The following is a 72,089-nucleotide window of genomic DNA, read 5'->3' on the forward strand; positions in this document are numbered from 1 at the left end:
AACAGTTTTTTCAAAAAATCTACATTAAATAATATCGTATAATGCCAAGGCCAAGTATTATTAAACTTGTGAAGACTTGCAGTGGAACAGCCTGATCTTCAATTAGTCTACAGTTTTTATGTGGATAGAAAATCATTCTACAGTGGAAAAATAAATATTGTCATAATCACACATTATAAGCATATTAAACAGTGTCCTGAACGGCACATTTGTTCTTATGTGCCACAGTGACGCAGCATGTGGTGACATGTCCTTCTATTTATGTCATTCAGGAAAGTCACTTTATATTAGTAAGACATAGTATTAGGCAACATAGAGGGTTTTTTTTCCAGATAATGTCTCAGTGTGGAGGCGTATAGGCATAGCCTATTGCTCAGGGCTGAAAGATATGATTGCAGAGACACAAACAATTTATCAGCATATTTTTCTTTTTTCTTACTTTCCAATAAAGTTAACTTGGCAGCTATAATGTGAAAAAATATAGCAGTACAGAAGAGAATCTTATTGGGTTTAATGAGTCTTCTTCCCAAGTAAATTTATGTATATGTATAGGTGTAGGTATAGGTATAGGCACATGTATAGTTATATGAAAATGTATATGTATATACATATGTATCAGAGGTGATATTCAGCAGGTTCTGACCAGTTCTGGAGAACCGGTAGCGGAAATTTTGAGTAGTTTGGAGAACCTGTAAATACCACCTCTGATTGGCCCTGCCTAGTGGTGGGATTCAAATAATTTAACAACCGGTTCTCTGCCCTAATGATTTCTTCCAACAACCAGTTCACCAAACTGCTCAGAAAGTTAACAACCGGTTCTCCCGAAATGGTGCGAACTGGCTGAATCCCACCACTGGCCCTGCCCCAATCTATTCTCTGCCTCCCAAGTCCCAGCTGATCGGGAGGAAATGGGGATTTTTCAGTAACCTTCTCCTGGAGTAGGGTGGGAATGGAGATCCTTCCCCTGCCACACCCAACAAGCCACACCCACCATGCCATGCCATGCCCAACAAGCCACTCCCACAGAACTGGTAGTAAAAGAATTTGAATCCCACCACTGATATGTATGTATATTCAGCTCATAAATTCAACTGAGTTAAATCCACATAGACTTTATATCAAAGAGGGAAAGCAGTCCAGCTGTTCCACTATTTAACAGCTTCTCCACTGTGAGGATAGGTGCTTTTCAAAGTTTTACGTAATGTGAATATTTGTGCATGACTATAAAAATGCAACATATATATTTGGCATCTTAGGACTCAGCAGAGCAAACCATCAATAAATTAATCACAAATGCAAACGTGCCTGTATGCAACACTTCCACTGGTATTGCCAGTGATTTGGCATCACCATGTATGCACATATGTGCAAAACAGCTGGAGATGAAGCTGCTGTATCAGCCTTGCAATGCATGTAGCTGTTCTGATACTTCAGAATGAGGTGGTTTCATTCGTGCCATTACATTTTGTGAAAACACTTGTTTTGAATGCTTTGCACAATCTAAAAAGCATACCATTTTCTCTTGGAACAGAGAAATGCTTTATTGGAACAGCTGCAATGTTGCCTGGAACCACTAGACTTGGATGATTTTGGTTAAAAACAATCTCTATAACCTTTCTCTCATTTTTCCAGTTTCTCCAGCCATTTTCCATGTAATAGTATTTATTTTCCAAACATTTAAATAACATCTAAAACAGAAACTTTTAAATCTGAATTGAGGAACCTAGAGAAAAAATATTTTCCATCCTTAACTATATAGATCTATACTATGCTCTGGAAACTTTAAATCAAAATAATCACCAAATGTTTGTAAGATTTGGCTTTCACCAAACATCTAAAGTTCAAATTATTGTTACTATTTTTTTTACTAAATTAACACTTGGCCAAATATATGCTTCTTCACTTCATTTGCAAACCAGATGAATATGCAGCATATTTAATAAATTATCAAATGAATTTATTATCACTACTTTAAAATGTTCAGATATTTGGAATAGAATTCACTGCAGGACAATTACTTCATCTACATAACTACTTTAATATATTAAAATTAAAGATTAACAGAACCTGAACATCCTACAAAAGTTCTTCAAATTTTAAAAACATGCTTTGCTCCCAGACTTAGGGTTAGTTTTTGGTTTTCTTGGCAGTTTTCCTTTGTAATAAAAACGTGTAATTTTATCAGGTGATACTGTATAAGTACTTTTTTTTCCTAATTGCCTTTTTCTCAATTCAACTGTTAGCTGTTCAGAGTCATCTGGGAGAAGGTGGCCCTCCAAATCAGAAAAACAAATTAGTTAAGCATGTATCTAGAAGAAACATGTTAAATACAAAATCTAAATACTTTTTAATTCTCCTTATTCTTATTAATTCTTAATTTAATAAACAGCCTCATACTTCAAACTGGCACAGCCGCCATACCTGGCACAGAAAAAAAACCCTGCTTTTGAAATGCTTTTTTCCTTACTTTTGTGTCTACACTTCTATAGAACCATTGTAGTAATTGCCTCTATTTCAACAGAAAAAACAACAACACCAAAGAAATCTACTATGAGTCTTACTACAAAAGTCTACCTACTTCTAGACTCTACTTCTAGAATCACCTGATGATGAGAAAGGCAGCGTATAAGTTTAATAAATAAATAACATAACTTGACAACCCAGGTCCCATTTGGTCATTGTTTGAAGGATATTCCTTTACCTAAACAGACAAAACAAAATCACCATAGGTGGGCAAAAAAAGCAGTAGGAGTGGGAATGATTTCTAACTTCTTGCTGGCTTCCTCATTTACTTCTGGAAAGCTTGAAGGGAAAAAGTCAGCGGAGAAGACTGCAGGAAGGTGTAGTCCAAGGCCAGCAGGCAGGTAAGTGAGGGAAGGAGCAAGGGCATGGAGTGGGGTAGAGGTCAGGAATGATATATCGGAATGCATGAAAGGTGCTGGGTAGGTAGATGGGCAGTACAGATCAGGAAGGATGCCTGGGGATGTGTGAGAGATGCAGAGCAGCACAGGGTGGCATATCATGTCAAGAAGTGTGTGAGGACATCACAGTAGTGCACAAAGATAGTGCACTTATGGGTATGGTGAATGGAGGAGTGATGCAGATCAATAAGACTACATGGAGTCACAGGGGTGTGTGAGAGGTTCGATGCTGGTCAGGGACAACATGTAGGTCACATAGTGTGGGTTAGGAAGTATGCCTGAGGCTGCTTGGAAGTATGCAAGAGGTGCTGTGCAGGTGAGGGAAAGCATTAGGGGATGGCATGGGTCAGCATAAAGGAGTATACAAGAGGTGCTACATGGTCAGGGAAGGCATTCAGGTTGATGAGGATGCATGGGGATCAAGAGAGGTACAGCGGGTCAGGAGGGTTGCATTGGGATAAACAAGAGGTGCTGCATGGGTCAGGAAAGGTATGCTGGGGGTAACATGGGATGGGGAAGACATGTGAGGGAAGAGCAAAGTTTAGGGTAGTGCATGGGCAGCCATCTTAACAATATTATGGGCACCAGAGAAGCCAGTAGCACTGAAGCAGCCACAATTCTTTCAAATTTTATTTCCTTGGGAGAAACCATTCCCAGATTTTGGACACATTCAAGTTAGACCACTTGTGGTACCTTGGTTCAAAAAATGTTGCCCTATGATCATTTCACCCAGATAAAGGTATGACAGTGAGAGTTTTAGTAGTGTATAGATAAATATCAAGCTGTCCATATGAATTTCCTGATCTTTAGCCACTTTGTAGACTTTTTAGACTCTCCTAACTATTGATGGCTTTAAAATACAAAAAATACCTATTATAGTATTGTAAAACTATTCCAATATCTGGGAGCAATCACACATTGCTCCCAGAAGCACGAAGCTGAAGCCTGAATATGACGAATGAGACTTCATCGAAACGTTGCCAAGACACTTCCAATTTTACGCGGGAGAAAATCCGAATAACCAAAGACCTACATACAAACACCCGCGAAAACCTCAGAAAACAAATATTCCAATAATTTCTATATGTGTCAGAATATAAAACATCGAGTAGATTGAGATTTCGTTTCTGAGAATATATACCCATATGTATCCATCCATTCAGATGAATTCTCCACTGTCAGGGATATTTGTTCTTCTTTCTTCCTGCAAGATGTTTGAACATCAGATTACTTATAATTCTCCATCACTAAGACCAGTCTATGGAGTAAAATGTTTAACATATTTAGAGAGAGTTAGTGCTGTCTCAGTCTGGGTCTCTTTAGTTCACTGGAATGTAAACAACTCAGCATTCCTACACCTTGATCCCATTTCCGTACAGGTCAGAGACAAGGGACAATGTCACCAGTTGGAAAGTAAAGCTGGATCATCTCCAGAGTTCATGCATTCATTAAAAAATAAAGACCTCTAATCTTGTTTAGCGTTATGTTCTCTCACAGTTGAAATCCTATTTATTATGCCTTCACCTTTGTATGAAAGGGCTGAAAGAGATTTTTTTCAAGCTATAATGTTAAATGCTAGAAATAGTTAACTGTGGTGAAAGTTTAGAGGAGTGCTGTAAATGGCTCCTATTATGATGGAACTTTTTTTTAACCTTAACTAGGCTAGTGATTTAGAAATGTGACTTAATTTAGCTCTCCTATTCATTTATTTAGAAAGCTCCCAAACCATGCCTTCTTGGAAAGGTTCATAGAACCAGGGAAGCAACAGCAGAGTTATAAAGTGGTCTGGGCCATGTTGCCTGTGCTTCAGTCTTTGAGCTCAGATTTAACTCATAGCAATCATCTTGATTGCAGAAAATATGACTTCAGTAACAGAGTTGTTAATACTTGAAATACACTACCTGTGGTCTCTTCCCAAAATCCCCAAAGCTTCAACAAAAAAGTGTCTACTATTGACCTCACCCCATTTCTAAGAGGTCTGTAGGGGGCGTGCATAGGAGCACAAGCGTGCCTACTGTTCCTGTCCCATTGTTTCCTTTCATTATATCCAATTAATATAGTTATTACATACTCATGCTTATATATATACATATATATTGTATAGTTATTTCATGCTTATGCTTATATATACTGTGTGACAAAATAAATAAATAAATAAATAAATAAATAAATAAATAAATAAATAAATAAATAAATAAATTTACTGTAAAATATGGAGCTGACTTCAGTGTTGAAATAAGATTTGGTTGCTCATTTTTTCTAATTTTCTTTCCCAATCTCTTCCATTTCAAAACAAGGGAGTATCTCTCCCACTTCAAAAAATGAGAATATTAATATAGAACAGGGGTCTCCAATCTTGGCAACTTTAAGCTTGGAAGACTTCAACTCCCAGAATTCTGGGAGATGAAGTCCTCCAAGCTTAAAGTTGCCAAGGTTGGAGATCCCTGATATAGAACAGGGGTCCCCAACCTTTCGGACCTCAGGGACTGCTAAAATAATAATTTTAAATCCCGCGGACCACTAATATGATCTGCCTAATGACCGGCTAGGTGGGTCTGGCCGGGTGGTCAAGTGACTGGGTGGGCATGGCCAACTTGATGTCACTCACGACATCGCCAGCCTTTACTTGCCCCTCCCCTCCCAGCCACTCCTCCCCTCCCTGCCTTGGCTCCTTAGGGCCCCAATAGGAAGCAGTTGTTGGAGGTAAGCAGGCACCACAAGAAAGAGTTGGCAAAACAGCTGGCTTAGTTCAAATTGGATCTGACTGAGAAGGAGGCTCAGCAGAAGCACCTCACTGAGGACTAAGAGAATAGGCTTTCCAAGCAGAGGGAAGATTAGGTAGCGATGCCTGGAGGCTCAGTGGGCTGAGATGGTCAGCCAGTTCCAAGCCATGACGCAGTCCCACTGGAACAAGGCCCTCTGGCTCTTTGCCACCATGGCGCTTCCCTCGAGCCTTCGCCCAAAGCCCTGCACCAGGAGGCTGAAGCTGACCCCAAATCAGAATTTCTGCCCCTCTCCAACCCACACAAAAAGACTCTGAGGGGGAGATTCTCCACAGCAAGAGAGAGTTCATTGCACATATCCGTCCCAGGGGCCGTAGTTTGAGGACCCTGATTTACTGCAATATAACAAATGCAAATAACTTTTCTGCGGACCACCAAAATTTTCGTGCAGACCACCAGTGGTCCATTGACCACCGGTTGGTGACCATTGATATAGAAGACCCTTTTCTTAATGAACTAGACAGGCAAACATGTCATATCCTTTCTAGTGTTCAACCCAAGTCAAAATCCAGGGAAAAAAGTATCTTGTTTATCTTAGTCTCTTATAACATTGGCAGGCACATTAGTCAAAATCTTTTAACTAAAAAATCTAATATTTTTTTAATGTCCAAAATCCTATGGAACTTAACAGTTTTAACTTCTATTTCTAACATAAATAAAAGTGCAAGCTGGGATCATGGAGCTATGAGCTTCAGTCATATATTCATGTTCATTAACAAAAATTAAATAACTATTTTAAAAACAACTTAAAAGTAATATTAAAATTTATAGCAATTGAAATAAAGTAAAATAATTACACTTTAGTTTTTCTCAAAAGGCAAAGAGAATAGCGGATAAATAAGCTTTTCAAAAGAGTGTGCTCATAGGCTAGGAATAAGGTAAAATTCATCAGATTCTTAATGATAACTGTGATGGGAATATGGCAGTTATTTTGCTATGATGCTGGAGAGGAGTAACCTCAGCTGACACACAAAACAGTTGTGTAAAAAATGAGAAGGAGTCATTAATTTGGAAAAAGTTGTCTTTTATTTGGGTGGGAGGGGGATAGTTTAAAAATGCTGAGAAAATTTCAGTTCAGTTCTGATTAAAAATTTCATTTCCGCTCCATTGCTATTTATTAGAAAGAAAACTAACTAGAGCTTCTCCAGACTTGAAAGTGAAATGATAACTAATTTATATAAACTGTGGCTATGTCAAGGTTCCAACTAATGAATCCAAGAAAATCAGAACTCTGAGACTGGAATCCTTCTCAAAGCTTTACTTTCTTGAATACCTCATATCGGCACTGCTTCAAAGGAATGCCAACTCTAAATCTTTTCCACAGTTTCAGTATAATTAAAAAAGGAAATAACCCCATCCCCAAGTGTCACAGGTCATGTTGGCCAGTTGGGTTAGTTGGCGGGCTCTCCAGGCACTCCTTCCCTGACATTATTCATTGCCAGTGGAGCTGATCTTGGTTCTCACGAGAAAACCCTCTGTTGGGTCTAGTAAGGCATGCCAACCTCCTTCCTCCCTTCCCCCTCTGGGTGGCAACTGAGGAACATTAAAATGGCTGCTGCCAGGTTCGGTTTGAAGTTGACATACTGCTTGTTATACTGCTTGTTGATCAAAAAAGCTATAAGAGATCCTGAAACAAGAGCACATGTGAAATAATACAGATAATCAGGGTGTCAAAAGAATTTTTCCAGAGAGATTCAATGCACTGAATCTTTTCTGCAACATTCAGAAAAAATAGTCTTCGACTTGACACTTGTAAGTGGGTTATAAGCTTCCTAACAAACAGGAAGCAGCAGGTGAAGCTAAGCAGAATCACATCAGATACCTCTACAATTAGCACTGGGGGCCCCCAAGGCTGTGTGCTCTCCCCACGTCTCTTCTCTCTGTATACCAATGACTGCATGTTTAATGATCCATCTGTTAAACTACTGAAGTTCGCAGATGACACAACAGTGATCAGTCTCATTTGAGACAATGATGAATCCGCATACAGACAGGAGGTTGAACAATTAGTCTCATGGTGCGACCAGAACAATCTGGAACTGAACACACTCAAAACTGTAGAAATGGTGGTAGACTTTAGGAGAAACCTGTTGTGGCTCCCGCCCCCGAACCTGGCCCCATGCCCGAAAGTGCCTTGGAGCTGGGCCTGCTGCCAGAACACTGGGCCTGCTGCCAGAACACTCAGAGCCAGGCCTGCTGCCAGAATGTGACTCGGACAGTGAGGGGGAAGGGCCATCAGGACTTACCTCGGAAGCACCAGCCTCCCTGGATCAGTTCCAGGAGCCAGAAGCAGGCCAAGCAAAAGAGATAATGAGGCCTCCTTCTCCTGACTCTTGCCCCCCCCAGGCCACGCCTGCAGACCCAGCTGACAGCAATCAGGCTTGGCTCAATTCCAGGTTTCATAGGCAGGAGAGAAGAAGGGGAGGGGCAGGCCTAGGAAGTGCTGAGTCATGGAGCCACACCCCACAGGATATAAAAGGCAGCAAGAGCTGGTGTGTCTCTTTGTATCAGGCAAATCCACAGATTGACTAGAGCTGAAGGTTGTGACTCACCAGCGTCTTGGCAGCCAACGAGGGCTCTTGGCAGACGCTGGCTCTTTTGCTGCCAGAGCTGATAAGAGCCGGCTAATTAAGCCATCGTTCGAACGGAGGCGAGGAGGACATAACAAAACCCTTCCATACTTCCACTTCTCACAATACTAGACAACACAGTATCAACAGTAAGAGACCTTCAAATTTCTAGGTTCTACCATATCGCAAGATCTAAAATGGACAGCTAACATCAAAAACATCATCAAAAAAACACAACAAAGTATGTTCTTTCTGCACCAACTCAGAAAGTTCAAACTGCCCAAGGAGCTGCTGATACAGTTCTACCGAGAAATTGTTGAGTCTGTCATTTGCAGTTCTATAAATGTCTGGTTTGGTTCTGCAACCCAACCAGAGATACACAGACTTCAGCGGATAATTAGAACTGCAGAAAAAACAATTGCTACCAACTTGCCTTCCATTGAGGACCTGTATACTGCACAAGTCAAAAAGAGGGCTGTGAAAATATTTACAGACCCCTCACATCCTGAACATAAACTGTTTCAACTCCTACCCTCAAAATGACGCTACAGAGCACTGCACACCAGAACAACTAGACACAAGAACAGTTTTTTCCTGAATGCCATCACTCTGCTAAACAAATAATCCCCTCAATACTGTCAAACTATTTACTAAGTCTGCACTACTATTAATCTTCTTATCATTCCCATCACCCATCTCCTTCCACTTATGTCTGCATTCTGTTCCCCCTCCCCACTTCACAGAGCAAACGCAAAAACGCGTGTCTCCCAATCTTTTTATTTGCTACAGACCTGATTTTCTTCAGTTGAGGAAATACTTGGCAGTGACCGTGCAAAGGCCTGCCAAGTTCTGAGTCCGTTATCTTGTGTCCAAGATCCGTTGCCAAAACTCACTGACAAAGTCCTTTAACCCTCCAACAACCGAGCTGCAATCCACCCTTGGTAGCTTTTTTGTCCGTCACAAGGGCCTCATGGCAGCACCACACATTTTTATACCCTGTGGGGTGTGGCTCAGTGACTCAGCAATCTCTGAGCCTGCCACACCTTTTCCTCTGCTGTGCACAATTATCTTTTCGTTGCTGCCTTGGATCAGTCCAGGATTGATCAGCAGCAGCTGGGATTTGAGGCATTGCCAGGGAGGAGGAGGGTGCGGGAGAGGGAGGCCTTGTCAGCTTCTCTTCCTGGCCTGCATCTGGAACTTGGGGTGGTGCCAGCGAGGAGGGTCCTGGCGAAGGAGGCCTTGCTGGATCCTCTCCCTCACTTTCCGAGTCACTCTCCTTCATGAGGACAGGCTCGGGGGGGGGGGGGTGGAGTCACAACAGACTGTATGACTGTAACTTTGTTGCTTGTATCCTTACAATTTATATTGATATTGTTTACTGATTGCTTATTTGTACTCTATTACTATCATTAAGTGTTGTACCTTAGAATTCTTGATAAACGTATCTTTTCTTTTATGTACACTGAGAGCATATGCAGCAAGACAAATTCCATGTGTGTCCAATCACACTTGGCCAATAAAAAATTCTATTCTATTCTATTCTATTCTATTCTATTCTATTCTATTCTTATGACTGCAATTGGGACCAGAACTTCTATTGCTAAGCAAGGCATAAGTTATGCCCGATTTTATGATCTTTTGGGCCATGTTTATTAAGCAAATCGTTGCAATTGTTAAGTGAACCATGTAGTCATTATGCTTCTTCCATTAACCTTGCTCATCGGAAGCCATCTAGGAAGGTTGTTAAATAAATGGTTGGAAACAGAGGATTATCTGTAATGTATGGTTGGATTTGTTTCTTTTTCTTTAAAACTGACTGAAAGGAATTGAAGTCCATTAATTAGTCATGTATAATGAAGGAATAATTTTGCTTGAACATAACCATCTAGAAAATGCATCAATTAGCTGGATAATTCCAATATGTAGAAATGAGAGAAAACAAACAGCAATCTGAAGTAATATTGCAAATTGGGACACTCATTTTCAAAAGGTAGACATTTTTTAACCTTAAGGGTGAACATAGATTGGAAGAATATAAATGACTTAGGTCTTATGAAATCCTCCATGTTATTTCTTAGACTCCAATTTTATTCTCTAAGATCAGGAACAGTATATTTTTGCAAGAGACTCTTTGAGTAGTTGATTTATGACAAGACAATGTAATATGGTGTTATGAAACTATTTCTCATGAATGTCCTAATATTTTATTCTTTAATAAGAAATAAAATCAGGACACTTATGGTAGAGTTTTTTTATTTTATTTTCTGCTTACACAAGACATTTTAATTCTAACAACAAACTGAACTGTTTTTACTGTAACATCAGATTTATTTTTAAATTCTGCAAAAGAATTCAGTTTTTATACCATTTATTATAAAGAAAATCTTTTTGCCTCCTTTTCCCCTCAAGAAACCTTATTAGGAACTATCTGGCTGGCTGGCAAACTGGTTTGCTTATATTGGACGACAGTTATTTACTTTTGCTACACACATTAAGAAGGTTATTTTTGCTGTTTATATAAAGTGTGTAGTTAGACAATTTTTTTTATTCAGATTGCCAGAGGACTAATATTGAGGATAAATGAAATTGCTTAAAACATCTTCACTGAATACTCCTCTCAAAAAGAAGGTAAAGCTTTCAGGGACTAATTTACTTTAAGAGAACTATTAGGCTTAAGGCCACTGTTTCTCAGCCTTGGAAACTTGAAGATGTGTGGACTTCAATTCCCAGAATTCACTAACCAGCATGGAAATGTCAATGCATTAACCAGAATTCACTAACCAGCATTTAGGATGTCAATCCGCAAAAATTAAGTAATTATTCCCAAGAATGAAATCAATCTATCTATCTATCTATCTATCTATCTATCTATCTATCTATCTATCTATCTATCTATCTATCTATCTATCTATCTATCTATCTTCTATTGTTTTATTTATATCACACCTTCAAACTGTCCATATGTAATGCTCTCTGCTCCTATTTTCCCCACAACAGTTCTGTGAGGTGGGTTGGGCAGAGAGTGTGGGTTCAAGAGAATAGTAAGTTCTTTCAATTTTAAAAAAAATGCAATTTTAAAAATGCTTGAAAAAAATTGTATTCTTTCTTTACTGCTCTTTTTTTGCTTTTTCAAGAGAAGCGACATTTTCTTTATAAATATTTGCGCAAATATTATCTGCATCCTGATGAATTTATTTATTTGTACAATTTAGGCCACTGATGCTTTTTCTGAGGATAGTTGAGCTTTGGCAGACAACATTTAGGATACGGGAAATAAACTAATAAAAGCTGATAATAATTAATGGAATATTTTCTAGGCAAGGTGAAATATTCTACTTCTTTATCCTTTGCTATTGCTGCAATTGTTTCTCGTTTGTTCATATCTCATTTGGATTTGTATAACTATATAATATCCATTGCTGGCTTGCTGGGCCTGTTGCAACTTCACCAGACTCTCTTTAGCCAGGCCTTTTCAGGATGACCCAGGCCTTATGGCTGCCATAGCAGCCTGTGGCACAAGGCAAGCCCATACTTCACCCAGTCCTAACAATCCCTTACCACCTCTCACAGCGTGGACATGCAGTTGGACTTTGAGAGGTTGAGAGCTGCTTGAGGAAAGCTATTGGAATGACTAGAAGGGATAAAATCAGGAATGAGATTACAAGGGAAAGAATTGGAATAGATCTAATATTAAACTACTTTATAGTTGTTTAATATATGTAGTTTACTTTACAGTAAATAAACTAGTTTGCCCATCTGGACAGAATGTGGGGATTCCATACCGTATAAGACATATACAAAAAAAAGGAGGAGAAGGAGGAGGAGGAAGAGGAGGAATGTGTTAGGCCTGTCCTCCTATTAAAATAAGTTTGCATGAGATCCATTTTCTTGTCAATACAATGCTGATTTGAATTACAAACTGTTATATAAAATGATTACATAATTGCAAAAAGAAACATTTCCCTTCCATAAGAGATCACATGCCAAGATTCACTTCTATAATAAATGTATTATTTCAGGAACATTCTTTTCCCTATTTTTATCCATAATGAGTTAAAATCAGTTTAAAGAATCTTATTTCAAATCCTAAAAGCATATCAGTTTTTAGGCGGAAGCAAAAAGGAGTTTATGAATGAAAACTAAAGAAATCTCAAAACTCTTTCAGAGGGAGCACAATGTTGTGTCTTTGGTCATTAATATATCTAACAACTCTACGAAGACACATACAAAAAGGCACAAAAAGCCATAGATAAAAGAGATGGATAGAATACTGGGACTTAAAGTTGGCTATTGATTTGATAGCAATTGTATGACAGAATATGTTTATTAAAAATTGGTAGGCTTGGTGACTAACCTGATACAAATTGTGCCACACTGCAAAAATGCTTGTGAAATAGCATTTTTGAAAATGATCTACAAACTTCAGAGAAATAAAAAAACAGCATAGCATAGTTACTAATCAGGATTTATAGATACGAGTATGCTTATAATATTCCAGTGCTTCATTAGTTGCATGGTACCTGACTAGTTCTGTGGAAAAACTTATTGCATTGGGTTTTTAAAATAGTAGGGCAAAAAAAAAAATAAGGTATTTCTGTGCTGGCAGGTATAAACGTAATTTCTTTTGGTCATCCACAAAGACTTGTCTTTAGGCATTGAAAAATGTAATTAATAAAATTATGTGGAATGCTACAAAATGGGGAATTTTTTACTTATAGTATTCTATTTATGGACTGTATTCTTTGGAGGTTTTATGCTTATATTTTCTCATGTTAATACTACTTAAAGCCTAGATTATTACAACTATTTTTATATATTTTCTATTGTATGCTGCTTATTGGCATTTTTATCTCACAATTATGATATACAGTAATTTACCTTCCTAGTTTTATGAATCTACATAGGGGCACATTGTTATTTATTTATAAGGTGTATTATCTTCCCTAATCCCAAAGGACTCTAGCTTCTATATTTTTAATTCATTTATAGAATACACACATAACTCTTCTTAAAGTATAATCATCTATTGGCTGGCATATTTATTTGTGAATTGTCCAGTTGTCTCTTTTTTCCAAGTTTAGAGTGATGTATGAGAAGCCTTCTAGTAATGTTGGCTGAGTCTCAATAAAATCTAAAAGTTCTGGCTGATTTAATATTTTGACTGCTTGACAATTCTGAAAAAGTTATATTATCTAATAGAAATTGGCCTTCTTCTGTAATGCAAATCATAACTAAGCTCCAAAAATGCTTAAATATTATTCCAACAGCTTGGTAATGCAGATGCAGTTTATAAGATACAAATTAGTTATTAGTTATGTCCTATCATTAACCCTAGCTTCCAAAGTCAATATATAATCATTAGCTATCCTAGTACTACCCTTTGGCTCAATGCATATTTTCCAAAATGTCCCAAGCCTGGTCTTGGATAACATTATTTAAACAAATCATGACCAAGAAACATGACCCTGTAGAAAAACACAGCCAAAGAATATAAAGAACAGGATTATCCAGTAGATATTAAAACAGCTTGGTTTATTCCTCAACACTAAACTAAAACATTATTTTGGTTTTGATTTTCCATGTTCTGTGAACCCGGCCAATTACCCTTTATTCAATAACCATAATTAAACTATCCATGATTTAGTGCAATGTGTAAGTTAGGTCTGATTTCATATAAAACACTTTGTTATAATATTTCAAATATGAAATACCCTGGAATACTGTAGTCTTAAAGTCAAAGACTTGTGATCATTCATTTACTTATTAAATCATATAAACATATGCACACAAAATATAGAGACACAAGCATTTAATTAAATCCACAATTCATTCTAGATGAGTGAGAGAATATTTTCATATGGTATTTCTTTAGCTCCTAGATCAGATATAGCTATGTCAAAGTAGGTTTATCATCTCCAATGCAAACATATTAAATTAATTTTTTTTAAAAAATATTTGTGTGCTCAGATAGTTTTGGAATAGGAAACTAAGTTTTTTCTGTGAAAAAGGAAAAATAATAGTTTCTCTTTCTGTGTTTAATATTGCTTTCTGACCAAAAGGATTTGGACTTACTATAGAACAGTAATAGAACTGCTTGTTCAGAAGCCCAACACTTCCAAAATAAATGAAAATAAAACAAGAAACAGATGGCTTTTAACAAATAATGAACAAAGACTTTATAGTTTAAAACACAGGTTTTATTTAGTGAAACTGACCATTCTGTTTCCCAGGTTGCTTTATTTATTAGCTGCATTTGAAAATAGTTGGTTCTTCCAAGTGGTATGTTGAAATAGAATGTGTGAGCTACACTTGAAAGCACTTCTCACTTAAGAGAACCTTGAATCAAGAAAGTTACTCTTCATATTTTTTATATTTAAAAGCCACTTCCCAACTTTTAAACAATGTGTGGCCATGGTGATATTCACCTGAACTTTGGGTTGAGATATATGGAGGTCCTTGTTAATGAGTTTTTGCCTATATTTTTGTATAGATCCATCTTGTTTTGTTTTTATGGTCAATTATATTGTAAGTCACACAGAGTTTAGAGTCAGATGGTACGTGCACTGAATTAATTTTGAGATTATTGAGCTGAGGCTAAGTCCTAAGAATCACTATGAATAGGCAGCTCCTTTATCAAAGAATTTGTAGAGTGCCCTATAATCAGATGGGATTGTTCTGCCCTTGAAGAGACACATTGAATTCATGGTAATTCATTTGAAGGCAAAACTGTTGTAGCACAAATAGTCTCCATATCCAAAAGTCCCTCTGCTCAGTTCCAGCTGACTCAGCAGCTATAACTACACTTCCATTATGGCCATTTCTGGATAAGGATAACCAAGTAATCTATGTACTGGCAAATCAAGATTGAGTTAATGTAACACACTAGAAATTGCTCTGGAAATTGAAAGTTCTGCGAAGAGGTGACAGAGGTATCAGAATTATTTCACTATTGTTCTGAAAGGACTGCAAAGGCTCCACCCATCAAGCATGGATGGACTTGTTCATCATCAGGTCTTTGGCTAATTAGTATTGTGACATGTATTTGCATGGTAACTGAGCCTTATACCGTTTTAGGGAGTATATGGTTTTAAGTGTAAAGATTATATTGAATTATTCTTTTTCCTGGCTATCTATGAGGATGACCTGCCTTAAAGATTGCTCAGTTGTTCATGTAACTCAGGATTTGAAACATTATCTCATTCATGGAGCAGTATCAGGGTATCATGTCACTGCCTTGTCAGAATAGAATTATTTCACAAGTCTGGAGGTCAAGAGATGACCATCAGAGTTCCTCTTCTTTGTAACTTGCATTGGGTGTAGATAAGATGGCCAGCCTTCTTGGGAACTGCCCCACTTTACAGAAATCTTTCCTGCCCCAGAGGTATATCTCTTCCCAACTCTGGAATGTCTACAAATTTTTTTACAAATACTTGCCCAACTATAAGAGGTAATATATGTAATGAAATAAATACTGCAATATCTATAGGAAAAATTAGCCAAAAACGGCTGTCTTAAGAAGCATGTATGAAGAACAGCAATTCTGAAAATGTCTTGAAAAAACAAATAACAAATTATAAAGTTACAAAAACAAAACATATAAAGTTTTTTTATTAATTTTACAGTGTTTTACAATACAATTTTCTTAGAAAATTTGATATTGTCACCAGCTTTATTTATTTATAATTTAGATTTCTAAGACTGCTCAACTCGACAGCGATTCTGGGCAGCCTTAGAATATATTCTGAATATACCACAATACAATTTATTTAATGCACAACGCTTGTTGCTAGAAAGAAATTAAATTCATTGATAGAAAAATATAATACTGGGATTATAATCCTTGGCATTATGTCCTGCCCTGCAGGAATATATGCCAGATGAAGAAAGAGTACTTATGCACAATATCATACATTCTTACAATTCATCAATACTGTATGACTTAATTAATATCTACTCAATACTACTTGCAAGGTTATGCAATTTTTAAACAATGACCTAGGGGACCTAAAAGGAACTCTAATCAACCTTAACTCAGTTCTAATGGTATACAGGTATTTCTCGAGTTACGACAGTTCACTTAGCAACCATTCAAAATTACAACCACCCCCACAAAAAAGTACTTATGACCCGAAGCTGAGGTTATGAAGACACTGCAACATGCCCCTTGTCTGTTCCCCCTCCCCGGGCCTGTGGAGACCCAGTGGGGCAGGATAGTGGAGGGGGAACAACTATGGGGATCCCAAGGGAACATGAGAAATCTCAGTGGGTCAGGGGAGGCCTTGGTGTTCAGAAGCAGGTGGCCTGTTCTAGCACTAGGCCCCATGGTCTTCCCCAGCCTGAGATAGCTCATGTGAACTTAACGACCTATGCATTCGATTAATGCATAGCAGGGAAGGATCACGTTCATTTAACGTGATCCAATCAATGAATCTTCAGGTTACGATTATAAATGGCAGGCTCTATTACATTCAAAACTCAAGGATTACCTGTATTCAAATGTCATTCCTACTGATGTCTGTATGGATAAAATTAAAATCTATTCATGAGTATGCTTGCACTTTATGATGTAATGACTGTTCAGTAAGACTTTAGTAAGATCCAACCGTGTTTTCCTATTTTAAAAAAGTTTATCTACCAAAATGCAATTTTAAAATTTGCTACAATAATTAACCTGCTACTGTGAGAGTTTGTATATTCAAAGATAATAAAATTATTTTGTAAAAAAGACTTACTTGTAAGGCAGGGAAAAAATTATGTAAAACTGGCAACATTTCCTAATCTTTTTATAAGTTTTTATACCTTGCTTCAGAGACTAATTTTTTAATTTTAAACAATGGAACGTTCTATATACAAGAATTATAAGTTTTATCATTAATACACTTTTCCAGTTAATATTAGTGGCATATATAAAATTTAACCATACTAATAATGTAGTCTGTTGTTGTTTTTAAAAATGTGGAAAGTTTATGAGTTTTGAATGCACCACATTGAAAGAAATGCTAAGAAAATATAGCAATATTTAACACAGGATTAAAATACTTTTCCATCATCTTCACTTCTCAAATGCAGTTTCCAATGTTTAACATTTTAAATTGTTCTTCATTAAGATTCTCATGTAGTTAAACACACTTCTAATCACCAAATAATATATCTCTTCTGTACAATCATATTACACTATTATACAAACTTGAAGCATATCAAAATTAATTTTGTTTCTTGTAAAATTTTGCATTTGATATTATAGAAGCCATTTTCTTGTCTTCAAACAACTGCAAATACTCTGAATGCTTTGCTCCCTGGAGGATTCCGTAAACTGTAAAAGAAAAATAGAACTAATGGTTTGAAAGAACTTAATCTTATCGTGTATTCTCATTTTACATATGACCCTCTCAATTAAATTTATATATTTATTGCTAATGTCATTACTAGAAGGATGACCTATAAATATTTGGACATCATGGTCAGGTTACAAGTTAAATTACTGTATATCTAATGGCAAAAGCAATAGTTATTTTTTTCACTAACTAGAAATGGCCTTTCTAGAAATTTCATTGACTAATCTCACAAAAGCCCATCTATAATTACTACTCTAAGAAGTGCAATGAGCTCAAGATCTAGGTTTAATATAAGTCAAAAGTCAACTTCAGTTCTGAGACAGTCTTATCAGGAATATTACACATATCATTACCACTGAAGCAGGGGTGGGTTCTACTTACCTTTATTACCAGTTCATATCCTGCTCGTGCATGCGCAGAAGAGTTTTGATGATGTTTGGGTCAGTGGGTGGAGCCGCTGGTTTTACTACCAGTTCTATAGAACCAGTCCGAACCAGGGGCAACTTACCACTGCACTGAAGGCAAGGTATTGATTCATTCCTATTTAAATGTGCTTTTTGCATATGGACAATACCATAAAAATATATAGGCGTGATGAAGGGACATTTACAAGAATTCCATAATGTAAGTATAAAGTTTGGAATCTATCTTTTTGGATGCCTATATTTAGAATTTTCAATTTGAGCGTTGTCATAGTTTGCAGTGAGAATATATCTGAAGGAGACAGCTCACAATAGGACAGGTCAAGTATATTTGCGTCTTTCTCTGAATGTAATTGTTAAAAAAGTAAAGCTCACCATAGACTTGCCATCAAATATTTGTTTTAGCTAGAATTTAGCAGGAACAAAACCACACTCTACATAGAGAACTACATTCATTGCTGATTGAAAGGTACCAAATGGCTTTCAGAAATTTAGAAATTTGATTTCCAAGGCAGATTGGCATATATGCAGATTTGGGAGCTGCACATTAGGAAATTTAAAATCTTGTTTAAATAGTCTGACTGCTGCAGACACATATTAATTGCCTTTGTGGTTTACAAATATATAAAGATTTATTTTATGTTTGTATTGTTAGTTTGGTAATTGTTGAATCTAGAGGTAGTAGATGGGACATAAATAGCTATATTCTTGAAGTCCTTAACTAACTTGATTGACTATAATTAATTTTTCAGTTACAGAATAGTCAAAAAGCAGTTTTAAGTAAGTTAGCTAATCTTAAATGAGTAATTCAGTAAATTAACTAATTAAAACTTTGTACCTTTGTTTTATTGTAGTTAATTTCTAATGTTCTTCTAAGGCAGAAATATGCTAGTGCCCACACAGACTGACTTGGTAAAGGTTAGCTATATTATCTGTATATAGAGATGGGTGAAAACTAGAGAATTAAATATGATTTTTGCAAGGGCCAATATTATGTCATTATTGTAAATACTGTATTAAACAATAAAAGGAAAAAATACAGCTGCTTTACTTCTTTTAGGATTCAGCATAAAAGTATTTTTGACTAACATTATCAGCTGAAAGAGGCACTGTTTAGTGAATGACGCAGGTGGCATCTGCGACAATCTTTCTCAGTGGAAGTCAAAAAGCACCTCCAAATAAACAGAGTTCCTTAGGAAGCTGAACAACTTCTCAACTGGGTGATCTGGGATTTCACACTGATAAACACTTGAATAACCTGGAAGAAAGCCTACTTGTTCTGCAGTTTAGCTATTCTTCTGGATCATCCCATTGAAAAATTTATGATAGAAAGGTTTCATGAAGAACTTGCTAATTTGGCAACATGGGCTGATGGGATGATAATTAACATAATTCTTAATTGTAGATTGGTAAGATAATGGAGCGAGAGCCAGTTTCTTGTAGTGATTAAGGTATCAGGATAGAAACTGTGAGACTATGAGGTCTAGTCCTGTCTTGGGCACAAAGCTAACTGAGTGAATTTCAGCCAGTCACTTAGAAAGAAGTCAATGGAAAGCACTTCTGAAAAACCTTGTCAAGAAGATTGCAGCGTTGATCCAGGCAGTCTCCGAGAATCAGACACAATTGAATCAAATAAAAAAAAAGAGATACTAAAGGAATATTAAATCCTTTATAGGCTTTATAGAGCCATGGTGGCACAGTGGTCAGAGAATAGAATAGAATAGAATAGAATAGAATTTTATTGGCCAAGTGTGATTGGACACACAAGGAATTTGTCTTGGTGCATATGCTCTCAGTGTACATAAAAGAAAAGATACGTTCATCAAGGTACAACATGGTGCAGTACTGCAGGCTACTTTTGCTGACTGCTGATTGACAGCAGTTCGGCAGTTCAAGTTCCACTGGGTCAAGGTTGACTCAGCCTTCCATGCTTCCGAGGTCAGTAATATGAGGACCCAGATTGCTGGGGGCAATATGCGGACTCTGTAAACTGTTTAGAGAGGGCTGTAAAAAGCACTGTGAAGCAGTATATAAGTCTAAGTACTATTGCTATTGCTATTGCCAATACCTCCTCCAGTAATTCAATAAAAAGTACCAGGTGTAATATAAAGGTATACCTTTCTGAAAAAATGCCATTTTGAAATGAAGCAGTGTACATTCTTCTCTTATCTACTGGCATGACATCAACAAAGCCACCTTCATTGCGAATTACTCCAGCATGTACTGCTGTTCGGCAGATACTAGACAGCTGAGGGAAATAGAGAAAAGAAGAATTCCCATATTAGAAAGTAACATTGATTTACAAATTATTAACTGAATTTATACAGTATCTTGTTTTTCCTGATGTCCACTCCTAAGCAATAGGACAGGGGTGTCAAACTCCGTTTCATTGAGGGCCACATCAGGGTTGTGTTTGACATTGGGGGACCAGGGTGGGTGTGGCCAGCTTGACATCACTCGTGTCCGGGGCGCCTGGGCAGTGGTGGGTTTCAAATTTTTTTACTACTGGTTCTGTGGGCGTGGCTTGGTGGATGTGGCATGCCTTGGTGGACATGGCTTGGTGGGCCTGGCAGGGGAAAGATATTATAAAATCTCCATTCCCACCCCACTCCAGGGGAAGGATACTGCAAAATCCCCATTTCATCCCAATCAGGTGGGAATTGGGAGGCAGAGGATAGATGGGGGCGGGGCCAGTCAGAATTTTTACTATCAGTTCTCCAAACTACTCAAAATTTCTGCTACCGGTTCTCCAGAACTGGTCAGAACCTGCTGAAACCCACTGGCCTGTGGTGGCCTGAGCGATCTGCCAGCAAAAATGGTCTCCTGAGCTGTTTTCAGTTATAACGGCTTCTTGCAACCCTTTACCAGTGAAAACAGAGCTACTGCAACCCTCTGCCAGTGAAAATGGAGCTAGGGAAGGCTGCCTGTGGCCCTCCCAAGCTCTGTTTTCATTGGCAGAGGCACCGTGGGCAGTCCTTTGCTGTTTCCAGAACAGCTCTGCGGGCCAGATCTAAGCCGCCCCCATGAGCCGGATCCAGCCCCCAGGCCTTGAATTTGACATCCCTGCAATAGGAGGACAGTTTGGCTAGGAAGGTTGTGAATGGCATTCACGTGACCCTAGAATGCTACAACCATCACAAATACATGCCAATTGCCAAACACCTAAATTCTGATCATGTGACCATGAGAATGCTGTGATAGCTGTCTGTGAGTACCAGTTGTAAGTAACTTTTTTCAGTGCTGTTATAACTCTGAATAGTCATTAAATGAAATGGTTGTAAGTTAAAGACTATATGGATTCCACGAGTATAAAATTATGCTGGGAAGGAAAAGAATCTTCCCCAAGTTCCCCAATCTCAGTTAGCCAAAGATTTGAGAACTATCAGCATTTTGAATACAAATGCTCTCATCAATGAGAAGATGGCTTATTCACTGCGGTTGAAAGATTTTTGAGGAAACTGAAAAATTATATAACATTCTTTAGTATTTCATTCAATACCTTCAGTATTCATACATCTCTCTCAAAATGTATAAATACCTATATGTCTCTGGATATAAATATTGATGTTCAAAATGGTGTATCTTTCCTTAAATTACAAAAATATTTATATATGTGCCATACTGTTTCTTTCACTTTAGTGTGCTTTCTGTTTTCTGGGAAGAGTTGTTGTTTGTTTTTTATATTATTTTATTATTTATTTTATGACCATATATTTTAAGTTTTTAAAATCATATTCCAGAGGAAAATATGTTATCAACTTACATCAGAATAAATTATAGTTCCAATCACTCGGGCGTAATGTGGATTTGCCTGCATACAATTGTGAGGACAGTGGATCCTTTAAAAATTGAGAGGAAAGATGAAGATCAAGGATTCTGTATATATACTATAGTAACTTAAAGACAAATGTTAACATTGTATTGAATGTAAACAAAGAAATATTATCAAAAAACAGAACCACAGAAACCAGTTCTACTATCAAGTCCAATACTCTTCTAAGAACAGGAATTCATATTAAATTATCCCCGACAGAAAGCTGTCTAGTTTTTATGTGAACTCCTCCAATAAAAAGGATCCTATCGCTTTTCTGGGTAATTAATTCTATTGACAAATGCATAAACATTTAAAATAGAATGCATTGTTTGTTAAAGTGTTGTTCTGTCATATCAATTCAGTAGAGCACACCATGGGATGCTTGAAGATTTTCCAACAAATCTTGCTCTGCTACCAGCTTTTAGTACTGTATATGCACTGATGCACATAAGTACAGTAGATCTTTGCAATTAATGGGAAAATCCTATTGTAAAATAAAGATTGAGAAGCTTAATGTCTTGCATTATACTCATAAAGTGTAGCAGTCTTTGCATCTTAGCAGTTTGACATTCAAAAAATAACAAAAGTTTAATGTATCTGAAAAAAATCAATAATCACATTGAATGCTTAGCATTATTGTGTGATTAGTTACAAACACTTTTCACAGGATGGGAACAATAATGAAAAGGTTTACCTTGGGCAATGTGTGGCTGGCCTATAAAATGGACATAACTGTTCTACCGTAGTTTCACAAGTGATAGCTTGTACTGAAATTAAACAAGAAAAAAATGCACACAGATATTTGCTATAAAGAGATTCATCAATATTAATGTTATATCATAAAAATAAATCCATACCTGTTACTTTAGAGACAGTGAATGAATTAGCCGATTGATATTTCCTAGAGCAAAAACAGAATCTATTGTTATTAGCAGTAATACCATTATCTTACAATCCTCTACAATATTTTTGACAGGGAAATAAGAGAAACAAAAAATAGTGAGAATAATTATTTAATAGGGCTATACGAACGCAATAAAACTTTGTAACACAATTTGAACAGAAAACTAAGAGACCTGGACTATGGTTCAAGGATATGTATGTATGTAAAGGCTCTGGAGGCTGGGGACAGCAAAAAATGTCACTTCCTGTCCAACCAGAAGTTGGAAAACGGGCCGTTTTGGGCCTCCCGAGGGCCTCCGAGGGGGGTGGGGAAGGCTCTTTTCACCCTCCCCAAATGCATAGAGGATCTGAAGCCAGGTGAGAAAGAAAAACGGGCCTACCAGGCCATCATGTGCCAGGAGCGGGGGGGAGGGGGGTTGGGTGCACATGCGCAGGGCAGGGCACATGGAATTATGGGTGAGGGCCCGCGTGCATGCGCTAACCTACCCCCCCCCATTCTGGCACGCAATGGCAAAAAGGTTAGCCATCACTGCTATATACATAATTCTGAACACTCAAACTTCATCCCTCTCCATCACTTAATCTGCTACTTTGATTTTGTTTGTTTGTTTGTTTGTTTACATTTATACCCCGCCCTTCTCCGAAGACTCAGGGCGGCTTACAATGTATAAGGCAATAGTCTCATTCTATTTGTATATTTTTTTACAAAGTCAACTTATTGCCCCCCCAACAATCTGGGTCCTCATTTTACCTACCTTATAAAGGGTGGAAGGCTGAGTCAACCTTGGGCTCGAACCTGCAGTAATTGCAGGCTCTGTGTTCTAATAACAGGCTTCTCTATTGCCTGAGCTATCCCGGCCCCATTGGTTGATTGACTCTTGATTGTTGGTTCCCTACAACTAATTGTAGTTATCAAAGAGTGACTTGGTCCTTTCAAGTCATCTCATCAGTTCATCATCTGGATGACAGACACCACACTGCTTGGTTTAACTGAGAAAGAAAGCCAATGATCCATATTGTACTGGCCAGATCATCATATTAATTGGGTAAGAAATGATGAAAACCATTGGAAAGGCTCTTAGGTCCATATACATGAGGATTTTGGCCATTTGTAGTCTACATCAGGAAAGTGTAACTTCTGTCAGTTTAGGATAACAGAAACGTTTTCTTCTTGGGGGGGGTTGTAAATTCGGAAGCATGCATAAAGACTTAGCTCCCTTAATTTCTAAAGATAGGGGGACAAAAATTATATGCTGAGAGCATGCTGTCAGAGTTTCAAAAGTGGATCTTGGGGAGCTGCATTTATTTAGTATGAATTAAGTTTGTCTTTCTTATATTACTAAATGGACTCAAAACAGTAACAATATCTAACATAGTCAACTAACTCAAATATATAATTAAAATAACTTAATCAAACAAGTCACAAACAGATGATAAAGACTACTATAAATAATGCAGATACTAAAAAGACCGTAGACAATCAATGGAGATGACTTCAGACAAGCTTTCATAGCTCTTATATCATCATATAACACAGCATTCATTAATGACCACTTCTGAAGATATATAATATTAAATATTTTATAATTATTCCCTAAATTTGTTTATATTATATTGAAAATTTAAGAACCAATTTATGAGGGAATATTTCATTTTTATTTACCCAACTGACTGGACTCCATTTCTTTGGGACTTTATGAAGTAATTTCTTCTTCCTAGTCTGGTAACATCAACCCAGCCACCATCATTATCTAGGATACCATAATGTATTGCGGCTCTACAAATGCTTGATTGCTAGGCAGAAAAGAAAAAGAAAAGCAGAAACAGAAATTAATTTATTTTTTATACATATTTCTACGGTATTAGAAATAATATTTTGTGTTTTATTAAATTTGGAACTATGAAAAGTTTACCATTAATTCCATATTGAGAGAGGTAAGTTAACAAATTATGTAAAAATCAGTATACCAGTATGATTCTACAATATGCATGGATTATTTTAGACATTTGATGCCCAGGTTTCCAATACGTTGAGTAAAAACTAATAAGATAAGAGAAACCTCAAAATCCTGCCAAAATTAACAACTTAATGCCATTTTACTGAGCACTTTGTTAAGTGTAACATGTTAGTTAAATTTTCTAGTAAGTTACAAAGCAAAATGCTATGAATTACAATATCTGTACCATGTCATAATAGACACTTCCCACAACTTTGGCGCTGCTCTCCAAACATCCAGAAGGACATTCATACCTAAAGAATTAAAAAAACAACTTGAGAACTATAGAAAATTTAAAAAAATAGATAAAATACCAGAATTGATGGATAACCATGAAAAGATATCTTACCTATTACATGTTGTTCCTTTGCACTGGTCCCTTAACCGTAGTTCACAGGAAACAATTTGAGCTGAAGGAGGAAAACAGGTGATGTTACTGCAGTGTTTTAGGTGAATCACTTAACAACAACAACAAAATCATGCTATGAATGAAATTTCCTTACACATCTGTTGTTTGCTTATGACTTCATTTCTTTCACTATCATCACGGGGAGATGCTTGTGGTTGCACCTGATTTTGTAATGTATTCTGATCATGTAACTGATGTCGTTCAACTTCATTGGTTTCTATCTCTGGAAAGTAATGCCTTTCTGAACCTTCTGGTAAAGCAATTGAAAGGAATAAGTGCTATTTTTTACAATGGATTCATTCAATAGTTATAATTAAGAATGGCATAAATATGACATGTTTAATCTTTGCTAGACATGATAAGGCCAGGGAATAATCCTGTGCATATTTCCTTGGAAATAAACTCTACTGTATTCAGTGGAATTTACTCCTAGGAACTTACTTAAAGGATTACAGACTTAAGTGCTTCTTGATCCCACTGTGCCTAAATCCACTGAAATCAATGGGCTTTAATACTGGTTGGCTTGTGATTGTTTTACTACCAGCCATCGTTAATGAGCTGAGATTATCTAGTCATTGCATTAAGTGAATGATATACACAAAAACAATAGAAGGAATTCGAAGTACTAGAAAAGCAACCAAAATTATCAGTTCTTTTCTTAGTATTCCATATAAAAACACTACACAAGCTGCATTATAATAACAAATATACACATATGAGGTTTTCTGAGTGGTTCAGAAGGTGGTTCCATACCAAAATTCTAATGAATATATATATAGGTCAAATTTCATATACCAAATATATTATTCTTAATTTGTGAAATGGACTTTGGTTGCATTGAGAAAGAAAAACCTAAGAGTTTTCTTAATGAATCATAGAGGTTCTGACAAGATGGAATTAGAGATATTTTGCAAAATTGTTTACAAAATAATTCATGTTTAAATTACTAAATTCATGCCATATTAACAAAACAGGAATCTGTTTAACTGGATGAAATATTTGCAGTTTAATTAATAGGTACTGTAATTTTTACTATTAGATAAATTTCTATGCTGATTACTTAACTCATCTGAATTGGTGATTCAGGATCTTATAAATGCTTACAAAAACATATTTAATTGTATTTTTATGCCCAAAACTCTTCATAAAAAAAAAGAACCATTGTAGAATCCTTACATAATAGATATGTTTCATTATGAAATCAGAAAACTGCTTGCCTCCTAAAGCATCAGCAAAACTACATACCTAGCAGTATACCTAGCATTCTTTTTCTGATTACATACCTTTATAACAAAGATTTTCTCTGCAGCTTCCCCCAAAACTTGGGGGACATTCAGAACATGAACGACCGTGTTTATATGGCGCATGCCCCCACCAATTGCCCCTAAGAATAAAAAACAAAGTAATATAGTGAAATAAATGGAGTGCTTGATCCCCATGAGAAACACTATTCCTGCTGATTTGTCACGCCTCTGCTTCTAAGGCATAGAAGGACAGCCTAAATTAATGATATAAACTGTATCATCTCAGACTGCATCCCATTTATCTTTTCTATATTCTTAAGGGTTGGGATTTCTTCCTGAGGCCTAGTATGAATTGGTATCAGTTATTCTCAAGACAGAGCCTTGAGGAAGGCAAGCTAGTGGTTCACTCATTCACTTATCCTTATTCTGGCTCGGCAGGAGATTTCTGCCAGGGTATACTCAGCAATTGGTTTAGAAGGGAAGAAAAAATGGGATGGTGAAAGATAAGAAAGTTTGCTGAGATGCAATTTGGAAACACTTGTCCATCGAGCTAAAAGCAGCATGCAACAGGACACAAGGGAAACATATGATTGAAATATGGGTATAAGCTACCCATCATTTTTAGTTTAGACTTTCATTCTGGCATTCCTTGAATGTGAATGCAAACTGTTTCTGCAACTAAGTGCTTCCTCTGCTTTTCCTGGAGACTGCAATAGCTGAAAATCTATTTGTTACCATCATTGAGTCTGAATAGTCAGGGAATGAGGCAGTCGTTAACTGAGCACCACATACGATGCAGGTTTACAAGTGCTCATTCTAGTATAAAATGAATATTGGATTGTTTTGGCTATATTACTTGAAGTCCAGCAACATGTCACTGAATGTAAGGACTGAATTTATATGACCTGTAGCCAGTCAATTCTCTTCTGTTATTATCTGCATTGTAGAGATTACATTGTACAGATTACAATGAATACACTGTATTGTACAGATTACATTGTACAGATTACAATGAATACTCTGAATATTGTGCTTTGGTTTATACTAGTTTATATTGGCTAGCACTGTGAAAATTCAAGTATCTAGCATTACTCTGTGTTAAGAGAGCTCCTGCAGGCTTAAGGAGATACTGTACAGAAAGCAGATTTCTTTTTCTCATCAACAATATTATTTCGTATTTTTTTACGGTTTATATTTCAAGATAATTACAGTACATATTCTATGGCCAATTCTGATGCAGTTCCAAGCAAAAGGTTTAAACATTCACTTCCTATCATGATTCCAATCTAAAGCAAAACACAATCCTAAATAATTTTATTAAATAGTAGCAGTGGGGAGTTAGATATGCCTTTTATATTAACAATTGTATCGTCATACTTACTTGGGTGAATAATTGCAAACTAAGTAAATTGCTTTTGGCCATATCTGTCCCCACACATTCATATTATGACACAGGTTGACTGCACAGCCTACTCGGTTACTTGTTGCCCATACCACCTGAGGGGAAAAGGAAGAGTTTTAAATCTTATCCAAATTTGAGTTCTGATGAGCTGTCATAGTGAACAGATATTCCTTTGGAAAAAAGGAACACATTGCACCTGAAAATTGCCCCCCAAATTGGGCTACCAAAATCTGTCCAGAGTAACAAGATTACCCACATGAATTCTGCACAACTGTATTTTACCAGCTAAGGGCAGAAACTGCATTTTTGTGGTAAGTTGGTAATTGGCTGGAGTCATGGATTTCATTGTGCTTATAGTCACTAATGTCACCTACATGGACTTCAACCAAGGATCATTTCTTAATCACTTTGAATTTTTTTTCCTTTTATTGTTTGGTTTTTAAAGATTGAGAACCTTATATTGACCTTCCTAAGTAAACCAGACAGGAAACACAACTAGGTGAGCTAAGTCTTCTTTACTATATGGCTAAATTATCAGAATCCTACAACTCTGAAAGTACAAACTTTCCACCCACTACTTTTAACTGTTTTAACTGTAAGATCTATTAGAGCAACTCCTTCTTAATTTTCTTTCTTTGACTATTAAATGATTGCAGCCTTCTGCCTCTCTTATCTGATAGTTTCCTAGACAGTATCTGTTCTTCCCTTTCCTTAGGGTTATCCATGCATTCTCTTATATCTTCAGATTGGCTAGCCTTATTGAAAACATTGGGTAAATTTACTTAAATCCTTTAAAAATGTTTAGCTACAAGTTTAAGTATTTATAATAAAAGATTTTGGAATATATACTTTTGCTAAGTATGATTATTGTTGGCTTTAGAAAGCTTTAAATGGATTATCATTAAGGCCTCAGATGGACTTGATTGAAAAGTTTGAAAATAATTGAAATAATCATTTCTCATGGGAAAATAATTTTGTATTATTTTGAAATCGATAGGACGATTTTGAAAATCAGACCTTAGAGGGCACCAGGTGGCTACCTTACAAGAAATGTTTGATGTTTGGGTACAGAAGGTCGTTCTGCTTTTAAATCTATAATACAGTCAGGTATTATTGAACAGGAATAGACATCATTGAATAAAATTGAAACCGATTTACAGGTGGATTTAAAAATTATAGACTGCAACGAAGAAAAGGAAATATTGGATTTACAATTAAATGAAGATTTAAAAAAATAAAAAAAATAAATACAATTAATAAATTAGAAAAGTGAAGTGAATAAAAGTTTTGTATTCGATTTATAAGCAGGATTTGCTGGAGTTGCAAAATTAGAAAAAGGGCCTGACAAAGATGACAACAATTGTAAGAGAATAGACAATGAGACAAAGTAGATATCAGAACTCTTTTTTTTAGGAATTTAAAGATCATTGGAAGAAAGAAGAAAAAATACAAAATAAATGTATTTGTTCATGGTTAAAATAATGAGTTTCTATTTCTGAAGATAATTAATTATTTTCTGATTGGACCTGGGAATGATGGCTATTTCTGATAATGTTTAATTGCTTTTTGACAGGAACTGAACTTTTACTATTTGAAGAAACGAATGGGGGGAATCTGTTTAAATATAAATGGAGGAATAAATATAAAAACAAGGATTCAAACTGGATGTAATATATACATGTAGTAATACTTATGTTGTTATTTTATAAAGAGAAAACAAGTTTAATATAAGGATCTTTATTAATATCCACTGATATACTCAAGCACCAAACATAAATATGAAGATTGATTGTAAAGTTACTTCATCATTTTTATAACTGTGAACAGTCTCTAAGTAAGGCAGTTGCTAAATGAGAACTTTTATTATTAAAATGGAAGGAATTACCGGTATACATTTGAAAAACAAATAGCTTTACTTAAAATACATGTTTTAATTATATTAATTCCAGTTTAAATTATTATTGTTTTTGGTAAGTATGAATGTAATGCAATATTAAATTGTTAAATCAGATGTAGAGATGAGAAACATTTAATTTTAGAATAGAGTCAGTTTTCTTTAGCAAAATTGTTAATTTGTATTTTGTTCCAAGCACAAAAACAAACAAACATGTAAGCTTTATCTACATGCTAATTGGTTGATTTCAGAAAATAACCCAATCTGTAAGTTAATCAATTCATTCATCAATCAAGTTACTATAGTAGTATATGGACTGCTAATAGATATCCTGATATATTTCAAGAAATTCATATCAACATGTGTTCTTAGGAAAAAGTTATTTGCAATGGTAACATATAGAAATAAAGAATAGATACATTGCTGCAAGCTATTTTTAAAAAAATGGGAAAAGATTTTTAAGCACAGATACAACTTCCATGTGACTTACATATTTTCTGATCATTTATCTCTTGAATTTTACCATTCCAACACTAAGTGATGAATTCAACCCCATCATTCATTTTTAAAAGTCACACTTACCTGAGTATAATGAGTACATACAGGACCAGAACATCTATAGGGGCAATAAGGATTGCATTCTTGAGCATATGGATAAGTAAAGTCTCTCACTTCATCATACCATGATTGGACATGAAATGTTAGAGGTCTATACCTATAAAAAATAAATGAAGAAATTGCCAAATCATTCAAGAATATATTACAAAAGAAGCATACCGTTTTTTCACTTTTAAAGTAAGAGTAGCATAATGCAGGGGTCTCCAACCTTGGCAACTTTAAGACTTTTAAGCAAAGCTGGCTGAGGAATTCTGGTAGTTGAAGTCCACAAGTCTTAAAGTTGCCAAGGTTGGAGACCCCTGGCATAATGGTGCGGTTTTTTTTACCTTCCCCAATGTGCTCCCAAATTCTGACCAATGGATGGAAGAAGACTAGCAGGTCCATGTTCCCAAAGACATGTCTCAGCCCAGGACTGAGCAGATCTTTCCAACTCTGGATCCCATGTCTACATTTTAAGGATTAAGAGAAAAGATAAATATGATGTGGTTCTAATATTTGTTAACATTATTAATACTTTACTCATCCCTAAAATACTTTTTTAATTTAAGAAAAATATATATTAAAATGTATTGTTTTTTAAGTATAATATTAGAAAAAAGTATCCGTCAAGTCTAACTTGTTTCTTCCAAAAAAGTTTTCTACCAATGTATCTATGCCAGTGGTCTCCAACCTTGGCAACTTTAAGACTTGTGGACTTCAACTCCCAGAATTTCTCAGCCAGCTTTGCTGGCTGAGGAATTCTGGGAGTTGAAGTCCACAAGTCTTAAAGTCTTAAAGCTTTGCTGGCTGAGGGATTCTGGAAGTTGAAGTCCACAAGTCTTAAAGTCTTAAAGCTTTGCTGGTTGAGGAATTCTGGGAGTTGAAGTCCACAAGTCTTAAAGTTGCCAAGGTTGGAGACCCCTGATCTATGCAGTCTACATTATATACCATATAATCCAAATGCTGCATCATGGTGATCCAAGACAATTTTTTAACAGAAAGTAAGAAAATATTTCCAGCATTAATATTTAACCTCATGATCAGATATCATTAATATTGCTGGGTTTGTATTATTTGCCTAGAAATGGATACTGGTCTGAAGAAATTCCATGTTCCTTGCAATATCTTTCTGTCTCTAGATGTGGCATCCACGATTTAATTTTTATTTATGATGAAGAAAGAAACAATTAAAAAACATGAAGCCCTTTTTCATAAACAAGAACACAAGTCTGGTAGCAGAAGAAAAAAATATAACTTTTTTCATAAATGTGTCCCTCTATTTTCAATCCCCTGAAGATTGTTCCTGCAACTTTGTACGCAAGATATTAAATATTTTAATTTATTAATGCAAAAAAAAACCTCCTTAGAGTAAGTTTCTACTATTATTTTTTATAATTCCTCTGTAAACTAGAGAACAGCTTGAGCTGGAATTTCTTTTTTTTTTATTGAAAAAGTTTTACAAAAATTTTTCCCCACTTTCCCCCCCCCCAAACCCCCCTCTCCCCTCCCTTCACAACCCCCCCCTTCCCGGAACAAACACAAGGTATAGTTAAAAATAAAACAAACATATGCTAAAAAAATTTCCCCCCTAACTGAATTATACTCCTACAACTCTCATCAATTCCTAACCTCCCCCGAAACAATAAAAAATAATACATCCTAATCATTCAAAGGCAGACTGATAACTCTTAGTCTGATATCTGTTTTGAATATAGTCAATCCATTTTTTCCATTCATTTTCTATTGTATGTCTAGGACTTGCCCACATAGGAACCTTATAATTTAATTTATAAAAATATTTCTTCCAGACACGCAAGGTGGAATTTCTTAACTGCTTGGCAAATACAACAGAAATGACCCTGTCACAAACATTCACAACACAAAAAGATTTCTGAATATTGATCTATGAGCAATGCTAATTGAAATATATATATATTAGTGGGAAGAGAAGAGCAACAAAGAAGAATAGGGGGCTGAAAGCTAAAACATATTGAAGAACAGTTGCAGGAATCTAGTTTAATGAAAAGAAGGACTAGGGGTGAAATGTACCTAAGGAGCTGCCATGAAGAAAACAGGGTCAACCTATTTTCCAAAGCACCTAAAGATAGGACAAGAGTCAATGGATGAAAAGTAATCAAGAAGTGAACCAGCCTAGAACTAAAGAGAAATTTCCTAACAGTTAGAACAAATAATCAGTGGAACCACTTGCCTCCAAGATTTGTAGGTGCTCTGACTTTGGAGGTTTTTGAGAAGATACTGGACAATGATTTGTCTGAAATGGTATAGGGTTCCTGTCTGAGCAGGGATTGGACAAGAAGACCTCTAAGGTCCCTTCCAACTTTGCTATTCTATAAATGTGTGTGTTTATTAGAAAAAACACATTATTTAAATGTAGCTATATGCCTAATAACATATAAGCTTTTACATGTAAATCCATGATTCTCCTGGTATTTTTAAAAAAAGATAAAACAATAAGAAGAAAGTTCTATAAAATACTTAAATCAAAATCCTGCAGTTCTCAGCATTTGGGAACAATAGAGGAGGGGAAAAAAGAAGTAACTGAAGATGCTGGCTGAAAGGAGAGCCTACGAATTTTACAAATAGTAAAAGCAGAGCAAAAACACATAGAAAAAAAGCTACATTTTATTTGTATTATTTATTTATAAACTTTTATTTCCAACAATGCGTTAGAGGTTTGCAGAATAGAATAGAATAGAATAGAATAGAATAGAATAGAATAGAATAGAATAGAATAGAATAGAATAGAATAGAATAGAATAGAATAGAATTCTTTATTGGCCAGGTGTGATTGGACACACAAGGAATTTGTCTTGGTGCATATGCTCTCAGAGTACATAAAAGAAAAGATACATTCATCAAGAATCATAAGGTACAACACTTAATGATAGTCATAGGGAACAGTCAATATAAAATCTTAAGGATATCAGCAACAAGATTTTATATTGACTGTTCCCTATGACTATCATTAAGTGTTGTACCTTATGATTCTACAGTCGTAATTGGGAGGAAATGGGTGATAGGAACATTGAGAAGATTAATAGTAATGCAGACTTAGTAATTAGTTTGACAAGCGTTGAGTAGAGTGAGCATTATTTGTTTAGCAGAGTGATGGCATTTGGGGAAAAACTGTTCTTGTGTCTAGTTGTTCTGGTGTGCAGTGCTCTACAGCAGTGATTCCCAAAGTGTGAGCCGCGGCTCCCCAGGGAGCCGCGCTATCGTCATGGGGCGCCATGAATATCTGCGCCCGCTGGGTCTGGCGCTGATGCGCCATTTCTGGGGCGTCTGGTGCGCATGCGCAGTTGCAGGTCGGATTTCCGGGGGAGCCGCGGGCGAAAAAAATTGGGAACCTCTGCTCTACAGCATTGTTTTGAGGGTAGGGGTTGAAACAGTTTATGTCCAGGATGCGAGGGATCTATAAATATTTTCACAGCCCTCTTTTTGAGTCGTGCAGTAAACAGGTCCTCAATGGAAAGCAGGTTTGTAGTAATTGGGTTTTTTTTACAGTTTTTATTATCCTCTGAAGTCTGTGTCTGTCTTGTTGGGTTGCGGAACCAAACCAGACAGTTATAGAAATGCAGATGACAGACTCAACAATTCCTCTGTAGAACTGTTTCAGCAGCTCCTTGGGCAGCTTGAGCTTTCTGAGTTGGTGCAGAAAGAACATTCTTTGTTGTGCTTTTTTGATGATTTTTTGATGTTAGCTGTCCATTTTAGATTTTGCGATATAGTAGAACCTAGAAATTTGAAGGTCTCTACTGTTGATACTGTGTTGTCTAGTATTGTAACTGATGGTAGTATGGGAGGGTTTCTCCTAATATCTCCTAATGAAAATAAAAGTCTCAGGATAGCCATGGTAGCTGAGATTGGTGGCTGCCTTGTAATACAGTAAAAAATGGCTATGTTCTAGTTCAGTGCAGGGGTGCTATTCAGGAGGTTCTGACAGGTTCTGGAGAACAGTTAGTGGAAATTTTGAGTAGTTTGGAGAACCATCAAATACTACCTCTGACTGGCCACAGAATGGGGTGGGAATGGAGATTTTGCAATACCCTCCCCTGCCATGCCCACCAAGTCACACCCACCAAGCCACACCATGCCCACCAAGCCATGCCCACAGAATCAGTAATAAAAAAAATTGAATTCCACCACTGGTTCAGTGGTATCAAACACGCGGCCTATGCACTGGCCACGCCCACATCTGGTTTAGCGAAGGGGAAAAAGTCCTGTGACACCGTCGTGAAGATGCAAGTTTGACACTCCTGATCTAGTAAATGGATAAAATGCATATCAAAACTCAATAACTATCTTACTCAATTAAAAAAAATCTGATGTAAACAGGGCAACCCTTATTCAAATAGATACTCTAGTACCTATGTAGAAAAGCCTTTAAAATACAACCATCTAATTACTAACAACTCGAGATCCTAAAATACCAAGTTATGTTCAGTTTATCGAAGGTCACAATTTTCACTCTGAAGTGGGACATACTTAAAAGATCTTTTTAAGCACTTTTACAAAATAGAGAAGAAGGGCATCTGTGGAGAGGTCAAGAGAAGGCAAATGACACAAACATGTTATAATATGATACAGATTCCATCCCTTTCGTGCTTGTCTCACATAAAGATGTAAGTGGTGAAGCTTACAGTATGGTATCATGACACACATTTTGTCATTTTGATGAATTCTCAGCCTGTAATGAGTGTTTTTGTGAATAAAATACACGTGATATTGTATATATATATATTTGCACAGTTATTTATGTAGCAGTACTAAGATGATGCTCATACAGAATAGTTTTGTAAAATGTGAGTGCAGCAACTTTTAATCTATATGTAAGGTATTTCTGACAAAGAAGTCTTTGGAATATAGAACAGAAACAGAACACTTTCAGAGGTAGATGTAAAATGTGCAAACTATAATAAAAAGGTAAGATTCATACCTAGTATAGTAAGGCACACAGTTGGCACCAACAGAAGTAAACATTTACTGTGGCATGATATAAGGCCTCAATGTTGTATTCATTCTATATATAAGAAATAGAGTGGTAAAGTAAATATCAGAGTACAGTACAGTACAGTATGGCTGGTATTTACTTTTTAAAAACACACTATATTCTTTATTGTTTATTAAAATATAGAGAAGGTGAAAATACGACAGTATTAATTTTTATTATACATTTATCTGAAGTACAGAAACAGGCTTGAGGAATAGAATTTCCTGTATTTGAAACATCACATTCACTATATTAAAATGTTTCCCATAAAAAAAGAAATTATATTTCTATTATTCAAGTTGAGTGCCAATAAACTTCTTTAAAGTTTAGAAAAATATTAATCTGTGTATCAATCATTAAATATACTAGTAGCTAAGCTATTTGAAAAACAGTTTTAAGAAAAGATTGTTTTTTCTTAGAAAGTACAACTATGTATATTTTTTAAATTTTTTATAAATTAATCGCAATTTGAAAAAAATCTCTGCTGCACTACATAATATACCCAAATCTGTTTCAAAAAATTAGATTATGGCACTCAGCTAGTGATGATAATTGAGCCAGGAATTAAATTGCAAGTCATTGTAGTCGTAGGTCATGGTAGCACATGACCAAACTTGATGTTTTGACATTTTTTTATGCCTGTTAAGTGAATGCTGCTGTCATTAAGTGAATGCTACAGTCATTATGTGAATCAATTTTACCAATGGGTATTTTTTGTTGGAAACCAGATGTAAGTGCTGGAAACTTGCAAAAAGTCCAGTCGTAACCTCAAAAATGGTTTATAAGTAACTTTTGGGGTTTGTTGTGACATATTGTTGTGTTGTTGAATGGTCATTAAGTGACCAGTTGTAAGTTGAGGACTACCTGTACATGATTTATACATATCACAGAATAATGAATATATTTGGGAATGAGAATTTAATAGGCCTGTAATAGGAGATAAGAGGCCTAATTTGGTCCAGTGGTTAAGCCATCAAGACTAGAAACTGTCCTGCCTTAGACTCAGTGATGGCTGGATAACTTCTCTCTTTCAGCACTGACTAAGGAGTCGGTGGCAAACCATTTCTGAAACCCTTGCCAATAGAAATGCTGGAACTAATCCATGCTGTTACCAGGAGTCATAACTGTTTCAAAGATACTAAATAAATAAAAAAGAAGCATATAAAAGGCATTGAATTCCAATGACTGAAAGCAGAACAGAACAGAATAATAGAAGTGACTGTGGGAGTCTTTTAGAAAGTTTCAAGCAAGAGACCCTATACCATTCCAGACAAATGACTGTCCAGTCTCTTCTCAAAACCTACAGTGATGAAGCACCTACAATTTTTTTTTATTTGCATTTATATCCTGCCCTTCTCCGAAAACTCAGGGCGGCTTACACTATGTCAAGCAATAGTCTTCATCCATTTGTATATTATATACAAAGTCAACTTATTGCCCCCAACAATCTGGGTCCTCATTTTACCTACCTTATAAAGGATGGAAGGCTGAGTCAACCTTGGGCCTGGTGGGACTTGAACTTGCAGTAATTGCAAGCAGCTGTGTTAATAACAGACAGTCTTAGTCTGTTGAGCCACCAGAGGCAATGTCTGAAGGCAAGCTGTTCTACTTGTTAATTGTTCTCAATACTTCTCTCCTTGCTTAATTTCCTTTCATTATTTCTTGACTTGCCTTCTGGTGCTTTGGAAAATAGATTGATCCCCTCTGCTTAATGGCAGCTTCTCAAATATTGCAACTCTGCTACCATGTCCTTCTTTTCACAAGACTAGAGAAACCCAATTCCTGCAACCATTCTTCATGTCCAGCCCAGCCCACTAATCATCATTCTTGCTCTTTTCTGCACTTTTCCAGAGCCTCTACATCTTTTTTTATAATATGGTGACCAAAACTGGATGCAGTATTCTAAGTGTGGTCCTACTAAAGTTTTACAAAGCAGTACTATTACTTCACATAATCTTGATTGTATTCCTCTGTTAATGCTACCTAGGATTGTATTGAGGGGGGTTTTTTTTGGCTGCTTTCACACACTACTGGCTCATATTTAAGTGACTGTCCACTAGGACTGCAAGTTCCCTTTCAGTTACTGCTATTGAGCCAGGTTTCACATAAACTGTACCTGTACAATTGATTTTTCTTGCCTAAGTGTAAAACCTTATTTTTCCCTACACTGAATTACATTTTGTTAGATAGGGCCCAGTGTTCAATTCTGTCAATCTCCATCTGGATCTTAAGTCTATCTTCTGGAGTGTTGGCTATTCCTGCCAGTTTAGTGTAGCCTGCAAAGTTGATGAGTTTCCCATCTATTCCCCCATCTAGTGTGGTAATGTCATAAATTAAGAGGAGAAAAATGTTCCAAATATTTCCAATTAGCCAATGTAAATAACCTCAACTAAAGAAGTTCCTGTACAGATTAAAGTTCACATCTGTCCTTTTTGTTCTCATAATTAATTTAAACAACTGCAAAAATAAAATATGATGAAGTTATCTCTATCTTGTGGAACTATTGCGATAATGTTTGTGAATTCCTTGTGTCCACAGTCCTGTTTTGCTTTGACATTTTTCTCAGTTGTATTTATATTCTGTAAACCATTCCTGTCTCTGTATCCTTAGATATCACAACAAAGACTGAGTATCTATTTGCTTTCTTGGCCACCCATCTAATGTAGACTGTACTGATGAAGAGTTCAAGATAAGAATAAAAACAGAAGTTGACATTGTTCAGCCCTTTGATACTAGGTCAATAGCCTCTAGACTCAAGCACAGAATCTTATTCACTTTCACTAAGCTTTGAAGTTGAGCAGGAAACAAGAAAGCCAAGGAGGAAGATAATTTTCACTTTGAAATAGTTTCTGGTTAAATGTACCACATATGAAAATCAGTCACTTCATAGGCCAGGATATCTTGTAGTTAGAAATGGGAATTGTATTTGCAGGAAGGAAGAGATGGTGTGAAGAAAAAAAACACACTATTGATTTTGATACCGTAAAGTACATATAAAACTGTTTTATCTCCTTATATCAAGCACTGCCCTATGCTGAATTTCTCTCAGCTGTATTTCTCTTCTAATAATATAAATATCAATAGAAACATTATGCTCCCAATTCCTTTTCTTAGGTTGTGTTCCTTCTGCTCTACTGTTATTTATGTCTTCTGCTTTCCTGAATTTCCCTATCTGATCCCCTATTTCTTATATCACTTTTTTAAACATTGTATTAAAATAAAATACAAAAGCAAATAGTAGGACACAGAGGGGAGGAAAAGGGGAGAAGAGAACTGAGGAAGAGAGGGGAAAAGAAAAAAAAGGCGTTGACTTCTGACTCTCTCTGTTGCAGCAGAATAAAGGATTAACACTGAACCTCAACTTTTTACTTTTCCATAATAGGTATTCCCCTGCTCAGGCAGCAAACCCTATACCATTTCAGACAAATGATTGTCCAGATCTCTTCTTAAAAACTTCCAGTGTTGGAGCACCCACAGCTTCTGGAGGCAAGTCATTCCACTGATCCATTATTTTGTGGAAACTACGTATTTTCTTAAATTGACTTCTTAACAGTGGTGATGAAACTTTTACTAACCAACTGCCAAACAGGTACGTGTTTTGCGTGTTTCACGTGTGTGCATGCCATCCGCGCTAATGAGCGGCTCCTCCCCATGTGCTGCACATGCAACTGCACCATCTGCGCATGCACACAGCTTTTGTGCATGCCCCCACCATGCACTGCACATGCAACACCATCTGCACATGTGCACAGCTTTTGCATGCATGCCCCACTGTGCGCTGTGCGCACAATCCCACCATCTGTGCATGCGTGCAGGTTTCGTGGGTCTCCCCGTGCGCTGTGTGAGCAATTGCACTACCTGCGCATGCACACGGTTTTCCTGTGAGCAGTGCACATGTGCGAACGCTGTCTGAGCATGCACACACTGCACACCAGTACTCTCACACGCCTGCGCAAATACCCACGCATGCCCAGGAGAGTTCCAAAGACCAGCTAGGTCCCCTGAATTACGCGCATGTGCACCAAAGGCCTGAACACCAGCTGGCGTGCACGCACATGCGCAGCTGCAGGTGAGATGGGCAACAGCTCACATGCCCAGAAAAATGGCTCTGCGTGCCACTTCTGGCACGTGTGCCATAGGTTTGCCATCATGGCTTTAAGATATTATTTTGCCTACCAACACCCAAAAGATAGCTGTCAGCATGCTTTTTTTCTTTTCTTTTTAAAGTTTGCATAAATTTTATGATAAGGATATTGCTTTTTTGTAAAAAAAGAAACAATAAATATACTGATGTTAATGCCTGTGTGATCATTTATGACTACAAACAGCAATTTCATGACAACTAAAATAGGATCCTGGTTTGAGACATCACTGGCCAGTTAATTTGCACCATTTTCTGATAAAAATTAAGGTATAGTAGGTAAATGTAAATGTGATTTGCTGACATCATGTCTATCTTCAGTAAAGCAGTTAGAGAATACAAAAACTTCATCTTATTTCATATAATAGGAGTTGTGTGGTGTGTTTTGCTTTTGTCAAAGGTTTGACCACATAGCTTTTTGAAGAAAAAATATAAAGTAATAGATTGCCTGCTTCTAAAAAACAAAGCAGCTCCACTGGTGAACAGAAGCACCTACAGTATTCATTTGTAACGCATGTGCCTAATCCTAACTTTTGGGAAGTTAACAAAATGCTACAGTTAATACTTCATACTGATTGTGGTAAATACCTGCCCCAAATGGATTAAAATAATGTTAGCGAACTAAAAAAAAAATATCCACTGTTACAAATCATGATATTCTAGTACATATTGACTACTCTGCATTGCCCAGTACTATTGTTTCTGATACAGGGTTTTCATTTACTTTAATTGTATTTAAGAACTTTCTGAACAAAAACTTTACCCTGGATATTTTTACCTGGCCCTCCCAGGCTCCATTTTCGCTGGCAGAGGGCTGCAGGAGGACATCGCAACCAAAAATGGAGGCAGGGAGGGCCATACACTGCCCTCGCGAGCTCCATTTTCACTGGCAGAGGCACCACAGGCCAGTCCTTCACTGTTTCTAGGACAGCCCCGTGGGCCAGATCTAAACATCCCATGGGCTGGATCCGTCCCACGGGCCTTGACATCCCTGTTCTAAACAATCAAGGGGATTGCACTTATTTATGTCTTTCTCCCTAATCAATGTTGAACCAAGGCTAAGCATATAATTAATTCTTCTATGTGGTTTATTTCCATTGTATATCATCTTATTTCACTCACAACCAACCTTCAATTTTATACAACACAAAACATTCCATCATTAACTCACTTACTCACTTTATCATACTTTTAAAAAAATCAGTATATATACAATAAGCTCTCCCACATTCATTCATTTCACAGTAAACTGTTAAAGAGAAAAAACCAGATTGCACCTGTCTACTGTCTATGTCACTGCCATTTACTTTTCAAATATTGCTCACTGTCATAATCATATTTCATTTTAATCAGACTTTTTCCGAACTCCTTCCAAAATACATTTCCTAAAAATATCTCTGTAGTTTTTATTTTATTGCTAGCTACTTTATCATTGATATAAAGAATATCTTACATTTTATGCAATTGTAGACTAAATATGCATAAAATTAAGAGACTAGCTCCGAAAATATTTCTCCTTTTTATATCTTTAAGAGCAGGCAAGTTCATATTTGGCAAGCAAGATTATTACATTGGCCTTCCAATTTTTGACATTTTAAGTGGGGTTTTTTTATTTAAATTTTGCTCTAAAACTTTAAACCAAAATTAACTATCTATTTATCACTTAACTCATACATGCCATGCCATTACAATAATTTGACTACAAACTTCCTGTTCCAAAATATAATTATTTAGCTATCAAGGATGAATGGTCTTCAGTTCAATGAACCCTATTTTTAGATACTCTTTTACTCTTGAGCTGATTGTATCATTTACAGTTATTGTACTTGCTATTGTGCTTGTTATTCACCAATCCACTCTTGTATGATTTCTGAATGTACTCATGTAGCTATCTGTACTGTAAGAATATTTTGCTAGCAAAACTTTACTCACTTCTGTGGCATTTGATAATATAATTCTTTTCATGCAGCTGCCATATACTTTTTCCTTCTATGCATTTTATATTCATTATACTGAAAGATTTATCTATCTTCTAAAACTTCATACCTGATTTGTCTTTCCTTTTTTTTACATATGCTTACTATCCACTTTTATCAAATAATGGTCTGTACCATATTTAGAATCTCTCATCTTCTTTGCATTTGGTTCTCTTGGTGTTTCATTGCAAACTGGCAAATTAATCACACTTTTAGATGTATATTAAATTATTTACAATATGTGAGGTTAAATTTTGTATTAAATTCAAACAGTATTTTTTAATAAATACCCACAGTCATCATTCTTATTCATTCTAGAATTTCTGGCCCAATCATTTTTATAGACTCTCTCATTTTAGTCTGACCTATCTGATTATGTCATCTGAGAATAATTTTTCCTTCAGAATATTTTCCTTAAGCCATATTTCCCAAAACCTGTGATTTACCCATTTGTTATCACCAATCAAACTCGATTTCATTGAGGGCAGCATCAGGGTTGTGTTTGTCCTTGGGGGCCAGGGTGGGCATGGCCAGCTCAAAATTACTCATGTCGGGGGCACCTGTGGTGGCCCAAGTCCTCTACCAGCAAAAACAGGTGCACGAGCTCTGTTTTCAGCTTTGATGGCCTCCTGCAACCCTCCCATGGCCCTCCTGAACTCCATTTTCACTGGCAGAGGCACCGTCAGCCGATCTTTCATTGTTTCCGGTTGGCCAGGCAAGCCAGATCCAGCCCATGGGCCTTGAGTTTGACACCCCTGCACCAGAGTGTAAAATGCAATTATAACCAACTTAGAGGTATGCACAGTAAATACATTTTGTTCCGTATATTGAATAACAATAGCACTTAGATTTATATACAGCTTCATAGTGGTTTATAGTCCTCTCTAAGCGGTTTACAGAGTCAGCATATTGCTCTCAACAATCTAGGTTCTCCGTTTACCAACCTCAGGAGGGTAGAAGGTTGAGTCAACTTTGAGCAAGTTGAAGTCGAACTCCTGGCAGTGAGCTAAATACTGCATTCTAACCACTGAGCCACCATGACTCTGAAAGACATTATGGCTCAAAAATTAAAGCTTGTGTCCCTCTTTCCTTTATGCTCCTTTCTGCCAGCTCAGCCACTGATCTTCCCAGACTAAACATAGTTTCCTAGTCAACACAGGAACATAAAAATGTTTGGATCTGGGAAAACCTATCTGTTCTGTGCATAGAATAATGCATGCGTGAATTAATGTGTACAACCTTATCACCAACATGCCCATTCCTACTGGTTCCTATACTACCATCTAAATAATAACCTTTTTTTTCTGGGACATAGTTTAACTTTCATGCATATTTCACTTTCATTTCCATGACTATATTCATCAATTTCACTGTGTAAGATCAAACCTATTCAATCTTACATCCATTTCCCTTTCTTTTAGAAACACTTTGCTTTTGTTCATTTCATTAAATATTTCTTCCTTTTTTCCTTTACTCAAAATTTTTACTATGTCACAAATGCTGACATTCTCTTTTTTCCACTCATCTCTTTCATTCCACCCTTTTCCTCCCTCCCCTCCTTCTTTGATGTCCACATATACTAATTGTTTCCTTTTCTTGGTCAGTCTACTTATCTACTGTCTTTATCCTCACCACTAAGTTCCCTTAGTTGCACAAAGTTATAGCCATTGCAGCGCACCAGTCAGCCATAGTCATGTGATCATAATTTCCCACCCTCCCTGCCAGGTTCCCAAAATTAAAATGAATGGGAAAGTCAACAGGAAGATAGAAATCACTCCTACTCTCACTGCTTTTTTTGCCCACCCATAGTCATTCTGTCTATCCATTTAGATAAGTAAATATCTCTGAAAGGACGAGCCAATTGTCTAGTACAACTTTAAAAATGTAAATTTGAGAAAACATTTTAACAGTTCTGGAAGAAACCATGAAATTGATAAGAAAAGGAAGCTCTATTTTGTTATTATAACCTCATAAAAGATAAATAGAAAATGCTGTAAAGCATATACAATGTCAAGTAGGTAATATTTCTACGTTGTTCAAAAGTAGAAACCATTCTGTCATTTTGTTCTTCTCCATGCCCATTCCCTCCACACAATTTCTGAAGATGAAGAACTATAGACCCTTACCATGTATTCCATATTGGAAGCTTGTGGATAAACTTGACCCCGTAATTTATTATGAATATCCAAGATACTTTGCATATCATTGTCAGTGATAGCTCTTTTTCCTCTTTGCTTTGCAATCCACCATTCACCATCTTCATCCATGTATTTTTCCAGCATGTCCTCAAATACTGTTGCATTGGGAAGCACCATAGTAGAAACTGCTTGAGCTATGACTAGCAAAGCAGTTACTCTAAACCATTCTTCACTGTTCATGATGAATGATGTCAAAACTCTTCTGGGTTAATTCCAAATCAAAAGCTTCTTTCAGGTCTGTTGGTTGAAATGGCACAAGAGAGTCAAGCTATTTTACAGCAGTAGAAAGTACAGCTGTTTCAGTGTCACAACTAAAGAGGAAAGAGACCATATTTGCATTGATTCTGAATGGCAACTTATCTTTGTCTCCATTCACTAGCATTATGTTGGACTATTTAAATGCATAACTATAGCTAATATTTCCTATCAAAGTACTTAAAAAGAAAAAAAAACCATATAATTAACTGACAATTCTACTTTCTTTCAAAATCTCTTCTGAAAAAGTTTTTTTAACTTAAAAAGAACTATGAATTTAAAGAATAGAAAAAGAAAAACCTTATCTAAGGAGGTCTATAGAAAAATGTTTTTTATAAAAAAAATAATCATTTTAGATTGCAAGCCAAACATATTTATATACAAAACATTACAGGTTATATTTCTACCTTTTATTCATTTAGAAGACATTTAAACTTGTGGTGAACTCTCTAAATCAATGGTTTCCAAATCTGGGTAAATTATCCCAAATTTTGGAAAAGTGGTTTTTCTTTGATTAACGATACATGAACCCATTGATCAGGGACATTTAAATTGGCTTAAATTTTTATCTACATTGGATAAAGAGGATTTTCTGATAAGAGGTTTTGGGTAATAAAGAAGCTCTGCTCTAAACGCTAGTTTCAGTTAAGACACCAAAGTATTTATGAGTATGATCTGAACTTTATGTAAGTATGATCTGAACTTTATGTAAGTTTGAACAAAAGCATTCTATCTTTAGAACTAATCCCTGAGCATTTTCAAACCTTTGGTAACAATTCATATTCAAGGTATTTGACAAAGCAAGCAAGCAAGCAACTCAACCCCCTCCCCCCCCCCAAAAAAAAAACCAGTTAGAGTTCCTTCTAAACTGTAGTAGAAAAATAATCTGAATTGTTGTGCATACCTGCAATAAGGAAGGTACAATTCTCTCAGAAATCAATGAAACTTACAAGCATTTCATTAATAAATGGCAAGTGAGCACAATGATACAAACCGATGAAAAATAAAAGAGGCAGGTTTTATCTACCTTTGAATGATGCATTTTTCCCTTGCCTCGCATAATCACCTCTCTATTGCAAGAAATTGTAAAAAATACTTTTAAAAATCCGTAGGTTTCAACAACTTTGATAGAAGGATCGAAGTCCCTCAATACCCCCTCCCCAATTCTCTTTTATTCTCTAGTCTATCTTGTTCGCAAGAGCAAACGAACCCCCACTGCAGTGGGACAATGACTCTTCTTTCCTGTTTCTGGGAACGACGCCGAACTCCAGGGAGGCCACCGGGTGGGAGAGAAATTTAAAAAAGCACAGGCAGTTTCGCCCCTCGGTTCAAAGGACTGCTTTCTTTCACAGGGATGCAAACAGCCGGCACCGAAAAGGAATCGCGCTGGGAATTGGGACTTTGGCCAGTGTGCGCAGGCGCACGTTTGCAGCAAAGAGCCAAGAAGGAAGGTTCTTACCTCGGGCCTCTTTCTGAGAGCGGGTCGCGGTGGAGCTGCACTGCTTTGAAGGTCGCGCAGGGCGTCGTTGAAGTTTGCAGCAAAGTGGCAGAAAAGGACGGGGCTACCTCCGGCCCTGCTAGGAGCACGTAGGCGCCTGCTGCCAACTTGTGCGCGCCCAAGTTTGTGCCAAGTGGCAGTTCAGAGCGATGTCTCTTAGTGTTCCTTCTCCCTCGACAGCACGGGAGAGCTTCGCGCCTCTAAGGGGGTTAGCCGGCTGCTGGGGAGCGGAGCGCCTCTCGCTGCCAGCCCTTTATCACAAGCTCGTAGGCGCGTACACCCACCGTGACGCGCCCGGGCTCTTCACTCCTCCCCAGTATCCCAGGCGGGGAAAGGTTTGTGGGCAACGGGATTCCGCCGCCCTCCCTCCCTCCCCTCCCCCGGCACGGCAGGGTCTTCGGTGAGAGGCTGGTCCAGTGTCACTCAGGCTCTTCCCAGGGACAAGTCAAACAGACAATTATTCAGGCTGGAAGGAAGGAGGAGAATCTGAGGAGGTTTCAAGCGAAATGCTATTGCGAAGAAATGGAGCCAGGGCCACGTTGCACTTGGTGGATCGTATTGCTTGCTGGTGTGTTGATTATGTATTACTTTACAGAACTTTACAGAATTGATTTATCTCGCCCATCTCATAGTCACAAGAATCCATTCAGGTAGGTTGGACTGAGAATAGGACTAAGCCACCTAAAGAGCTTCAAGATAAGACAGGATTCAGATACATTATTTATCTTTACAGTAAAATATTCAAGATAAAAATGTAATTATTTCTCTCCCCCCTCCCATTTAAATACTATGACACAGTAACAGAACTTTGTTAAAGTCGACTTTAATGTATAACATCTAATTTACTAAAATGACAATGTTATATTTTCCTGGGTAGGTTGTTCCTGTAGCAGATACAATATCATTTTGTTGGATAGTGAAAAACAATGATTAATAAGTCTGACTCACATCACTGAATTATTTATTACATTTTTATACATTGTCCCTTGCATAACAGAATGCAATAAAATCCCATGAAAAACAGAACACATAAACAACAATATTACCAGTATTATCACACCCAGATTAACAAGTTGAAATTGCAAACCAAAGCATTGACATCTTTACTAAAAATTCAACCACTTACCTGACCAATGTATAATTTTGAGTGCCTTGTGGAAGCGCTATAGTGAAGGGCCAGGTTCATCTCTGAAGGCAAAGGACTTCCAAAATGTTGGGACCACCATATTCTCTCCAGGTTTCTTCAAATCTGTGAAGCTGGCATCCTAAGTGTCTCTTCTCTTGATGAGTTCATAAGATGAGAAGAATGGGATGAGATGGTTCCAAAGGTAACTCATGCTGTGAGGTGCTTTATAAACTTAAATCAGCACTTTGGATTGGGCTAGGAAAGCTATTACTGGTAGCAACCAGTGCAATAACTAGAGCAGTGATGGCTTACCTTTTCCAGACCAAGTGTTCAAAGCACATGTGCCCGAACCCCCAAAATGCAATTTGTATGTGGCCCCCTGCATGCACCCCACCCCACTCCCACAAATACGCATGTGGCCCCCTGAATGTGCCCTGCCCCCATGCATGCATGTGTGTCCCGCATGCATGTGTGTCCCGCATGTGTGTCCCGCATGCGCTTGGCCCCCATGCATACGCAGCAGAGACCCCAAGACCAGTTGGCTAGCAGGAGGCATACATGCATGCTCAGCAGAGCTGAACTCAGGTGCCATCAGATGGCTCACGTGCCATCAAAGAGGGAGCGTCATGCCACTTCTGGCATGTGTGCTATAGGTTCAGCATCACAGAACTAGACTATAGATGTAATGCTGCAATAGCTTCTGTTCCCAACAAACATGCAGGCTGTTCTATTCTGTACCATCTGTAGTTTCTGAATTATTTGCACTCTTTATGATTTCTGTTTCTAGTTTCATGTATTCCGATGAAAAAAAAAATGGGCACATTAATAAAGTTTTAAGGGGTTGTAACTTAAAAATCTTACGTACCAAATGGTATTAAATTTGATATATGCTATTCTGTTTTAATGATGTAACTGCTGCAACTTTTATCCAGTTCAAATTTTTAAAAGCCACAAAAACATATAGATACTTTTTAGGCCGTCCCAAAGGTGCTTTTTCAAGAGGCAACTGGACTTTCTGGTTTTGCCTTTGGGACAACCATGACCTGGATGGCTGAGAATCTCCATAGATACTTTTTAAGCATTTTATCATGATAGGTCAAAGAAATGTAAAGTTCTAGTTCTCATAAATTATTCTCAGGAATCAGAAATTAGTCACAAGGCAGGTCTCAATATTTATGTAATTGGCAGTCCCTGTACAGCTATGTTTGTACATTTGCATTAAAAATAATGCTAATCTGTAATGTTGCCTTAGTTCTCCATGTTGTTCATTTTGAGTTCCTTACTAAATGTTATACACATCATATTATCTATGCACAGAAGCTTTATACTGTAAAATTAGGGAATTCTACTTTTTTTCCCTACAGATGCTAAAGAGACCACTCACTTAATCACATAGGTAATAATATTTTTTAATAGCTTGTTAGCAATCTGGATAAAAGATCTAAATTTTTGTGTTCACAAATATGTTAAAGGATTCTTTTAAAATGTCATTCAAAGCATTAATTCCAAAGGTTTAATAATGTTATCTTTTTTAATTTAGGAAAGCAATTTCTTTTAATGCATACTTGACAGGGACATGACAAAAGTGCGAGGAATAAACTATGTGAAGTAAATGAACAGGTAGCTTAGGGAAAGAAAACATGGGGACTAAATGAAATGAACTATCTTATCAGAATGTATTCTAGTTTACTAATTTCTTGAATGTAGCTAATGCAGACTTGGTTGTATATACTTTTTTATCAGCTTTTCTGGGCTTTGATGAAGCTTGGAAAATATGACCACTTTATACTTTCACAAAAGAAAAAGACTAGAACAAGATTACTGAGAATTCAAGAGGAATAAACAGAATGCAGACAAAAAGGGAATCTAATAGATAAACTGGTAAAGATCAGAAAGTGAGCGCTGACAAGGAATAGAAGGTGAGAACTAGCACAATAACAAATCTTGTTATTGTATTCAACATAGAGGTATTCCGCTACAGACTTAGCTTGGAACTGGATTTAGGCATCTCAGTGCTGGTAGATGCCATGACCTTTTCCTTTTTCAGTGATGCCTTAGATGCCAATATGATTACTAAATTTACATGGATATAATTTCATTATGGAAGAAGTAAATTCCATATAAATAGCTCAACATTACTATGCACATGGAGGGCATTTTAAAGGTTTAGACATATTGAAAGTTCATCAATCATATTTGAAAAATCAACAATCCTTTGGAAATCTATAGTCTGAGAATGAGTAAAGGTATAACATATTATTTAGAATAATTGGGAATAAGCTATTTTGTATTCTGTAATTAAATCAATAAAATATCATGACTGAATGTGTCTGTTGTTTTTTAGTTTTTACGTATTTCATTAAACCTGTTTTATTTAAATTATCCAACTCTCTTTTAACTATAATTTATTTCTTACTTTCCAAAGTTCCCACTTTATCATTGACTTTATATCTTCAGACATCTATTTTCTTAGTTTTTCATCTTTTTCAGTTCTTTTATCTCCTTTTATCTCTATATGTCTTTCACCTTTTTTTTTTCAAAAACTGTAAATTTAGTCTTGAGTGACTTAGCCAATTTGCTATCAAGTTAATTAACACTTTCAGAAGTAAATCTCATCTAGAGTACCCTTCTCCACAGGCTATAATCTTTTTCTCCCCTTCTGTGCTGCCTTTTGAGTCACCATTATGTTCAGAGGCACAGGGGCTCAGTGAGTTAATGATGATGGAGATGGTCTTTATTCCAGGGGTTCAAGTCCTAGCACCAACTGGGGTGAGTTCCTTCCATTTACCTCAGCTTCTGCCCACCTAGCAGTTTGAAAGCATGTTGTATGTGAGTAGATAAATAGGTACCACTTCAGTGGGAGACAGGCCAGCACTTCGTGTGGACAGTTAGAATCCTGCTGGCACTGGAGCCTCTTGATTGCAATGCCTGTTTGCAAGGTGACTTCAGAAGAGGGAGAGGGGCCTGGATGACACTGCAGGAAAGCCACTCATATTTCTTTCTGTCTAGGTCACCCACTGTGGCGTACCTTGGGAAACATGAGTGAACCAAATAGGATTAGCAGTCTTAAACAGCCATTAAGTTACAATCCAAAAGTGAAAATCACAAACAAAAAGAAAGGGAAAGCTGCTTCTTCTTTTATCTTACTTCACCTTTAATGCTGTAATCACATCCACATTGCTATGGTTTCAATCAGAAGCACAGTCTGCTCATGTTGCCTGTATCTTTTGTTTTGTAAAACCAAATTGTTTGCATTGTTTAGTAATAAGTAAAAACATTCCCATGAAATGTCTAAGTCAACTGCCTAATTCAGTTACATATATTCCAATTACTTTTGTAGAAAAAAAATATAATATTTTAAAAATACCTGTCTAGTTCAAGCTTTCTCAAATTGTATCTTGTTTTTGCCAAATATCTTACATCTTTAAATTCTCTTTTTACTTTGTATTCTAGTGGGGAAAATGTAACTTGCCAAGAGGAATCCTACCTGCAACAAAGGAGACTCTGTCTTCACCTGTAAATTAATCCCAAGTATGCCTAAGAAATTATTTTATTTATTTTATTTATTTATTTATTATTCAAATTTTTATACCGCCCTATCTCCCGAAGGACTCAGGGCGGTTTACAGCCTTATAAAAACATAGAAAACATAAGAATAAATACAAGTTAAAACAACATTTAAAAAACTTATTGTTGTGTCTCGTCCGATCTCACCACCACAGCCGGGGTCTGCTTATCTGCTTCCGAACGCTGAAGAATGTCCTAGCATGCCTCCCGGCCCCAGCCCTGGCTCCATGCCCAGACAGGCTGAGGAGGGGGCATCTCCCGGCCCCAGCCCTGGCTCCATGCCCAAACAGGCTGAAGAAGAGCAAGTATCTCCAGCCCCCAGCTCTGGCTCCATGCCCAGGCAAACGGAGCAACTAGACCCCTCCCCCTCCTCCACAGCATGTGAGCCTGAGGAAGGTCAATTACCAACAGCTGCCGATTGGAGTGACCCTCGCTTCAGAAGAATTGATAGGCGGCAGCGTCAGAAGGAAGGGAGGGGCAGGCCTGGATAAGTGCTGAGTCATGGAGCCACACCCCATGGCCTATATAAAGGATCTGCTTTCTCGCAGTCTCTGAGTCAGGAAAAGTCTAAACATATCTTGCTGAAGTCACTTTCTGGTCTCCTGCCTGCCTTGAGGACTTTGCTAGGACTTTGGCAGAGCTGCAGAGGCACGCCTGATTTGGATTTCCCTGACCCGGCCGTCAGCGGAGGAGTGGGACACGACATCTATTACATTAGGCCAAATTTAAAACTATCGTTAAAATAATTCAAAACCCCATTTAAAACTAATTTTAAAACTAAACTCTAGGCCAGCCCCACACAAATAAATAGATGTGTCTTAAGCTCGCGGCGGAAGGTTCGAAGGTCAGGAAGTTGGCGCAGTCCTGGGGGGAGCTCGTTCCAGAGAGTGGGGGCCCCCACAGAGAAAGCCCTTCCCCTGGGTGTCGCCAGTCGGCACTGCCTGGCGGATGGCACCCTAAGGAGTCCCTCTCTGTGGGAGCATACGGGTCGGTGGGAGGCAGGTGGTGGCAGCAGGCGGTCCCGTACATAACCCGGCCCTATGCCATGGAGCGCTTTAAAGATGGTAACCAAAACCTTGAAGCGCACCCGAAAGGCCACAGGTAGCCAGTGCAGTCTGCGCAGGAGAGGTGTCACATGGGAGCCACGAGGGGCTCCCTCTATTACCCACGCAGCTGCATTCTGATCCAACTGAAGCCTCCAGATGCTCTTCAAGGTGAGCCCCATGTAGAGAGCATTGCAGTAATCCAAGCGAGATGTGACGAGCGCATGAGTGACCGTGCATAGGGCACCCCGGTCTAGGAAGGGGCACAACTGGCGAATCAGGCGAACCTGGTAAAAAGCTCTCCTGGAGACGGCCGTCAAATGATCTTCAAAAGACAGCCATCCATCCAGGAGGACGCCCAAGTTGCGCACCCTTTCTATCGGGGCCAATAACTCGCCCCCAACAGTCAGCTGCGGCTGCAACTGACTACCGGGGTGCCGGCATCCACAGCCACTCCGTCTTGGAGGGATTGAGTTTGAGCCTGTTTCCCCCATCCAGACCCGTATGGCTTCCAGGCACCGGGACAGTACTTTGATAGCTTCATTGGGGTGGCCCGGGGTGGAAAAGTACAGCTGAGTATCATCAGCGTACAGATGGTACCTCACCCCAAAGCCACTGATGATCTCACCCAGCGGCTTCATATAGATGTTGAACAGGAGGAGCGAGAGAATCGACCCCTGCGGCACCCCACAAGTGAGGTGCCTCGGGGACGACCTCTGCCCCCCTGTCAACACGTCTGCGACCGATCGGAGAGATAGGAGGAGAACCACCATAGACGGTGCCTCCCACTCCCAATCCCCCCAATCGGTGCAGCAGGAACCATGGTCGATGGTATCAAAAGCCGCTGAGAGGTCTAATAGGACCAGGGCAGAGGAAAAACCCCTATCCCTGGCCCTCCAGAGATCATCAACCAACGTGACCAAAGCCGTCTCTGTGCTATAACCGGGCTGAAAGCCGGACTGGAACGGGTCCAGATAGACAGTTTCATCCAGGTACCGGGGTAATTGACATGCCACCACACTCTCTACAACCTTCGCCACAAAGCGAAGGTTGGAGACTGGACAATAATTTCCTAAAAAATTAGGTTTGGTTGGGGTAATTGTCCATAAAGGCTTCATCGTGGCTAAGAACATCAATGAAATTTCATATTTCTCAGCCACAGAACTTGCAAGTGAACCACAAAATTTTCATTTCTTGCAATTTATTTACAGGTAGTGCTGTCTGCAGAACAACTATGTCATTACATAATATCTCCTTTATCTGGAGATCTAGTCTTGACCCACTGGGCACTGATCTCCACCATGATGCCATCTCCATTCCTCCAGTGATGATTAGATCACAATTAAGCCCCCCTGGAAGCTCAGTGCTTCAGTGTTACTCTTCATGACTTTTAAAAGAAAGTATATAGAAAGAAGAAATTTAAAAAGTAAAGCTAAAAATAAAATACTGTGATAAAAATAAAAAAAGTTCATCATTATGGTACAGAAGTTATAGGGATAGGCAAAATCATCAAATCTGTTTTGTTAAGTTTTTCATTTTTCAAATTTAACATTCATTGCATTCCAGATTGTCACTTAATATTTTAATTACAAATTCTCATCATATGACATTTTGTGGCCACTTTTTTCAAGTATGTATAGTTTGTGCATATTCTTTCCAAACATTCTTTTTGCAAAGCAATTTTCAGTGTAGTATATTTTTGTATTTAATTTTCTAATATAAGGTTGTAAGCATCTTTTAAGATAGAAAAGCACAGATGATTTTACTTCTGATACAATTGAATAGTTTTAAGAATAAATTAGGTAAATTAACTTATAAAATATGAAAAAAAAATTGTCCTTTGTCATTAAGAGTTTATTACTGCTAATAAACTAATATTAATGCTAATATCATTAAAAGTTTATTACTGCATTATTTCTTTTTATGTTCTTTTCCACTAGAATCATTAGTCTGGACAAAGTATCCTTTCTCTAAAGTACTAACTAATTATAGCTTGATATGGTAAGAAAAATATATATACAGAATTGCTTTCTGTATATTGATATGACTTGACTCGTTATCCTTTGGCTGCTGGCCTCACCACAACATCAGCTTGCTTGTTTAAGTGGTAAAAGAGGCACGTTAGGCAATGAAGAGAACTAGTAATCACCACCAAAACCACAGTCCCACAGTGGCACAACCACAAAACTTGCATACATAAAACATTCACTTTCCTCATGAGAACTCCCACACTGAAAAACATGCTACTTCAAAATACTAAATACATTATATTTAAGCAAAATGTAGACTACTTTGCTGATCAGATTCGTAAATAAACTTGCAAGAATATACTGAAACAACTTTAAACGTTGAGAAAATGGGTAAAGAACCAAGAAGTTCTTACACTTTTCAATTAACTCCTACTCGTTGTATTTCTCACGTACATCTGTTTAAATGCTTTCCATTAATATTTGAGAAGCTTTTCATGCTTCACTGTATGTTCAACAAAGAGAGAGAGGAAGATTTATAAAAGTGAAATCAGCAGCGCCTGTTACTGTTGCATAAATTTGATCTACCTGGTCAATTCTCAATAAAATGTTTTTAATCACATGGCTTATCAAACAGATTTGGGGTCTGGAAGATACTGACTGCACTAGCATTTTCAAAGATGTAATATCTCAAAGAGAGGTCTGAATTAACATGATATGATTGATTGATCTGCATGTAAATTATAAGGGAGCACTTAAACTTCAGTGGTATGTAGAGCTGAGATAAACCCAGGTACAAAATAAAAACATTGTATCTCCTAACCTTGTGTATATTTTATGTAGACAATCAAGCTAAGCAGCACTTTGTGTTGTCCTGAAAATACTTAAAATACTTACTCCACATTAACATTATTAGAACATCAAGAAGTTCTTGCAGTGGTGCACATATAGTCTTTCCATTGGAGGCCCATACAAACAGTTCTCAGTTAATACTAAGATGGAGTCTTACAAAAAAGAGATTATATGAAGATATTGTGTCTTCAAAATGAAGTATTCACCAAACTAGAACTAAAATGTAAGAAACTTATTAAATAAAAGCCTTAATACTGCTTTTATTTGCATTCTTTTTTTAAAAAAATCACATTATTTTGATTAGAGGGAGGCATACTTTCTTTGGCAAAGAGAAAAAGAAGTTAGTTTTATTTTTGAAATGCTTCTTTCATTGCTCCCTGTCCCCCACACTTCTACAAAACCTCTATCACAATTTCAGTTACTCCCAAAAAAGAGAAACAGACACACATCACACACACACACCATAAAAGAACATGGGATTCCTCCTATAACAATAATATCTCAGTGTGCATTTATTCCTACTCTCTATTTCCTGTCCCTTAGTTACCTTTGCTTGGAAGGATTGTCTTTTTAACTGAAAATGTTAAGCTTCCTCCAGAGTCTTTGGTGAGAAACATTAAAAGTTTTTTTTTCAAAGTCCATACAGACTGTATCTACCTTGACTACCTCTATCTCTGTCCATACTTTCAGATAAGGAGACCCTCATTAGTAGCTACGCAATGACTCCCTATAAGCTCGAACAACAGCAGGAAACCTGAGTGTAAGGACAGCACTCTTTCTAGTTCTAAAAGTAAAATAGAAAAGTTTTGTATGGAAAGCATGCTGCTGGAAGAGTTGAACAGTAGCCAGACAGTGGTTGGATAGCAGCAGCCATTAGGATGTAAGATGTTGTAGACACTGACTAGGACCAACAGACTAGATTTTGGACACCGAGTACAGTAGGCAGGCAGGATCATGTGCTTCCTCCATATCTGTCAGCGACGTCTGCCAAAACAGAATGCTTTTCTTTCAGTGCCCTCCATATCCACAAAACTGACATTGTGTTCCTCCTTCTCCACTGCCTGCTTGATCTCATGCATTTAGACCAGGGGTCTTCAACCTTGGCCATTTTAAGACTTGTGGACTTCAAATCCCAGAGTTCCTCAGCCAGGTTTGCTGGACATTGAAGACCACATATCTTAAACTGGCCAAGGTTTGAGACCCTGATTTAGACTACAAGAAAGGATGGAGGTGCAGGTACAAAAAAAAATAAGTGCAGAAGATTGGCAGGAACAGCAAGCAGGGGATGACTGTAGCAGGTAGGGCTGATGAGAGAGTCCGGGCCGCGGCTGGGGCCTTGGACCGTGTCTTGCCTTTGCGACCTCTGACCCGGCGCAGATCTCGTTTGGCCCCTTGGTTCTCCGAGGGGCTGAGGGAGATGAAACGCCGGAGAAGACGTCTAGAGAGCACCTGGAGGTCCAGCCGTTCCGAAGCTGATCGGACACTAGTTAGGTCCTATTCTAGGACCTACCTGGTGGCAATGAGGGAGGCGAGGCGCTCATATGCCTCCACCCTCATTGTGTTGGCAGATAACCGCCCGGCCGCCCTGTTTCGGGTGACCCACTCCCTCCTTCATCAGGAGGTGCGGGACGACCCTTTGCAGGGACGTGCTGAGGAGTTTAGTGGTTATCTATACGATAAAATCGCTCAGCTCCGGGATGGTCTGGACCGAAATTGGGATGATCCAAGCGAGGGAGAGGAGACACGTCTTGTTGAGTCCATTTGGGATGAGTTTGACCCTGTGGCTCCCGAGGACGTGGACAGGTTGTTGGGGAGACTTCACGCCACTACATGTTTACTGGACCCGTGTCCTTCCTGGCTGGTACTGGCCACTCAGGAGGTGACACGAGGCTGGCTCCAGGAGATTATCAACGCTTCTCTGTTGGAAAGGGTTTTCCTGCCGCCTTGAAAGAGGCGGTGGTGAGACCCTCCTCAAGAAGCCCTCCTGGACCCAGCTATTTTGGGTAATTATCGCCCAGTCTCCAACCTTCGCTTTGTTGCGAAGGTTGTAGAGAGTGCTGTGGCGCGACAGCTACCCCAATACCTGGATGAAGCCGTCTATCTAGACCCGTTCCAGTCCGGCTTCCGACGCGGATACAGCACGGAGACAGCTTTGGTCGCATTGGTGGATGATCTCTGGAGGGCCAGGGACAGGGGCCATTCCTCTGCCCTGGTCCTATTAGATCTCTCAGCGGCTTTTGATACCATCGACCATGGTATCCTGCTGCGCCGGTTGGGGGGATTGGGAGTGGGAGGCACCGTGTATCGGTGGTTCTCCTCCTATCTCTGACTGGTCGCAGACGGTGTTGACAGGGGGGCAGAGGTCGACCGCGAGGGACCTCACTTGTGGTGCCGAGGGGTCGATTCTCTCGCTCCTTCTGTTCAACATCTATATGAAGCCATTGGGTGAGATCATCAGTGGCTTTGGGGTGAGATACCAGCTGTACGCTGATGACACCCAGCTGTACTTCTCCACCCCAGGCCACCCCAATGAAGCTGTTGAAGTGCTGTCCTGGTGTGTAAGCCGACGGGTCTGGATGGGGAGAAACAGGCTCAAGCTTAATCCTCCAAGACGGAGTGGCTGTGGATGCCGGCACCCGATTCAGTCAGCTGCAGCCGCGCTGACTGTTGGAGGCGAGTTATTGGCCCCAAAGGATAGGGTGCGCAACTTAGGTGTCCTCCTGGATGAACGGCTGTCGCTTGAAGATCATTTGACGGCCGTCTCAGGGGCCTTCCACCAGGTTCGCCTGGTTCGCAGTTGCGCCTTCCTTGATCGGGATGCCTTGTGCACAGTCACTCATGCGCTCGTTACCTCTCGCTTGGATTATTGTAATGCTCTCTACATGGGGCTCCCTTGAAGTGCACTCGAGGCTTCAGTTAGTCCAGAATGCAGCTGCTGGTGATAGAAGGAGCTCCGTAGCTCCCATATAACACCGCCTCCTGCGCAGACTGCACTGGCTACCTGTGGCCTTCGAGTGCACTTTAAGGTGTTGGTTACTACCTTTAAAGCGCCCATGGCTTAGGGCCTGGGTACTTACGGGACCGCCTGCTGTTACCACATGCCTCCCACCGACCAGACGCTGTCACAGAGAGGGACTTCTCAGGGTGCCGTCCGCCAAGCAATGTCGGCTGGCGGCCCCAGGAAGGTCCTTCTGTGGGGCTCCACCCTCTGGAACGAACTTCCCCGGGTTTACGCCAAATACCTGACCTTCGGACATTCCGTCGCGAACTGAAGACACATCTTTTATTCGCTGGGCTGGCTTAAATTGATTTTAACAAATTTTTAAATTCTTAGAAATTAATTTTAAATGGGGTTTTTTAGCTTATTATATATTTTACTTCTCAGGCCAATTTTAAAATAAGTTTTTTAACTGCATTTTAAATTTGTATATTGTACCGTCTGTTTTATTCTTGCCTGTACACCGCCCTGAATCCTTCGGGAGAAGGGCGGTATAGAAATCAAATAAATAAATAAAATAATAATAATGAATATATGGGGAGCTGGGAGGGCACTTGCTTAGCAGTCAGTAACACATTTCTGGGGCCCAGTACAGCTGCATATTCTTCAGTTCCTTAAGTTACCTTTTCTGAGTGGATTTTTTCATCTATATGATTGCAAGCATGGACAATTGTTCTGTTATTATATTTAAATTTTACCCTACAGGTTTTGGTGACTTATACTCTAGATTTACACTAAACATAGAGTCCCACTTGTGGTGTATTATTTACAGGATGAGAAATATTAATCTATACATTGTAGGGTACGCAGAGCTAGCTAGCAGGCTCCACCATGATTGGATGAAGATCATACCATATAAGTCACCTTTGTGACCTTCTACTATCACAGTGGGGGAAGGAAATTGGAAGACATGTTATATACAGGCCATTTGTGTATAATTAGTAGCATGCATAAAGACATTCTTAGGAACAGCCCTGCAGTGCGTTCCTGAACCACAAAGGAAGCCCAAATGTACAAAGAAATGTTATAATAGCACGGCAAGAGTTGTGGTTATTTACACTGGCTGGATATTGAAATCTGGGTTAAGTTAATAATATAGTCTCTTTGTACTGGTGAAAGGTTAAAAAAACCTTTGAAACTGGGTGGAAATCAGATCCATTAAACACATTAATAGTTCTGTTAAATACATTAGCACTTGGTTTGAATTAGGGAGAGCTGGAGGAAAGAAAAGTTTGCTAAAGAAACCATGGGGAAATCTGCACTGTAATGTAAGCATGAACCCCTTGCCTTTTAGGAGGACAGAAATGAATGATATCATCCTAAACCCAACACATCCTGCAGCAAATGCCACCTGCTGCCATGACATCTTTCATTGTTTTAAAACTAGTTTTTTTCTCTTGCTAATAGAAAAATAGCTTTTTCTTTTTTTGCTGCACTTCACATAATTTTAGTGAAATACTTCCAGTGATTAGATACACTGTTACGTCCAGAAATAACCGTATCCATTCCCTGGTCAATAGTCGCCATGTCCATTTCAATGTACAACTGTAAGCGATACTTTGTTGGATTGGATCCCTGCCCATCTAGTTCAGCAATCTGTTCTCATAGCAGCCAACCAACTGTACAAGGAGTCTCCTAGTAAGTGGCCTTCAGTGGCAGTTTCACTGCCATCAGGTCTAGTAACTATTGATCCCCAAGATTGTGATGGGGTCAATTTTTTTTAAAGACATCCAAGCTGGTGGTTAGCACCATATTTCATGGTAGTAAATTCCAAAGAATTACAAGTTACATAAAAAATATTTTCTTTATATCACCAATTCTTCCATAATTCCACTTCATTGGTTGATCTATGGTTCTAGCATTTTGTGAAAGGAAAATAGCTTCTTCTAGTCCACTTTTTCCATACTATGCAGAATTCTATACATCTCAGTCATCTTTTCTCTCAGAGATTTTTTTGAGATCTTGAGATTTTTTTTAAAAAAACCCTTAAATGTCACAGCTTTTCTTAAAAGGGGAGTTTATCTAGTCCCTTGATCATCTTAGCTGCCCTCCACTATAAACCTTCTCTAGCTCTACCACATCCTGTTTTTGGTTAGGCACTGAGCTAAATACTCTGCTCAGAATGAACCTTCCTAGGGTTTGGGGATTTCACTGAACTATAGAACCACTAATTTCTCCAAATAAGATAAATGTATATAAACTGCTACATCTTTAACTGACCTGGTTACTTGTGGGCATTAATACAGCCTGTTATTCATGATGGTAGGTACTCATTGTCAAAATAGTGATTTGCTTTGGTTTATTAAAGACACATATATGTACACACAAAAAACAGCTTCAGAATAAAACTTTTTTGTGTCTTTCACAGCCAGGAAGAAATTACAAATAATATTTTTCCTAGCTATTCACATTTCCACTGGGCTTTTAAAAAAAAAAAAAAAATAGTCTTTAGGGAGACCGTTGAAATATTGCAGCTTGTTTTCTTTAATTTTTATCTGGCCTCAGGTAGATACTGTGATAAGTCCTTGGCAGCAGTTATCTATTTGGCTGCTTGGCAGCTGGAACCAAACCCTTCTATCTCAAGTGACAGCAAGAGTGATGAAACGGTCCACTGGTAAATAGTAAAAACAACACCAAAGAAAGAAAGTTGGTAGCTCAAGGGAAAAAATAGCAATTAAAAAAGGTGTTTTTTAAACTGGGGACCTTTCACACATGAGGCAAACTTAATAACCAATATATTATTGGCACAGTTCTGTAGCTGTATAGCTGCAACAGGAAGACAAATTTTGAGCAATGCAAAACAGTATTTTTTTTCTAAAACAGAGAGCTCATGTGTGTATTACAATCTAACATTGTGAATAGCATTATGTTTTTCAAAAAGTATATATCTATATATATAAAAGTGAAAACCACTCACACCATAATCACGAAATCTCCAGAACCGTAAAGCCTACAAACTTGAAATCTGCCACATATGTTCCTTTTGGCATCTAGGTGCTCACTAAGAAAGGATTTTTTGAAATGACCATCAGAGCATTAGTATTTCCTATATTATTATTAACACGCTCTGATGCTAAGGAGTTCTACTCCACCTTCCCACCTGAAAGGAAATCTGTTCCAAATGCAAAACACAAGAAGAGGAGAGGAATTTCACTTTCAGTTTTACTTTCACAGCAAGAAGCAGCTTTACTACAGAACAGTTGAGCTAAGCCACACCCAGCCTCCTTCCTGTCTCCTTGCTCACACAGCAAATACTGTTTGAGTTTCCAAACTCCCCTCAACTCTCTCACACATTGACAGGATGCTAGCCAGACGAATGATGCTGTGGGCTGGGACATTCTACTCCCTTCTTCCTCTGTTCCAGCTGCCAGTTGCATTATATTAACACACTCTGTTGCTATGGAGTTCTATAGCCATTACTACATTTTTACTCTAGTCCAAATGAGGAAAGGATTGAAATCTAGAAACTGATTTTTTAAAGCCAGCTTCATTTCCAGTTTCATGTGAGAGATTAGCATCTGAAGAGCCTCATGTATATGAATTGTGACTTCATACAATGCATGTACTATATATTAATCATGACTTGGGAGGTCACCAAAACCCTTAAAGGTAATTTCATTAATGTCCTTAGGCAAAACATTCATCCTTAACCCCAATTCTTTTGCTGTGATATGAGGATAACAATCATATAAATATATATTTAAATGAAAATAAAAGAGTTGCCAAGAATGTTACTATAGCTATATTTCAGTCTATTCAAAAGTTTTATGCTTTCATTGGTTCATAAAGTCCAGTTAAGTTGCCAAAAAAAGTTTTAAGGACCTTAGTTGGCAGATCTGATATCAGTCCAATTTTAAATATGAAGTCTACCAACTAGGATTCTTAAAACTTGTAGCAATAATGGCCATCAAATGGGGATAACAATTGTAGATGAAAAGTTGTGAATACTTGTTAAGGTGGCTGTCATAATTATAGTCTGTTAAACAATAATATTTTAAAGATTATTTTAGTCATGAAAATTTGGCCTACTGAGGTACATAAGACGATATGAAGAAAAGATGAGACCCACCAATTCCATAGAAGTTTGTATTTCAGCTCTCTTTCTCTCATGAGATTCAATATTCTCTTTCAATGTGTTATGGACAAGCTGGTAAATTCCAAATATATGTATCCAACAGAATGTAAATGTTTATATAACATTTAAATCAAAAGTACAAAAGATGCTGCCTGGAATGAGCATGCCATTCACAAACGTCTCTCCTGCTACCCTCAGGTTGGGGTCAGCATTTCAGTATTGGAGAGAGGGATAAAGAAGTAAAGCAAGTCCCTGAAACAAAAGGGTCTATTTACCTTTAACCCATGACCACTGGGGAATGTTGGGAGTTGAAATCCACACATCTTAAAATTGCAAAGGTTGAGAAATTATGCCAGTTTGCTTTACAAAACCTGTTGCAACCCTCAAATGGATGGAACTTATCTATTCCTAAGTCTTGTGATATTTATTTATTTATTTATTTATTTATTTATTTGTCACAACAGTATATATAGGCATAAGCATGAAATAACTATACGATATATAAACATAAATATAATCATAAGTATATAATAACTATATGAAATTGGATACAATCAAAGGGAACATTAGGACAGGAACGGTAGGCACATTGGTGCTCTTATGCATGCCCCTTAATACAGATACAGACCTCCCATTCACACATCTGGAGTGAGATGTGTACTTTAGGTGGCAATTGTTTAGGTGGCATTGTTGAAAAGTCAAATGTGGAGATGCAGAAGAATCCACTGGAGTTGGGCAGTCAATAAAGTAAATGCTCTTTGCCATATCTTTATCCATTTGTTCCACAAAAAGACATGCCGTAAAGAATGCAATCTGTAAGAAATAACATTGCTCACATCTTTTATGATAACTGATATAAGTTTCCAACTGCTGAAGAGTCTGCCCTATATAGTCATATAAACATGTGAGATAACTTAGGTCAGTCTTCCTGAATTCATGTGTTCTCCAGATGTGTGAACTTCCAAATACCCATGACTGAGTTGACATCAATTTGGAGGATAATCAGGTTGGAAATTATTATTTTAGTTGAAGATACAGGAATATCTAGGAATATCTAGGGTATGAAAAAAGAGTATTCCAGTTTTCTCTGTCCCATATCTTGATATTACAAACATACCAATAAAGGAGAATGTTTCTAATTTAGGACTGAAATGAGAGGTCCTTGGTGCTCTCTGAGCTTGATTGGTACTAGCACTGATGATGTTACCTAGTTTGGATAGTGAAACATCTGCAAGGAAACAGCAAGCTTAGAGCGCACAAGAATCCTTCAAACACTATACCCAATAATACATAGGTTTGCCTGGAGTGTGGTTGTCAATCCCTAAATGTTGGCCAAACGAAGAAACAGACTCGAATGAAATCTAAAACTACTTTTATTAAGATGGACTCTTAACAGAATCCGACTGTACTTTCTTACACACCTGTGAATTAAGGACTTGTCTAGACTTGAGAGGTTTACAGATTCCTCCTTGTTTTGGGCTAAACTCATGTTTAGCTCCTTATTGTCTTCTTAATAGATTTTTCCGTCAAGGCCATCATCTTTATTCTTTACAGTTTGGAATGCAGTGATACTGTTAAGAGGATGAGACAGACAATTATAATATCAAAACAGTGATGTTTGTTCCTTTATAAGAATGTATTGATCCATATGTTTGCTTGTTAATTGATACATAGTACCAGATTAAATAAGCATACCACTGTAAGTACACTTGATCTATGGAGGCAATGATATTCCATGAACAAGTAACTACATGATACAAGCAGGCATGTATCAAACTTTATCGCTGACTAACACGTTGAGATAGATAATGTATAGTTTTATGAGTAAATCACAGCTAAATTCTATTATTAAAAAATGAAGTAGGATAGATAGATAGATAGATAGATAGATAGATAGATAGATAGATAGATAGATAGATAGATAGATAGATAGATAGATTAGATAGATAGATAGATAGATAGATAGATAGATAGATAGATAGATAGATAGATAGATTAGATAGATAGATAGATAGATGATAGATAGATAGATAGATAGATAGATAGATAGATAGATAGATAGATAGATAGATAGATAGATAGATAATATACACATTAATAAACTTTATGCTATATGTGAGGACAATTTTACACAACAAGAACTAGTACAGGTCAAATATTGATGGACTATAAGATTCCAGAAAGAAAACTGAACCTGCAATCCTAAATTACACTTACTAGATAGTACCTTGAACATAGTAGAATTTACTTTTGGGAGAAAACATAGGATTATGCTATAATTTCATTTTAATTCAGTTCTGCTTATTCCCACCCAAATAAATATAGGATTGCACAATAGATTGATTTACTGGGTATTATTATGCAATCTCAGATATTAATACATTCTCAGATAAAAACTGAACTTTAATATTTTTAAAACTTTTTAACTTTCTCATATATGTAATTTTAAAAGACTGTATCAGAATTTTGTAAAATGTTTTCTGTACAAAATATTAACACTTCTTTTTTAAAGCAGAATTTTTCCTGCTTATTCTGAATAGCCAAAATTCAAAATTAAGTATCTAGCAATGGTGTTCACTTAAATTAAGAAAGGTCTTTGTAGATGCCTTACACCCTCTCCTGGAAATTTAGTGTATAGCAATACCTTAATAAATTACCAAACTACTGTTTATGAATACACATTTTGTATAGTCAACTTGCTATAGTATGAAATAGTCAGCTATAAGAATCATACAGTATACATTATATTGCAGTTTTTGGGTAAATGTGCTTTTAGGCTGAATTCATTTTAGCTGTATATGTTTTTAATAAAACATTTCTAAGAAACTGGTAAGTTTATTGGATATGTTATTAAAATACAGGGACACTTTTATACATGAAAAATGAATGTAAGCACTGGATGTCCTCAGAGAATATCAACTAGTGATACAGTCTATGTATCACTATGCAAATTCAAGAGAGTAACAGATCACACACATAAGCCAGGAATCTTCACTGAACCAATAAAAACAAAGACTGCCAAAACATGTAGGCTTGATCCTAAATTTAGGTATAGTTCAGATGTAAGAATGTATGTTTAACAAATGGCACACTAAGACCATTTCTTTTCCAGTAAAAGCAAAACATTTGTCCAGGTAAAAGATACAAAAATTTCCTCCTGTTTTCTTGATTCAGGCTTGATTTTTTTTCAACTCTACTAGAAACTAGATTTTCTAGTAGATATATCTTCTATATAGCTTTTCTTTCACCATCACCTAAAACATTTCCATGGTTAAAAGCAGTGGTGGGATTCAGCCAATTCGCACCACTTTGGGAGAAGCAGCTGTTAACTTTCCGAGCAGTTTGGCAAACTGTTTGTTGGAAGAAATCATTATGGCAGAGAACCGGTTGTTAAATTACTTAAATTCCATCACTGGTTAAAAGTCTAGATATCTAGAACAATGTACTGTATTAAATTACCAAACTTCACTTACAAGCCTATAAAAGTTCATTTGGAAATAACATTCTGTAACATAATCATTTTTAAACGCAATGTTTTTGGAAGTTCATAGAGCCCTTGTCTGTGTGCTAAAAAAGCAGCAAGTGAAAAATCAGTTTTTAAGTTTAGCAATACTCAAAAGTTCAAACTCAGCTATCATGACTGAAGCATTAAAAAAAAAAAGTTGAACACATAAATACTTTATTCACAAAGCTTGTGTAACAATTCCTGGGCTAGAAAAATAGGTTGAAACTAAAAGGATGAAATTTAACAGAGGCAAGTACAATGTTCTTCACTGAAGAATCAAACATCAAATAGGAAAGGGTAATAACTAGCTTGAGAACAGAAATTGTGGAAAAAAATAATCCTGGGATAGCAAAACTGAGTATGATGCAGCTGCAAAAAAAAAGGCAAATGCACTTTCAATAGAAATAAAGATTTCAAAATCATAGGAACTAATTGTTCCATTGTATTCTACATTGGCCAGAATCTACCCCAAGTGATGAGTCAGTTCTGGATACCACACTTCAAGAAGGAAATTGAAACTGCTATATTGGACATAATAAACATGATCAGATGACTAGAAGCTACATCCCATAAAGAAGGACCTGGGTATGTTTGTTCTTCAAAAGGTAGCCGAAGAAACATGCTATTATTTTATAAATATATGAAAGAATGTGACATAAAAAGGCTTGTTTTCTATTATTCCTTAGTATAGATGATATGGAATAATAGATTTAAGCTACAGGAAAGTAGCTTCCAGTTGAACACTAAAAACAGCAAGAGCATTTTGACAAAAAAAATCAATTCCTAGAAAGATGGTGACCTTCCTTTCACTGGGTTTATTCAGGCAAAGGATAAGCAGCCAGCTAACTAGAATATTTTAATTTGGATTCTTGTATGAGCAAACAGTTGAACATGATAGCTTAAAATAACTCTTCCCACTCAGCAATTCCATTGCTCACAAAATGGTGCCATAGTGATATGATCAGACATAAAAGGGGAAAAAAAGAAGGTGGGACCTAGAGGATGATAAGACAGAGGTCTATCATCACATTTGTAGACAGTAAAGATTCCAATTTGAACTATGTACATCTGTCTGTACCAGATGTACATAGAATGTTTGTATCTCAGGGTTGAAATGTGGGGTCCTTGGTGCTCTCTGAGCTTGCTTGTTTCCTTTCTTTTCATCTGCAAGAAAGCAAATTAGCTCAGAGAGCACCAAGGACCCCACATGTGAGCTGCAGTGGCATAGTGGTTAGAGTGCAGTACTGCAGGCTACTTCTGCTCAGTGGTGAAATTCAATTTTTTTACTACCGGTTCTGTAGGCGTGGCTTGGTGGGCATGGCTTGGTAAGGCGTGGCAGGGGAAGAATTACTGCAAAATCCCCATTCCCTCCCCACTCCTGGGGGAATGATATTGCAAAATCCCCATTCCCACCTCACTCTGGGATCAGCCAGAGGTGGTATTTGCCAGTTCTCCAAACTACTCAAAATTTAGACTACTGGTTCTCCAGAGCCTGTCAGAATCTGTTGGATTTCATTCCTGCTTCTGCTGATCACCAGCAGCCAGCAGTTTGGCAGATCGAATCTCACCAGGCTCAAGGCTGACTCCATCCTTCCAAGGTCGGTAAAATGAGGAGCCAGATTGTTGGGGGTAATATGCTAACTCTGTAAACCGATAGAGAGGGCTGTAAAGCACTATGAAGCGGTATATAAGTCTAAGTGCTATAGTGCTATTGCTATGTGTCTGTGTGCATCTGTGTTTCTGTGTATCAATGTCAGAGTCACTGTCTGTATCTATGAGTTAATGCAATAGTCTTTGTATAATTATAATCAGATTGTTATATACTAAATATTCTCCCAAGCTTAAGCAGTGGATCAATATGCTAAAGTATTCGGTTTAAGAATTTTCTTCCCTTCTTGTGTGCTACTGTATTTGGAATGCAATTCTCCCTGCATCCATCTAAAATCTTAAGTATGCCAATAGAAATACAAGTGTACCATGTATATAGATACATTTACAAAATTTTAAGAAGAAATATTGATTTTGGATGAGCTATGTTCAAAATATTCAAGAAAATTTTACGAATGTATTGCTTACAAAACATTTGTGGTTTGGGAGGAAAAATGGTATTTTAAACTATTTACATTTTAGATCCCAAATATAAGCACACAGTCTATAATAAAACAGATCTTGAATCCACCCACATTCTTAATATAAAACTACCACTTTTGCTATCCTATAAGCAACATTTGTAAAAACATTGCTACCTATACATTGGCTCATGTTAAATGGGTTATTCAAAAGAGATTAAATATCATAATATATGTTCCTACATTCTCCCTACTGGCAAGGTTTTGCCTATTTACCTGTTAAGGATCTTGGAATATATTCGTCACAGTTTGATCAATGTTCCCATTCTTTTAATTTATCATCATTTTTTTCATTTCCAGTATGTTTTGTCATCATATCAAACTTTCAGTCTGTAATAATATGGGATTCTCCCCAAGACCAATGACTTTAATAGCATACGGTACAGGGATGAAATGTAAAATTTGTTACTACCGGTTCTGTGGGCGTGGCTTGGTGTGTGTGTGGGGGTAATGTGACTGGGTGGGCATGGCCAACTTTTTTTTTTTTTTTACTTTTAAAAGCATTTTTTTTGGCCGAAGAAAAAATGCTTTTAAAACTAAAAAAAAAACCTCTTTTTTTTTTAATTTGAATTTATATTCAATTTATAGTCTTTCTCCGAAGACTCAGGGCGGCTTACACTGTGTTAAGCAATAGTCTTCATCCATTTGTATATTATATACAAAGTCAACTTTTATTGCCCCCTACAATCTGGGTCCTCATTTTACCTACCTTATAAAGGATGGAAGGCTGAGTCAACCTTGGGCCTGGTGGGACTTGAACTTGCAGTAATTGCAAGCAGCTGTGTTAATAACAGACAGACTTAGTCTGCTGAGCCACCAGAGGGCCCTCTGATGATTGCGTGGCTCAGCTGGGGCGCGGAGGCAGGGGGAAAAGGGTTTTTGCTACTGGTTTTCCGTCTGAACCAGGAGCATTTCACCCCAATACAGTATGTATAGCTCTTTAGATGTATTATCAAGAAATCCATCTCATTCTGCTTTCCATGAATGCTACTAGTTTCAGCCACTTTGCAACAGGAACATGGAACATTTAACAGTCTGTTAAAATGTTATACAAGAAGGGGGGAAGATAACTTAGTGCTCATAAATTATGATTTCACTAGTTTTGTCTGCTAGGTGGCTATATAACATGTCTGCAACCATTATTTTTTATAATAATTAACAGTCACAACTGACACTGTAACTAGGGAATGTATTGTGTTTTCAATTTTCATAGTCATTCAGTCTACTGGCATGAATGTTGGGAAAATGCAAAAAGCCTGCAGCAGAACCATTGCCTTGAAGAAGAATGTCTGGTTCTCTTCATGAAATAGAGAACAGCTGCATATTCAGCTCCATAACAGTGTAAGGATATGGAACATTTAACAGATGGTCTGGAAAATCCCTTAGTTAAGGACACAAAGGACATTATTAATTTCCTGCTGCCTAAAGGCAAATAATGAGACATGGTGGGCAGTATATAAATGTTCCAGATGTTAATTACTTACTATCCTTCTGGGCAGAACAATTGCTAAATAATTATGAGTGCAGTATAAGATTCTAGCAGCTACCTAAATTGGTGCCAATTGGCTGCTAAAAATGGTATTGTCTTTCATTATAAATTCATTCTTCTGGTTATCTGCAGCTTAATATTTCTGTTGAAGTCTAGGAAAAAAAGTCAGAATGTCATTCCTTTCATTTGGCCTTTACATATTAAAAATGTGGGCAGCCTGAAAACAGTAGAAAGATGTCTAGGAAAAAGTTGAATAGTACATTTCACCTCCTCAGCAGGAGGAGCAGTAAGGTCCCCTTTATCTCCCTGCGGCCTCCACCAAACCTTTAAACCCATTTTCAAGTAGCCTAAAATAAAGACTCTTCCCAAATGGAAGTTTCATTTATGCATATCAACTCTTAAGAAGCCTTAAGGTGATAATTAAAGTCTTTATGTGCTTTAAAATCTTTGCTCTATGACTTACTCCTGTTTGACAATATTTTCTGAAATTTGGGTCACAACTTCACAATACAAACAGTGCCATTATGAATCTTATGCTATATTGCCAGCTTAAACATATACAACACAATAATCAAAAAGGGACCAACACTAATTCTCAGGGCAACTCACAGAGTCTAATTTTTACTCTGTTTTCTTACAACCTTCCAGTCTCTTACGGTCTGCAGTGGCTGCAGTACCTCAGAGAGAAAGTCCATTCAGAGAGTGTTGAGGACAGCCAAGAAGATTATAGAAAGCTCACTTCCTGTCATTCAGAATACTGCTTATAAGCACTATGTGCTTAGAGCTCAAAGCATTGTTAAAGACCTCACATAGCCGCTTCATGGTCTGTGTCTTTTGGTCCAGTCTGGGAAGAGGTCTTGAAGTATTTCTAGCAGGACTATCAGATTCTGTTACAGCTTTGTTCCGTATGCCATCGGTCTGATAAACTCTCAAAAATCGTTTTTCTTGCCATGTACATGTATATATCCAAACTAGACTGTGTTGTTTTTCTGTGACATATAGAATAGAATAGTATAGAATTTTTTATTAGCCAAGTGTGCTTGGACACACATGGAATTTGTCTTGGTGCATATGCTCTCAGTGTACATAAAAGAAAAGATACCTTCATCAAGAATCATATGGTACAACACTTAATGATAGTCATGGGGTAGAAATAAGCAATCAGGAAATAATCAATATCAATATAAATTGTAAGGATACAAGCAAAAAAGTTACAGTCATACAGTCATAAGTGGAAGGAGATGGGTGATGGGAACGATGAGAAGATTAATAGTAGTGCAGATTTAGTAAATACTTTGACAGTGTTGAGGGAATTATTTGTTTAGCAGAGTGATGGCGTTTGGGGAAAAACTGTTCTTGTGTTCTTGTTCTGGTGTGCAGTGCTCTATAGCGTCGTTTGGAGGGTAGGAGTTGAAACAGTTTATGTCCATGATGTGCGGGGTCTGTAAATATTTTCACAGCCCTCTTTTTGACTCGTGCAGTATACAGGTTCTCCATGGAAGGCAGGTTGATAGCAATTGTTTTTTCTAGAGTTCTAATATATGTGGATATATGCATAATTTTGTATTTATTTATTTATTTATTTTGTCATGTTAATGTAGTGCATATTGGAAGTGGTGACCCTTTGAGAGCTCTATGCAACAAAATTTCATTTTAATGCATGCCGATTAGTGTTCATTCAAAGTGACAATAAAGTTGTTCTAAGTCTAATCCTCTAGCAACTTCTCTTCTCCTGCCAACCCTAACCCCTTTTTTTTCTATAAGCAATATTGCCAATATGACAATACATGCATAGTAACCTCATAATACCATCTATGCCCTGTACCATTTGTGTCAAAATGTCACACACAAATATATAGAATCTGAATTTGGATCTCAATAGCATAATGCATATTTGGTCACTTCCTGCCTTAGTTCCCCCTACCTCAAAGGTTGATGACTCAAACTTGGCCATACTTTATGAACTACTAAAGCTCTTAGAGTAACAAAACAACCCTTGTCCTTGCTTGATCTCACACAATGAATTCCTAATACAGTCCTCCCACATTTTTAGTGTGTGTTGTGTTGGTAGTTGCTGTTGCTATTTAAGAGAACTTTCTGTCTGTCTATCTGTCATCTATCTATCTATCTATCTATCTATCTATCTATCTATCTATCTATCTATCTATCTATCTACCTACTTACCTATCTAGCTATCAGCTCGGGACCAACTTATAGATAGGTAGGAAGAGGTTTTATAAATGCCAGAATTAGTGAACACTAGACAGCTAAGCAAAAGACCAAATGACTACAAGTTTAACTGCCTTCTTTTCTTTTAACTGAATATATTTTCCATACATACAACACATACCTTAAGGTCTGCCTTTATATAAAAATATAAAATCCAGCAGCTGTGAAGAGCATGGTTTTTATATTGTTAAATCATGTTCTTTTTTATGTTATTTCTTTCTTTTTTACATAAAAATGAAAACAAATGTATTTTCTTCGTGTAATTTCAAAGACAATTGAGCAGTAATAGTGAGGTTGACTGATTCAGTCAATTGAACTTTGAGCTATACCAAATGCTACAAAGCTGAACTGGCACTGTGCACTAAAATAATAAATTGAATTTGTCTGAAAGCCTTTAGAATTAGATTGACAGAGATATGATTTGGATAATTGAATCTGATGATGTATTGAGTACAGCACAGGCTTTTTTAGAAGGCTTGTTTGAATCATGCTAATATTATGCATTAATAAACAGATCATTAGAAAATCCATTGGAAGGTTCAGTCCTATCTTCTGCAAAAGAAAGATTATATGTAATTAGGTTGTCCTTATTTGTTGCTTTATCATTCTGCAGGAATGAGAGTCATGGGTCCATATAAATGTAATAAATAAACAAACAAATATGCCATTTGTCAGAAATGGTATAGAGTCTCCTGCTTGGTATAGGGTCTCCTGCATGAGCAGGGGGTTGGACTAGATGACCTATAAGGTACCTTCCAACTCTGTTAATCTATTAATGTTTCTTTTCAAGGCTTCCATGATAAAGATGAAAGCATGAAAACAATATTGTGCTGAAGTAACACAGGTCCACAGGTCTTTTCTACATGCATCATGATGTTGTATGCACATATAGAACATCATGATATGTAAAATGCTACTTTCATCATGGAGTGTAACATTGCTTTCATCAGAGAAAATTATATTTATATATATATATATATAAATGAAACAGCAAAAGAAAAATACACAGATACAACATACGCACATACAAGGTGAGCATGAAGATGCTCAGGAGAATATTAAGAATCACAAAAACTAAACAGCCAAGTAAAGCTATAAAGAAGAAAATCCCTAAAGTAAAAACGCCATTGGGAACAAGAAATTCTTACTGTTGAGCAGGAGACTAGAATCATAGTGGAAAACTAATGATTAATCACCAGCACATTCCCCCACACCTTTGACACAAGGGTCCTAAACTTGATTGGTTTTCTTATATACCTTGCCAGGATTCAGAAGACTGATGTATAACAAACCCATCTGACCTTCACTGAGCAATGGATAAATTTCAGTTTTGTAAGAAAATAATACAATAATACAATAACAATAACAATAATACAATAATACAATAACAATAATACAATAATAACAACAGAGTTGGAAGGGATCTTGGAGGCCTTCTAGTCCAACCCCCTGCCCAGGCAGGAAACCCTACACCATCTCAGACAGATGGCTATCCAACATTTTCTTAAAAATTTCCGTGTTGGAGCATTCACAACTTCTGCAGGCAAGTCGTTCCACTTATTAATTGTTCTAACTGTCAGGAAATTTCTCCTTAGTTCTAAGTTGCTTCTTTCCTTGATCAGTTTCCACCCATTGCTTCTTGTTCTACCCTCAGGTGCTTTGGAGAACAGCCCGACTCCCACTTCTCTGTGGCAGCCCCTGAGATATTGGAACACTGCTATCATGTCTCCCCTAGTCCT

At 37.4% G+C, this 72,089-nt stretch overlaps 1 protein-coding gene across 1 annotated transcript; it reads right to left on the reverse strand.

Moving 5' to 3' along the window:
• Positions 1–15,838: 15,838 nt before the first annotated feature.
• On the reverse strand, positions 15,839–45,680 carry CRISPLD1 (cysteine rich secretory protein LCCL domain containing 1). Its single transcript, XM_058175955.1, has 15 exons — positions 45,332–45,680; positions 43,546–43,854; positions 30,639–30,757; positions 30,277–30,409; positions 27,780–27,895; positions 26,438–26,538; positions 25,249–25,404; positions 25,095–25,155; positions 24,933–24,999; positions 24,412–24,542; positions 22,703–22,746; positions 22,540–22,612; positions 21,795–21,870; positions 20,149–20,279; positions 15,839–17,587 (listed from the first exon to the last, which is right to left on the reverse strand). The coding sequence occupies exons 2-15, from the start codon at positions 43,795–43,797 to the stop codon at positions 17,536–17,538; spliced, it is 1,512 nt and encodes a 503-aa protein (XP_058031938.1). The 5' UTR covers positions 43,798–43,854; positions 45,332–45,680; the 3' UTR covers positions 15,839–17,535.
• Between the last annotated feature and the right edge of the window lie 26,409 nt (positions 45,681–72,089).

The sequence above is a fragment of the Ahaetulla prasina genome, chromosome 3 (genome assembly GCF_028640845.1).
Source record: "Ahaetulla prasina isolate Xishuangbanna chromosome 3, ASM2864084v1, whole genome shotgun sequence".
Lineage (NCBI taxonomy): Eukaryota > Metazoa > Chordata > Lepidosauria > Squamata > Colubridae > Ahaetulla > Ahaetulla prasina.

Bases quoted from the DNA above. Each gene is read 5' to 3' on its own strand.
- CRISPLD1 (XM_058175955.1), bottom strand. From the start codon at position 43,797: ATGAACAGTGAAGAATGGTTTAGAGTAACTGCTTTGCTAGTCATAGCT. The intron at 25,000-25,094 runs GTAAGATATCTT...TTAATTCTTTAG, and splicing joins AAAGGAACAACATGTAATAG to GTATGAATGTCCTTCTGGAT. The intron at 22,613-22,702 runs GTATGGATTTAT...GTTTAATTTCAG, and splicing joins CACTGTCTCTAAAGTAACAG to TACAAGCTATCACTTGTGAA.